A 72,089-nucleotide genomic window follows, 5' to 3' on the forward strand; every position below is an offset into this window, starting at 1 on the left:
TGATGGAAATATTAGTTTGGTAATTTAATGGCCTTTAGTGCTTAGTTTTCACATACAGGCTGGATTGGGCCTCTTTGTGATGTATATGCTATCTCTGGGTGATTTTGTGATGTTAATGTCTCTTGTGGAGAAGAATTCTCGAATACTCATTTCTCCAGACAGGGTAACTTAGTCCTAACACCCAGCTAGCCTCCCTTAATCAGGTTGTCTCCTGCTAGTTCCTTAGGGCTGCCCACAGCCTTGAATTTGTCTTTTAAAATCCAAAATTCTATTAAAGTTCGTAGTTTCTTCCATAAGCACTTTAGGGTTACAAATTCTTCGGTAGGTAGTCCCAAATTAAATTTCCTTTCGAATGAGCCAAAACACTGGGGAGCGGGGGGTGTTCTTGTGAATTTTGCACTCCTTCAGTAGTGCGTATTGGTCCTGCAGGGAGAAACGATTGATAGTTACTTTGTAATCGCCACAGATTCTGATGGTGCCGTCTCCCTTGAGGAATGGGACAATAGTACTGGTCCACTCGCTGAACTCGATCGGTGAAATGATGCCCTCTCTTTGCAGCCGGTCTAGCTCAATCTCTACCCTTTCTCCCATCATGTACGATAGGTATTAGGTGGATCAGCATTTTTGCTCCTTGGAATTTCCCGATGCCTGGTTCAAACAGTGAAGGAAATTTGTTGAAGACCTGGGCACACGAAGTGTCATCAGCGGGCGATAGCGCTCGGACATCGTCCCAGTTCCAGCGTATCTTTCCCAGCCAGCTCCTGCCGAGCAGCGTGGGACCATCGCCTGGTACCACCCAGAGTGGTAGCTTGTGCACCGCTCCATCGTAGGAGACCTTTATGGTAACACTGCCGATTACAGGAATCAGTTATTTTGTGTAAGTTCTTAGTCTTGTGCAAACTGGAGTTAAGACTGGCCTTGAGGCCTTGTTGCACCACAACCTTTTGAAAGTCTTTTTGCCAATGATGGACTGGCTCGTGCCTGTGTCCAGCTCCATTGACACCAGGAGTCCATTTAGTTCAAAACTCAGCATTATCGGGGGACAATTCATGGTGAATGTGTGCACCCCATGTAACTCTGCCTACTCTATCTGAGGTTCTGGTTCATAGTGATCCTCCGTGGACCTGTCCTCCTCTACAACGGAGTGGTTTGCAGGTTTAACAGGCTTAGCATCTTGCCTGCACACTCATTGGAGGTGTCCCATTGTTCCACAGCCCTTGCAAACGTATACTTTGAATCATCATGAATGGAAATGATGATCACCCCTGCAGCGCCAACAAGGTGTTAATGGCCTTGATGGTGGACTCTGAGACACCTGCGGACGTGTAGCTGCAGGTATGTGTGACCTGCCCTGTATATTACGATTCAGAAACAACATCACTTTGTTCACAGTACTTGTAGCAGCACTTGAGAGATTTGCTTAGTATTGTCACTGGTGGCAATAAACGCCTGGGCTATCGCTATGGCCTTAGTCAAGGTTGCGGTCTCTACAGTCAAAAGCTTGAGAAGTATGGTTTTATGGCCAATGCCAAGTACGAAAAAGTCTCTGAGCATGTGCTCCAAATCTCCTTCAAATTCGCAATGTCCTGCAAGGCGTCTCAGCTCGGCGACATAACTCGCCACTTCCTGGCCTTCAGACCTTTTGTAGAATCGGTACCTCGCCATCAGAATGCTTTCCTTCGGGTTCAAATGCTCTCGGACCAGTGTGCACAAATTGTCGTACGATTTCTCTGTGGGTTTCGCTGGAGTGAGCAGATTCTGCATGAGGCAATACGTTGGTGCCCCACAGATGGTGAGGAGGATCGCCCTTCATTTGGCAGCGTTCTCTTCCCCATCTAGCTCGTTAGCCACGAAGTATTGGTCGAGTCGCTCCACAAAAGTTTCCCAATCATCTCCTTCCAAAACTGTTTCCAGGATGCCCACTGTTCTCTGCATCTTTGTGTTCGCCAATTGTTGTGTATGGAGAAAGAGTCAGACTGAACACGGTGAGCTCAAAGTGAAGTGTGACCTTAGTCTTTTATTGCAGGTCTCCAGAGTGCCTCTCCAATCTATGAAGCCTCCTTAAATACCTGTGCTCCCAAGGGATTATGGGATCCCTTGGGACTCCGGAGAATGAGTCCTCTGGTGGCTGTACAGAGTAAATATCAGTCCACATATATAACAGTCACCCTGCAGCTTAAAAGTGTGCAGGCAGAGGGGAAGTGGGTGACCACCAGACAAAATAAAAACACTAGGCAGTTAGTGCAGGAGTCCCCCCATGAGTCCATCTCACTTTAATACCGTTATTTACTTCTGAGTATTGGTGAGGGTGATGGTGACTCTGGGGAGTGCAGCCAGAGCCAATTCCAAGGCACCATGGGTGGCTCAGCTGCACAGGGGGGAAGGAACAAAGAATAAAAGAGCTCTAGTGATAGAGGATTCTATAGTTAGAGGAATAGAGAGGCGTTTCTGCGGTCGTAGATGTGACTCCAGAATGGTATGGTGCCTCCCTGGTGTCAGTGTCAAGAATATCACAGAGTGGACACAGGGGAGAGGCTAAACAGCTCGAGGTCGTGGTCCATATCGGGACCAACGACATAGGTAGAAAGAGGGATAAGGTCTTACAGGCAGAATTCAGGGAGCTAGGAAGAAAATTATTCTTGTATACATTAGCACGTGGCACCTCAAAGGTAGTAATCTCTGGCTTACTCCCGGTGCCACGTGCTAATGAGTACAAGAATAGAAGGAGAGAGGGGATGAACACGTGGCTGGAGAGTTGGTGTAGGAGGGAGAGCTTTAAATTCTTGAGGCATTGGGAACCACTTCTGGGGGAGATGGGTTGCACCTCAACAGTGCCGGGACCAATATCCTCACGGGCAGTTTTGCTAGTGCTGTTGGGGAGAGTTTAAACTAGCTTGGCAGGGAGGTGGAAACCTGAGAACAAATTCAATGGGGAAGGAAGTAAAGCAGAAATTGGAGAACAAGAATTCAGCAAGTGAATCTGTAAGACAGAGGAAATAAGGTTAGTAAATACTAATCAAGCAGGTCTTCCTGTGCTAAATGGTATATATTTTAATGCAAGGAGTATAGCGAATAAGGCGGATGAGCTAAGAGCACAGGTCGATACTTGGCAGTATGATATTATAGCCATTACAGAAACATGGCAAGTTTGGCAGATCAATATTTCTGGTTACAGGATTTTTAGACAAGACAGAGAGGGGGAGGGGTCGCAGTATTGATTAAAGAAACTATTACAGCGGTGAGGAGGGATGATATGTTCGAGGGATCATCAAATGAGGCCATATGGATCGAATTGAAAAATAGAAAAGGGGCGATCACACTGCTGGGCGTGTATTATAGACCCCCAAACAGTGGGAGGTAGAGGAGCAAATATGTAGACAAATTGCTGTGAAGTCCAAGGGTAGTAATAGTAAGGAATTTTAACTAACCAAATATTGATTGGGACAAATATAGTGTGAAGGGTATAGAGTATGCGGAATTCTTAACATGCATTAAAGAGAACTTTTTTCATTAGTATGTAACGAGCCCAACATGGGAGGGGGCGGTTTTAGATTTTGTTTTGGGGAATGAAGCTGGGCAGATTGAAGGGGTATTAGTAGGGGAGTACTTGGGTGCCAGTGACCATAATTCAGTCAGATTCAAGTTAGTTATGGATACGGACAAGGATAGACCAGGAATAAAAGTCCCAAATTGGAGAAAAGCTATTTTTTCTAAGTTGAGGAGTGATTTGGCCACAGAGGACTGGAAACAGCTATTTGTGGGTAAATCAGTGTCGGAACAGTAGGGGGCATTCAAGGAGGAGATCCGGAGGGCTCAGGCCAAACATGTGCCCTTAAAGAAAAAGGGTGGGACTAACAATTCTAGAGTCCCATGGATGTCTAGGGACTTACAGGGAAGGATAAAGCAAAAAAGGGAAGCTTATGTCATATACCAGTGGCTAAATACTATAGAATCTTTGCAAGAATATAGAATGTTAAGAGGCAAAATTAAAAAGGATTTTAGGAATGCGAAGAGAGAGCATGAAAAATTCTTGGATAGTAAAATTAAGGAAAACCCAAAGATGGACGATAGATATATTAAGAGTAAGAGGGTAAGTAAAGAAAGGGTAGGGCTGATTGGAGACCATGAGCATAATCATTGTGTGGCGGCGGAAGATGTTGGTAAGGTTCGCAATAAATACATTGCATCTGTTTGCACAAAGGAAAGGGGCAATGCAAATACTGCTATCGACGAGCAGTGTGATATTCTGGATGAAATAAACATAGTGAGAGAGGAAGCATTAAGGGATTTAGCAGCTTTGAAAGTAGATAAGGTCCCACACCTGGATGAAATGCATCCTTGGCTGTTGAGCGAAGTAAAAGAGTAAATAGCAGAGGCCTTCACCGTCATTTTCCATCCTCTTTGAATTTGGGCATGGTGACGGAAGATTGGAGGACAGTTAATGTGGTACCCTTGTTTAAGAAGGGGGAAACATAGAAACATAGAAAAGAGGTGCAGGAGTAGGCCATTTGGCCCTTCGAGCCTGCACCACCATGGCTGATCATGCAACTTTAGTACCCCATTCCTGCTTTCTCTCCATACCCCTTGAACCCTTTAGCCATAAGGGCCACATCTAACTCCCTTTTCAATATATCGAACGAACTGGCCTCAACAACTTTCTGTGGTAGAGAATTCCACAGGTTCACAATTCTCTGAGTGATGAAGTTTCTTCTCATCTCACTCCTAAATGGCTTACCCCTTATCCTTCGACTGTGACCCCTGGTTCTGGACTTCCCCAACATCGGGAACATTGTTCCTGCATCTAACCTGTCCAATTGCTTCTATGCTTATTTATGCTTCTATGAGATCCCCTCTCATTCTTCTAAATTCCAGTGAATATAAGCATAGTCGATCCAATCTTTCTTCATGTGTCAGTCCTGCCATCCCGGGAATCCGTCTGGTTAACCTTCTCTGCACTCCCTCAATAACAAGAATGTCCTTCCTCAGATTAGGAGACCAAAACTGTACACAATATTCAAAGTACGGCCTCACCAAGGCCCTGTACAACTGCAGCAAGACCTCCCTGCTCCTATACTCAAATCCTCTCGCTATGAAGGCCAACATGCCATTTGCCGCCTTCACTGCATGCTGTACCTGCATGCCAACTTTCAATGACTGATGTACCATGACACCCAGGTCTCGTTGCACATCCTCTTTTCCTAATCTGTCACCATTCAGATAATATTCCACCTTCCTGTTTTTGCCACCAAAGTGGATAACCTCACATTTATCTGCATTATACTACATCTGCCATGCATTTGCCGACTCACCTAACCTGTCCAAGTCACCCTGCAGCCTCTTAGCATCCTCCTCACAGCTCACACTGCCACCCAGCTTAGTGTCATCTGCAAACTTGGAGATATTACATTCAATTCCTTTGTCTAAATCATTAATATATATTGTAAATTGCTGGGGTCCCAGCACTGAACCTTGCGGTACCCCACTAGTCACTGCCTGCCATTCTGAAAAGTACCTGTTTATTCCTACTCATTGCTTCCTGTCTGCCAACCAGTTCTCTATCCGTGTCAATACATTACCCCCAATGTCATGTGCTTTAATTTTGCGCACTAATCTCTTGTGTGGGACATTGTCAAAAGCCTTTTTAAAGTCCAAATACAACACATCCACTGGTTCTCGCTTGTCCACTCTACTAGTTACATCCTCAAAAAATTCTAGAAGATTTGTCAAGCATGATTTCCCTTTCATAAATCCATGCTGACTTGGACCGATCCTGTCACTGGTTTCCAAATGTGCTGCTAATAATTGATTCCAACATTTTCCCCACCACCGATGCAGGCTAACCATTCTATAATTCCCTGTTTGCTCTCTCCCTCCTTTTTAAAAAGTGGGGTTACATTAGCTACCCTCCAATCCATAGGAACTGATCCAGAGTCTATAGAATGTTGGAAAATGACCACCAATGCATCTACTATTTCTAGGGCCACTTCCTTAAGTACTCTGGGATGCAGACTATCAGGCCCTGGGGACTTATCGGCCCTCAATCCCATCAATTTCCCTAACACAATTTCCTGACGAATAAGGATTTCCTTCAGTTCCTCCTTCTCCATCGACCCTCAGTCCCCTAGTATTTCCAGAAGGTTATTTGTGTCTTCCTCCGTGAAGACAGAACCAAAGTATTTGTTCAATTGGTCTGCCATTTCTTTGTTCCCCATTATAAATTCACCTGAATCTGACTGCAAGGGACCTACATTTGTCTTCACTAATCTTTTTCTCTTCACCTATCTATAGAAGCTTTTGCAGTCAGTTTTTATGTTCTCTGAAAGCTTACTTTCATACACTATTTCCCCCCTTCTAATTAAACCCTTTGTCCTCCTCTGCTGAATTCTAAGTTTCTCCCAGTCCTCAGGTTTGCTGCTTTTTCTGGCCAATTTATATGCCTCCTCCTTGGATTTAACACTATCCTTAATTTCCCTTGTTAGCCACATTTGAGCCACCTTCCCTGTTTTAGTTTTACTCCAGACAGGGATGTACAATTGTTGAAGTTCATCCATGTGCTCTTTAAATGTCTGCCATTGCCTATCCACCGTCAACCCTTTAAGTATCATTTTCCAGTCTATTCTAGCCAATTCACGTCTCATACCATCGAAGTTACCTTTCTTTAAGTTCAGGACTCTAGTTTCTGAATTAACTGTATCACTCTCCATCTTAATGAAGAATTCTACCATATTATGGTCACTCTTCCCCAAGGGGCCTCGCACAACAAGATTGCTAATTAATCCTCTCTCATTACACATCACCCAATCTAGGATGGCCAGCTCTCTAGCTGGTTCCTCGATATATTGGTCTAGAAAACCATCCTTTATACACTCCAGGAAATCCTCCTTCACCTCATTGCTACCAGTTTGGTTAGCCCAATCTATATGTAGATTAAAGTCACCCATGATATCTGCTGTACATTTATTGTTTGATGCCATCCCCAACCTCACTACTACTGTTTGGTGGTCTGTACACAACTCCCACTAGCTTTTTTTGGCCTTTGGTGTTCCGCAGCTCTACCTAAACAGATTCCACATCATCCAAGCTAATGTCCTTCCTTTTTATTGTGTTAATCTCCTCTTTAACCAGCAATTCTACCCCACCTCCTTTGCTTTTCTATCTATCCTTCCTCAATATTGAATACCCCTGGATGTTGAGTTCCCAGCGTTGGTCACCCTGGAGCCATGTCTTCACACTCCCAATTACATCATATCCATTAACAGCTATCTGTGCAGTTAATTCATCCACCTTATTACGAATGCTCCTCGCATTGAGACACACAGCCTTCAGGTTTGTTTTTTTTAACACTCTTTGTCCTTTTAGAATTATGTTGTAATGTGGCCCTTTTGATTTTTCCCTTTGATGTCTCTGCCCTCCACTATTCCTTATCTCCTTTCTATCTTTTGTTTCTGCCCCATTTTACTTCCCTCTATCTCCCTGCATAGATTCCCATCCCCCTGCCATATTAGTTTAAACCCTCCCCAGCAGCACTTTCAAACACTCCCCCTTGGACATTGGTTCTGGTCCTGCCCAAGGTGCAGACCGTTCTGTTTGTACTGGTCCCACCTCCCCCAGAACTGGTTCCAATCTCCCAGGACTTGGAATCCCTCCCTCTTGCACCATTCCTCAAGCCACGTATTCATCTTAACTGTCCTGTTATTTCTACTCTGACTAGCACATGGCACTGGTAGCAATCCTGAAATTACTATCTTTGAGGTCCTACTTTTTAATTTAACTCCTAGCTCCCTAAATTCAGCTTGTCGGACCTCATCCCATTTTTGACCTGTATCGTTGGTACCTATATGCACCACGACAACTGGCTGTTCACCCTCCCCCTCCAGAAGTCCCTGCAGCTGCTCCGAGACATCCTTGACCTTTGCACCAGGGAGGCAACATACCATCCTGGAATCTCGATTGCGGCCGCAGAAATGCCTATCTATTCCCCTTACAATAGAATCCCCTACCACTATAGCTTTCCCACTCTTTTTCCTGCCCTCCTGTGCAGCAGAGCCAGCCATGGTACCATGAACTTGGCTGCTGCTGCCTTCCCCCGATAGGCCATCTCCCCCAACACTACCCAAAATGGTATATCTGTTTTGGAGGGCAATGACTGCAGGGGACCCCTGCACTACCTTCCTTCCACTGCTCTTCCAGCTGGTCACCCATTCCCTATCTGCCTGTGTAACCTTTACCTGCGGTGTGACCAACTCACTAAACATGCTATTCACGACATCCTCAGCATCGCGGATGCTCCAGAGTGAATCCATGCTCAGCTCCAGTGCTGCAATGCGGTCAGTCAGGAGCTGCAGCTGGACACACTTCCTGCACACATAGTCGTCAGGGACACTGGAAACGTTCCTGATTTCCCACATAGCACAGGAGGAGCATGACATGGGTCTGGGCTCTCCTGCCATGACTTAACCCTTAAATTAACTTAATTTGGCAACAATGCCAAAGGTTACATACTGATAAAAAAAAAAGATAAAATACTCACTAATCTACAAACCACTCACTTACCCACTTGGCTGTGACGTACACATTTCAATTAACTTTTACTTCTTTGTTTACTTTCTGCCACTGCTGCAGCTGGCCTCCCGATCTGTCGCTGCTCCCAATTGCTGCCGCCGCCCTTTATCCTCCTGCACCTCTCTGCTCTCACGATGCTGGCCTCATGATCTGCCTCCCGAAAGGGATAGGCCGAGTAATTACAGGCCTGTCAGCCTAACCTCAGTGGTGGGAAAATTATTGGAAAAAACCCTGAAATACGGGATAAATCTACATTTGGAAAGGCAGGGATTAATTAGGAACTGTCAACACAGTTTTGCTAAGGGAAGATTATGTTTGACTAACCTGATTAACTCCTCAAAAAATTCAATCAAGAGGGTCGATGAGGGTAGTGCGTATGATGTAGTATATATGGACTTTAGCAAAGCTTTTGATAAGATCTCACATGGTAGACTGGTCACGAAGGTTAAAGCCCATGGCATCCAGGGGAAGTGGCAAGTTGGATCCAAAATTGGCTCAGAGGTAGGAAGCAAAGGGCAATGGTTAATGGATGTTTTTGCGACTGGAAGGATGTTTCCAGTGGGGTTCCACAAGGCTCAGTACTGGGTCCCTTGCTTTTTGTGGTATATATCAATGATTTAGATTTGAATATAGGGAGTATGATTAAGAGGTTTGCAGATGACACTAAAATTGGCTGTGTGTTTGATAATGAAGAGAAAAGTCAAGGGCTGCAGGAGGATATCAATCTACTGGGCAGGTGGGCAGAGCAGTGGCAAATGGAATTTAATTCGGAGAAGTGTGAGGTAATGCACTTTAGGAGGGCTAATAAGGAAAGGGTATACACATGAAGTGGTAGGCCACTTAATAGTGTAGATGAACAAAGGGACCTTGGAGTGCTTGTCTACAGATCCCTGAAAGTAGCAGGCCAGGTGGATAAGGTGGTTAAGAAGACATATAAAATGCTTGCCTTTATTGGCCGAGGCATAGAATATAACAGCTGGGAGGTTATGCTTAAATTGTATAATACTCTGGTTAGGCCACAGCTGCAGTTGTATAATACTCTGGTTAGGCCACAGTTCTGGTCACTGTATTATAGGAAGGATGTGATTGCACTAGAGAGGGTGCAAAGGAGATTTATTAGGATGCTGCTTGGAATGGAGAATCTTAGTTATGAGGACAGATTGGATAGGCTGGGTTTATTCTCATTGGAACAGAGGAGGTTGAGAGGAGAACTCATCTGAGGTGTACAAAATATTGAGAGGCCTGGATATAGTGGATAGCAAGGGCCTATTTCCTTTGGATGAGGGGTCTATTACAAAGGGGCATAGTTTTAAGGTGGTTGGTGGAAGATTCAGTGGGGATTTGAGGGGGGGCTTCTTCACACAGCGGGTTGTGGGAATCTGGAACTCACTGCCTGGAAGAGTGCTGGATGCAGAAACCCTCACCACATTTAAAAGATGGCTGGATGGGCATTTAAAGTGCAGTAACCTAGAGCTGGTAATTGGGATTAGACTGGATAACTGTTTGTTGGCTGGCGCAGATACGGTTATAAGTACTGCAGGGAATCGAATATGGCCAGGGTGATCTCCTGGACTAGTTTTGATCGCCTGGATGGGTCGAAGAGGAATTTTACCAGAATTTTTTTTCCCTGGGTTTTTATCTGGTTTTTGCCCCTCCCAGGTGATCAAATGGCCCTGTTTGAGATGGAGTGTACAATGTTTCAGTATAGGGGACGGACACAGTTACGTGGGGCGGACTGGTTGGGCTGGGTGCTCTTTATCTTTCCGCCTTTGTTCATTGATCATAGGTTTATATGTAACCTTCAGGGTTGCTGACCGAGGGTCATGTGGCTCCTTGTCGGCCGGCGCGGAAATGATGGGCCGAAATGGCCTCCTTCTGCGCTGTAAATTTCTGTGTTTCTATTGGCTGAAAACAATTCACTTTTAGAGCTTGTATTGCTGCAATTAGGGCTTGTTTTTCCAATATAGGTTGTACCTTCAAGATAGATTATTGGACCTTGGAAGCATCGGAAATAACATGAGAAAATTTAGTTTTTAAAAAAAGAAAATAAGTAGCAGAATTGTTAGATTAAGCATTAGTAGTTGTGGAAAAACAGTGAAAATAAAGATTGAAGGGAGGCAATATGGTGTTGAGGAGAGAATGGGGCTAAAAATAATGGACAAGCAGATGTAAAGTGTTTCAGGTATTTTATATTTCAAACATTTTAAGTATTCATTGTAACATGCTCTGTAATACCTACCTCTTTGACCTCACCTGTCCAAATATCTCATTATGTGGTTCGGTGTCAACTTTTGTTTGCTAACACTTCTGTGAAGTGCCTTGGGATATTTTACTACCTTAAAAGTGCTATATAAATGCAAGTTGTTGTCATTGTTTCACAGAGTGTCTTAATGTTAACACTGTGAAATATCTGTTTCTGTGAAATGCCTTTTCCTGTTGCTTAATGTGAGGTGTGTCACTGCCCACTGACCAAGCCAAACTGAGTATCTCATAGCACCCTTGTGCAGTGGCAAAATCAGCACAGAAATATAATTTTTGGGATGATCTGTTAGTGAGTTTCAGGAGGAAGCATCAGGTAAGCACAGAGTTTGAGTGAGGAGGAGCAGGTGCAAGTGACATTTAAGGACACACAACCTACTGGCTGTAGAGCCAGCTTGACAGCACCTTCAGCTGTTTTACCCAGGGATCTGGACCTCACAGGCTTAGTTTGGCTTTTATTAGCTTAGTTTGGTCACTCAACATCAAAATTTCATGGAGTCATTTGAGAGTTGCCAAGCAGCTTCTATGGAGGCATTTGCAACCTGCATCTATAAAATGCTGCATGACCATCTGACTGAACTGCAGACAACCATGGAGCATGTAACCATTGCAAGGCCCTCTGCAGCCGAGCCTCCTTTGGCCAGGCACAGCATCATGAATGCTTCGATGGGGGAATTATAGAACTTGGGCTCCAAATTATAGCAGCATGTCTTGTCTGGATTCACAATGTTGGCAAACTAGATAACACTGGGCTTCAACAATTTCTTTGCTGCCCAAAGGTCTGTTCCCACATAGACCTCTGACCATGTTGAGGAGAGTCCAGTCTCTGGGGAATGGTAGTTGCTGACACAGATGATGGAGATGTCTTTCAAGGCATTACCACATTCATACCAAATAACTGAGATGTGTTAGTTGTGGCTCAGTGGATAGCATACTCGCCTCTGCGTCTGAAGGTTGTGGGTTCAAATGCACGCCACGGTGGGAAAATGGGTGGCACGGGCCCGGGCACCGCTCCAAAGCTCACAAAGGGCAATTTACAAAATAGCAGCCTCTCTGCAGAGAGTCGGCGGCTATTGCCCGCTGCCCCATGGCTGCCAATTTCAGGCGGCCAGAGGCCTTATCGGGAGGGGCAATTTGGCCCCAGAAAGTAGCGTTGTGGTGAACGGTTGTATTTCTGACTGGAGGGAAGTATACAGTGCTATCCCTTAGACGCTGGTATTAAGACCACTACTCTTCTGATATATATTAATGATCTGGACTTGGGTATACGGGAAATAATTACAAAGTTTGCAGATGTTATGAAACTCAGAAATGTAGTTGTAATGTATTTGCTTCATGGGTTCTTTGCTTAAGAATTCAAAGCAACACATTGCTATTAAGAACTAGTTGGTTTATTAACAAAGGTTTAGCAACCACACCACATATTACCAGTTCACCACTAGGCTCACAACTGCATACCTCATCGTGGATGACCTAGACCCAATTGATTGGGGTTTTATTGAGTCTTGTGAGCATTATGTGACTGGCTAAGCCACTCACAATACAATAGCTCTACAACTATTTTGATTAACAGATAAATCCGAATGTCCCCTTATTAAAGGGATATGAGAACACACACATTAACAATAAAACTTTGTGAACCTTAAATGATCAAATTCAAATTTGGTTGTTGGGGGTGATGATGCACTTCAGTTCCTCCAGAGCCCACGTCTCATGGAAGGCTGCGCACGTATCGGTAGACACCACGTGCTCCATCTCCAGTGACACCCTGTAATGACTCAAGAGTCTGGTTACGTAAACTTACTCAGGTGAAACCTGATCCATCTTTATTCCAGCCCAAGAGTGCCAGCTTGACAAAGACACACAGCTTATATAAGAACATAGAACATAAGAATTAGGAACAGGAGTAGGCCATCTAGCCCCTCGAGCCTGCTCCGCCAGTCAACAAGATCATGGCTGATCTGGCCTTGGACTCAGCTCCACTTACCCGCCCGCTCCCCATAACACTTAATTCCCTTATTGGTTAAAAATCTATCTATCTGTGATTTGAATACATTCAATGAGCTAGCCTCAACTGCATCTTTGGGCAGAGAATTTCACAGATTCACAACCCTCTGGGAGAAGAAATTCCTTCTCAACTCAGTTTTAAATTGGCTCCCCCATATTTTGAGGCTGTGCCCCCTAGTTCTAGTCTCCCCGACCAGTGGAAACAACTTCTCTGCCTCTATCTTGTCTACCCCTTTCATTATTTTAAATGTTTCTATAAGATCACCCCTCATCCTTCTGAACTCCAATGAGTAAAGACCCAGTGTACTCAATTTATCATCATAAGGTAACCCCCTCATCTCCGGAATCAGCCTAGTGAATCATCTCTGTACCCCCGCCAAAGCAAGTATATCCTTCCTTAAGTAAGGTGACCAAAACTGCACGCAGTATTCCAGGTGCGGCCTCACCAATACCCTATACAGTTGTAGCAGGACCTCCCTACTTTTGTACTCCATCCCTCTCGCAATGAAGGCCAACATTCCATTCGCCTTTCTGATTACCTGCTGCACCTGCAAACTAACTTTTTGGGATTCATGCACAAGGACCCCCAGGTCCCTCTGCATCGCAGCATGTTGTAATTTCTCCCATTCAAATAATATTCTCTTTTACTGTTTTTTTTTCCAAGGTGGATGACCTCACATTTTCCAACATTGTATTCCATCTGCCAAACCTTAGCCCATTCGCTTAACCTATCTAAATCTCTTTGCAGCCTCTCTGTGTCCTCTACACAACCCGCTTTCCCACTAATCTTTGTGTCATCTGAAAATTTTGTTGCACTACACTCTGTCCCCTCTTCCAGGTCATCTATGTATATTGTAAACAGTTGTGGTCCCAGCACCGATCCCTGTGGCACACCACTAACCACCGATTTCCAACCCGAAAAGGACCCATTTATCAGTTAGCCAGCCAATTCTCGATCCATGCTAATACATTTCCTCTGACTCCGCGTACCTTTATCTTCTGCAGTAACCTTTTGTGTGGCACCTTATCGAATGCCTTTTGGAAATCTAAATACACCACATCCATCGGTACACCACTATCCACCATGCTCGTTATATCCTCAAAGAATTCCAGTAAATTAGTTAAACATGATTTCCCCTTCATGGATCCATGTTGCGTCTGCTTGATTGCACTATTCCTATCTAGATGTCCTGCTATTTCTTCCTTAATGATAGCTTCAAGCATTTTTGCCACTTTAGATGTTAAACTAACCAGTCGATAGTTAGCTGCCTTTTGTCTACCCCTTTTTTAAACAGAGGCGTTACATTAGCTGCTTTCCAATCTGCTGGTACCTCCGCAGAGTCCAGAGAATTTTGGTAGATTATAACGAATGCATCTGCTATAACTTCTGCCATCTCTTTTAATACCCTGGGATGCATTTCATCAGGACCAGGGGACTTGTCTACCTTGAGTCCCATTAGCCTGTCCAGTACTACCCCGCTAGTGATAGTGATTATCTCAAGGTCCTCCCTTCCCACATTCCCGTGACCAGCAATTTTTGGCATGGTTTTTGTGTCTTCCACTGTGAAGACCGAAGCAAAATAATTGTTTAAAGTCTCAGCCATTTCCACATTTCCCATTATTAAATCCCCCTTCTCATCTTCTAAGGGACCAACATTTACTTTCGTCAGTCTTTTCCGTTTTATATATCGGTAAAAGCTTTTACTATCTGTTTTTATGTTTTGCGCAAGTTTACTTTCGTAATCTATCTTTCCTTTCTTTATTGCTTTCTTCGTCATTCTATGCTGTCGTTTTCCCAATCTTCTAGTTTGCCACTAACCTTGGCCACCTTATATGCATTGGTTTTCAATTTGATACTCTCCTTTATTTCCTTGGTTATCCACGGCTGGTTATCCCTTCTCTTACCGCCCTTCTTTTTCACTGGAATATATTTTTGTTGAGCACTATGAAAGAGCTCCTTAAAAGTCCTCCACTGTTCCTCAATTGTGCCCCCATTTCGTCTGTGTTCCCAGTCTACTTTAGCCAACTCTGCCCTCATCCCACTGTGGTCCCCTTTGTTGAAGCATAGTACGATCATTTGAGACACTACTTCCTCACCCTCAATCTGTATTACAAATTCAACCATACTGTGATCACTCATTCCGAGAGGATCTTTTACGAGGAGATCGTTTATTATTCCTGTCTCATTACACAGGACCAGATCTAAGATAGCTTGCTCCCTTGTAGGTTCTGTAACATACTGTTCGAAGAAACAATCCCTTATGCATTCTATGAATTCCTCCTCAAGGCTACCCTGTGCGATTTGATTTGACCAATCGATATGTCGGTTAAAATCCCCCATTATTACTGCCGTTCCTTTTTTACATGCTTCCATTATTCCCTTGATTATTGTCCGCCCCACCGTGAAGTTATTATTTGGGGGCCTATAAACTACGCCCACCAGTGACTTTTTCCCCTTACTATCTCTAATCTCTACCCACAATGATTCAACATTTTGTTCATTAGAGCCAATATCATCTGTCACAACTGCCCTGATATCATCCTTTATTAACAGAGCTACCCCACCTCCTTTCCCTTCTTGTATATCTTTCCGAATTGTCAGATACCCCTGTATGTTTAATTCCCAGTCTTGGCCATCCTGCAACCACGTTTCTGTAATGGCCACCAAATCATACCCATTTGCAATGAGCTGTGCCATCAACTCATTTACTTTATTTCGAATGCTGTGTGCGTTTAGGTAGAGTGTTTTAATACTAGTTTTGAAACCATGATTTTTAGTTTTGACCCCTCCTGCAGCCCCTTTATATTCATACATATTGTCCCTTCCTATTACCTTGTGGTTTACACTTACCCCAGTGCTACTCTGCTCTGTTGCCTCCTGCCTTTTGCATTCTTTCTTGGTGTCCTGTTCATCTGAGCTCTCACACACTCTAACTAGCTCAGAGCCCTCTCCTGGGTCCCGAATACTCCTCGCATTGAGGCACCGAGCTTTCAGGCTTGCCTTTTTATTGCACTTTGATCCTTTAGAATTTTGCTGTATAGTGGCCCTTTTTGTTTTTTGCCTTGGGTTTCTCTGCCCTCCACTTTTACTCATCTCCTTTCTGTCTTTTGCTTCTGTCTCCATTTTTGTTTCCCTCTGTCTCCCTGCATTGGTTCCCATCCCCCTGCCATATTAGTTTAACTCCTCCCCAACAGCACTAGCAAACACTAGGACATTGGTTCTGGTCCTGCCTAGGTGCAGACCGTACAGTTTGTACTGGTCCCATCTTCCCCCAGAACTGGTTCCAATGCCCCAGGAATTTGAATCCCTCCCTGCTGCACCACTGCTCAAGCCATGTATTCATCTGAGCTATCCTGCGATTCCTACTCTGACTAGCTCGTGGCACTGGTAGCAATCCCGCGATTACTACTTTTGAGGTCCTACTTTTTAATTTAGCTCCTAGCTCCTTAAATTCGTCTCGTAGGACCTCATCCCTTTTTTTTTTTACCTGTGTCGTTGGTACCAATGTGCACCACGACAACTGGCTATTCACCCTCTCTTTTCAGAATGTCCTGCACCCGCTCCGAGACATCCTTGCCCCTTGCACCAGGGAGGCAACATACCATCCTGGAGTCTTGGTTGCGGCCGCAGAAACGCCTATCTATTCCCCTTACAATTGAATCCCCTATCACTATTGCCCTCCCACTCTTTTTCCTGCTCTCCTGTGCAGCAGAGCCAGCACGGTGCCATGAACTTGGCTGCTGCAGCCCTCCGCTGATGAGTCATCCGCCTCAACAGTATTCAAAGCGGTGTATCTGTTTTGCAGGGGGATGACCGCAGGGGACCCCTGCACTACCTTCCCTGCACTGCTCTTCCTGCTGGTCTTCCATTACCTAGCTGGCTGTGGACCCTTCTCCTGCGGTAAGACCAACTCGCTACATGTGCTACTCACGTCATTCTCAGCATCGTGGGTGCTCCAGAGTGAATCCACCCTCAGCTCCAATTCCGCAACGCGGTCCGTCAGGAGCTGGAGGCGGATACACTTCCCGCACACGTAGTCGTCAGGGACACATGGTACAGGAGGAGCATATCACGTGACTGAGCTCTCCTGCCATGACTTAACCCTTAGATACACTTAATTTGGCGACAACAATGTTAACAGGTTACTTACTGATATAAAAAAGAAAAAGAAACTACTCACCAATCACCAGCCAATCACTTACCCCTTTGGCTGTGACGTCACCTTTTGATTTCTTTCTACTTCTTTTTTGCTTTTTCTCCCAGCTGGAGCTGCACAAGCTGGGCCTTTATAGGCCTCACTCACACTGCTCCCACCTCTCGCCGACTGCCACTGCCTCAGGAACACCCGCTGGGCCTTTATAGACCTCTCCAACGCACGCTGCTCCCGCCTCTCTCCGACTGCTGCCACCTCAGGAACACCGCTGGGCCTTTATAGACCTCACTCACACTGCTCCCACCTCTCTCCGACTGCCGCTGCCTCAGGAACACCCGCTGGGTCTTTATAGGCCTCACTCACACTGCTCCCACCTCTCACCGACTGCTGCCACCTCAGGAACACCCGCTGGGCCTTTATAGGCCTCACTCACACTGCTCCCACCTCTCTCCGACTGCTGCCGCCTCAGGAACACCGCTGGGCCTTTATAGGCCTCACTCACACTGCTCCCACCTCTCTCCGACTGCTGCCACCTCAGGAACACCTGCTGGGTCTTTATAGGCCTCACTCACACTGCTCCCACCTCTCTCCGACTGCTGCCGCCTCAGGAACACCGCTGGGCCTTTATAGGCCTCTCCAACTCACACTGTTCCCGCCTCTCACCGACTGCTGCTGCCTCAGGAACACCCGCTGGACCTTTATAGGCCTCTCCAACTCACGCTGCTCCCGCCTCTCGCCGAGGTGACCAAGCACACATGCCACATGCGTACAGCCCGATGATCTCCAACCGCGGTGCCCTCTGGTGTCTGATGACCCCCCAAGCATTAATACATAACACACCCTGGTGCAAACGTAGCCAAGGAAGAGAGGCAGACAGTCGGGCTGAACGATCCCCTCGACTGTCCTTTGCCTGGACCTGTTAATGGCTACCATGGCCTGGCCCAGGAGAAGTCCCACGAGGAAACCCTCCGACCTGCCTACTCCCCTCTGCACCGGGTGCCCAAAGATCAGGAGCATGGGACTGAGTGCAGCTAGTAATCGAGGAGCAACCCCTTCAAATAGTGGATGAGGTGCTGCAACCTCATACATTGAATGTAAACATGAAAAACAGACTCCTGCAACAGCTCTACAAATCAGTGAGCATACTCACAGGTGCATACATTATAGTAGTAAACAGTGAGGAGAATAGTAACAGACTTCAGGAGGACACAGACAGGCTGGTGGGCTGCGATTTTGTCAAAGGGTGCGGGCAGCAACAGTGGCGTGTGGGGAATGCACTCCTGGCTCCAGCAATCTGGCAGCAATCTTCTGTTGATAGTGCTTGATAAGCCCAGTCTGCGCGGTTCCCGGCCAATTAAAAGGAAGCAGGTTTGATGACGTCATCTGATGGGACCATCCTTAAAGGGACCATGTCCACACTGATTTTGACAGTTCTTCTGTCAATGTTCTGCAGCACTGAGTTGCTACAAACACTGACAAGCACTGCACAAAGGTGCACCCAGGCTCTCCGATGACTCTGTGCAGATGCTTATGAAGGGAGTCACAGCACAGAGAGGTTCTCTTCCCTTCTAATGGACAGAAAAAACTTCCCCAGGACACCAACGCAGCCTGGTTACACATTGCACAGTAGGGCACAGAAGGAATGTCGTCTGGAGGACCAAGCTGCAGTGGCACAAACCTTTCAATGATCTCAGTAGATCACGAAACGTTATGGCAAAGCCACACTCAACCTCATCCTGCTGTGCCACTCATCACATCCCCATCACTCTGCATTCCCTACCCTACTTCTGCATATCCTTGCTCACACCAACTGACCTTGCACCTCCACCCATCCCTCTCTATCTACATTATCACAACCTCATCTCACTAGCCACCCCTCACACTCATCCTCATCCTTGTCCAATCATACCAACTAACAATACGCAAGGGTGTTTTAGCCAATGTTCATGTAGACTTTCTGCTAATGTGTGGTCAAACATTGAAATCGTTATTATGAACACTTTGTGTTCTTGGACACATTTGTGTGCACCGTTGGAAGTAGTTGTAGTGAATGATCAGATATAAGGGTACCCTGCACAATGGTGATGAGAGTGAAAGAATGGCTTATGGTGCTGGTGTGGGGTGGTGCCAACCTGGCACATCATGTGGCAGCCATGTTGCACAACATCAAATGAAGTAAATGTGGCCATGATGAGGCCATCCATGGTCTTCCGGGTAGCAACGTAGTCGGGTGCTGATGGCCTGTGTCCTGTGCAGCATCAAGTGATTGTGAAGAAGGTTAGTTGGTGGTGATGCTGGTGTGTTTAGTGATGTTGATGTTGGAGCTGATCGTGGTGGGATTTTGAGGACCACGGTGAGATTTTGTCAAGAGCACTGATGCTGCTGGAATAGATGGCAGGTGAGGTTGAAAAAACAGAATTGATCTGTCAATGGTGAGAGAGGTTGCTCCAAGGAGGTGACAGTGAATAGAGAATTCATTGCAAACACTTCCAAGCTGCATATAGCTCAAACGTTTCTGGCAAATCCTGAAGGCTTCATCTTCTGACATTGGAAAATGAACAGCTATGAAATGGTAGCTTTTATACCACTTCTGCAGCTGACAACTTAAGAAAGCAATAGAGAGTCACTGAGAACCTCGCTCCATTTACCTGGCGTGTTCCCTGAGGGACGGCAAATCATCAAAAAGTTGGTAAAATTGTAAGTACCTGCTTTTAATCCTCTTAAGTAGTATTTAACTACATGTTAATGACCTTAATAACTAACCCACAGCTTACTGTCGGGTCTGCGATCCGCAAGCAGTTATGACGGGTCAGAAACTCACACGGAGGTGGGTTTAGAGTGGGATCCCGACCTGCTGTCAATCTCAGCCATTTTTCCCACTAAAGAGTATCAGGGGCATATCATGGCTTCCCAATTTTATCATCCTACTGCATTACCTAAAGTACAGATGGATATTTTAGCAGCCAGATTGTGGTAACTGCCCATCAGCTTCCTGTTCCTCCTCTGCCACCAGCAGTTGTTTTTCCATGTGGACCTGCATGGAATTCTCCCAGCCTCCTGCTGTTACTTCAGTGGGAGATCAGCAGAACCATCAGAGAAATTGTGTAAATGGCCTTTTACAGAGATGTTTCTTTAGGGGTGCTGCTAATCTCCAGTCAGAACCCTCCCCCACCCCCCCACCCACCCATCCACGGGCACACCTGTGTACTCTGCCTTACCTGGTGTTCATTTAATTCTCCAGGATGTGTGTAGCTGCATTGGTGCTTGCAAATGTACTTTATGCTGTCTTGTCGGCCTACAATAAGACAAAAGGAACAAATGTTAGAATACTAGCTCCAAGGCACAACTTCAAAGGCAATGTGTATTGCATGTGATATTTATATGGTGCATCTATGCCTGTGCGAGAGTGAGTGAGAACATATATATGAGTAGGATAGTACCACCAATGAGTCTAAGGCAAGTCTACTGTTTTACTTTCCCCAAGTCCCTCCATGTTCTTATGTGGCAAGATGAGTTTTTCTCCAATTTGGATCTGTTCTTTTATATTAAATGCCATCTTGTCATGCAAGCAGAGAAGTATTCTTGAGATGTAAGCTGAAGTATGAACTATGCCCATCATTTTGGACAACAATCTTTACTTCAGTGCCGAAGCCTTTCATTAAAGGAGGCCGAAAAGGGTAACTATTAGTGTTTCACCATTACTATAACAGTGAAAAAGATATATTGAGGACAATGTACCTGTAATATGATTTCTCAAACATTGAAATAGATTGGTTATGTTCTCTGAAATATAACTTGTGCTATTTATACACAATGCAGTATATGAGCGAGCTGATTAATCTTTTCTAATTGTACCTAGTAGAAAAGAAAAAATGTAGGAGCATTTATAAGTGCATTGATAGGATTCCCAAAATACTCGCCCAGAAGTACCCATTCCTGGCTCTCTTTTCTTTGTGAGAGAAGAGAAGGTTAGTTGCTTTCAATTATTTACAGTGACATAGGGGTAGAAATCCCAGCCACCCCGGCCCGTACGAAGTTTCTACGGACCCAGGAAAGCATCGGAAAATCCGGTTTTCAGCGCATGCACATTACGCGCTGAAAACCGGCTTTTCCGATCTGTCAAGCTGGAGCTTGACACATCGTAGCCAGATCAGGAGTGAGGACAGTTTGACGGGCAAGATTGCGGGATTTACCCATATCTTGCCCGGCAAATGTCCTCAAAAATCTTGCGCCTGAAAAAACAGGTGCATAGTCTACTTTTACAGGCACAAGTGTTTTAAAACACACAAAAACATATTAAAATAAAGTTATGAAAACATATTTTATTGTTTAAAACCCTCCCCACTATGGTAAGTTTATTTTAAGGCATAATTTAAAAAAAACTTTAAAAAAATCAGGAAAGTATTTTTTTATATAAGACATTAATAATTTTCATTTAAATGAATCTTAAATATGTAGTGTATATTTTCTATTTTTTATTAGTGTTATGGGTGTTTGGGGGGGGCGGTTTCTCATTCATAATAATGGGAACACCAACTTATGGAGTTCCCATTATTATGAATGAGAAAATGCTATACCTGCATTGGCTGGCCAGAGCCATGTGACTCCAGCTCCAGCTTACAGACGTCCCTACGAGCAAACGCTGTGATGCGCAGGGAAAGGAGGTCTGTGGATCGGGAACTCGAGCGGGCACAGCAGCTTCAGGTAGGTGCACATTTTTTCTCTAAAAGTTAGTCGAACGCCTGCGGGAAGGAGAAAGCAGAATTTCTGTGTCATAGCCTTTAATAACCTAGTGTATCCTAGTCCTCCTACCCATCATCTGAGTATAAAAGGGTAATATCCATTCAGGGAGGCCAACAACCGCTCCAACAGATCCCTAAATAAACATTTTTTGTAAGACTAAAATCCCACATGGAATAACTCATTCCCAGTTTTCTCATCCTTTGTGAAGTTTCATCCCAAGAAAAATGGTTAGAGAGTTTGCAAGAGCAATACATTTCTAGTAACAGATTAGGGATGAATTTCTTCAGGACTTTTCCCGTTCTTCCACAGTAACTTTGGCGGAATTCCTGTTTCATACATAAATTAGCACCGGGAATTTCCTTGACTTTTTTTCTGCTCTGCCGAGTTTCCTCCGAAACTCTACTGACATCACGGAGAAGCCCTGAGGAAATTCATCCCCATTTTAAGTTTAAGCATTCTAAACTAATCGTAAGGCTATGTCAGCCTTCCATGTAGAATTCTATGAATCAATACATTGTCTCATCTGTTTAATTGGACATAACCCATGTGCATAATTTAGAATGACCACCAGCAGTCACTAAACATGATCTTTTTCTGCCCTCAACACAAAGTAAATCGCATAGACTATCTAAACAGTAAATAAAGTGTTATCTCGCACTGTCAGCTTGAATTAAACAAAACCAAAAGTTTATTGCTACAGTCCGTCTGACTATACAGTAAAATAATTGGAGACCCCGATAACACCCAAGATATTTATATAATAATGATGAATGTCACAGCATTATTATTTACACACATGGGTGAAATCATTTCTTAACACAAAATTAAGAACCTTATTTTCGTGTTGTCAGGCTTTTAGTGCTTGTGGCAGTAACTTTTGCATAGTTACCACCAAGTTGAGTGAGCCTCACTTTCAGCTGCACTGAGTTTTCACATACGATCACCAACAAGTTAAGCTACCCAGTTAGAAGTACTTTAAGCGAAAGCAAAATTCTGCAGCTGCTGGAAATCTGAAATTAAAACAGAAAATGCTGGAAATACCCAGCGTGTCTGGCAGCATCTGTGCAAAGAGAAACAGAGTTAACATTTCAGGAAATTTAAAATTGTCTAACACCTCAGTTAGACACCTGACTTATGCAATGATATGCCTTATTGCTTTGGTGATTGAAAACGGTGGCACAGAAAAATGAAAGAGACCATGGGTGCAAAATTCGGATCCATAGCGTCCTTTTTTGGGTGCTACAAGCTCTCTTAGAGGTCTAAAATGGCATCTGCACAAACTTCTGGTGCGAGCTACGCCAGATGCCATATTGGTGAGGGTGTTAGCGTGCAGGCAGTGAGCGTCTACCGGAAATGTTCAGATTCGGCAAAACATGACGTCAATCAGCATGTATCATTGATTTGACACCAGCTCAACACTCCAGCTAATCCCCTAATGAACACACGTTCAGCCGCAGTACGATCCCACATCTAGTGCTATTTAAATGGATCATTAATTACTTTCAGGTTAGTTGCTGATTGATTTCGACTGGCTGTTGCTATGATTGTACGAGTGTTTGGTGCTTTCTGGAGTTCTTTAAAGTTGCTAATGTCTACAGGGAGTGGTGTGGAAGGTGGTGAAAGACGTTGTCCTGACTTCAAAGTTTCTACATAAACTAGTTGCTCCCATACATGGATACAGTAGTAGGTATTCCCCTTGGAATACAGCATAACTGGAAGAATGACCAGAGGCCATGCAGAGCAAGACAAGCTGTTCGAAAAGGGAAGAGGAGAAGGAGGGGGAGAAGGGCTCTCAGCAGGAGGTCCTATCCACACAGGGTGTTCAGGGAGCAATTCCCCTACTGTAATGTCTGTAAGCTGTGGATGTGGACGTATTGTGTACTTCAAGTGCAGGGTTAATAATAAACAGAACCAGGCAGATTTACGGAGGCTTCTGAGAGAGCTGCCTGCCATGTTAGGAGCTGTGTGTGCTGTGTTCTGTGACTACATCACATTTTGCGGCGTGATGGGATTTTTTTGGATGATTTAAGCTTAAATTTTGTTCGTGAAGGATTCAGCCAGCTGACAGAGTGACTTTGGAATTTTCTGTCTTTGGAAACAAGCTACAAAATCCGAGGTAAAATACAGCACACGGTGTGAACAGTTAAGGATTAAAATGGCAGGTGTAATCGGACATTTGAGGGAATATAGACACGATCAGCGAGAAATGTATTTCACTGCAAATAACATAATCGAAGTTCCAGACAATGCAGTCCAGAACGGGGCTGTGTTGGAAGGTAAGAGAGCAATCTTCTTATCGGAAGTGGGTCCGGCATTGTACGACACTCTGGTAAATCTGCTTGTGCCTGATGAGCCAAAGGACACAACGCTTAAAAAGATTTTAACGAAGCTGGAGCAGCACTATAACCCCAAACCGTTAGAAATTGCTGAAAGCTATCGTTTTGGGATTCGGATCAAAAGGCTGATGAATGTATCAGTGATTACATCGTAGCATTAAAAAAGCTATCGATGCACTGTAATTTTGGAAATTTTCAAAATCGAGCATTACGGGATCATTTTGTTTGTGGGGTGAAAAATTATGCGATCAGAAGGAAGTTATTGACGACGGATGACTTGACTTTTGAGATTGCTTGTCAGACAGCGAGGTCGATGAGCATGGCCGAACAATATTCCCGAGAATTAAATAATAATTATGGTCGTTAGTCAACCGAGGTAAATCACCTGCAGGTTCAAGGTAAAAGACGGTGGTGGCCCAAAGTTTCAGAAACTGGAAATTCTAACAGAGCATCGAAGTCATGCTATAGGTGCCTGGGACAACACATTGCTTAAAGTTGTTCATACGTGAAGGCAGAGTGTTTCTTCTGTAGAAAGACTGGGCATCTTGCGAAGATGAAGGGTAAACCAGTTTTTAAAGCTATGAGTCCTGCATTCAAAGCTATGAGTAGAAATCTCAAGAGACTACATAGCATGGAAGAACAATAACTGGATGAGGAGATTTGAGAGTTACATGTCATCAGGAGCACGAGGTTAACGGACAGCGATTCGGAAAGCATCAAAATCCACATAGATGTTGCGAGATTCAAGATACCAATGGAAATTGACACGGGTGCATCTGTGAGTGTAGTTCCGAAGTCGCTGTACCTCGACAAATTGCGTGATTTCCAACTGGAGAAATCCAAGCTAGAGCTGCGAGGCTACTCGAAAGAGAAAATTCCTGTGGTAGGTTGTATTACCGTACCGGTGAAATATAAAGATCAATTTCAGAACTTGCCTCTAAGGAGACAAGCCTGCCTTACTGGGAAGAAATTGGTTGAGATCACTGAAGCTGGATTGGAGTAAGATTTTCTGTGTGGAAGCGAGATTTTCACCAACAGATGAGGTTATCAAGCAGTATCCGAAGGTGTTCTGCAAAACGGGAAGTCTGATCCAAGGCTTCAAGGCGAGTGTTAGGGTACAGAAGGACGCTAGATCAGTTTACTACAAGCCACATTCCGTACCATATGCACTCAAAGAGAAAGTTGAGCAAGAACTCAAAAGACTAGAGACTGAGAACATTATTTGTAAGATAGATCGATGTAATTGGACTACACACATTGTTGTTGTACCTAAGTCCGATGGGAAGGTAAGATTGTGTGGTGACTATAAAGTAATCGTAAACCAGGTTCTCGAGGGTAATGTCCCCAATACATTGCCGAATATAGAAGATTTGTTCACAACACTGACAGGTGGTCAGATCTTCTCAAAACTGGATCTTACGAATGCCTACTTACAGCTTGAACTAGATGAGGAGTCCAAGTCATGTTTGACAATAAATACTCATCTTGGCCTATATCAATTTAATAGGCTACCGTTTGGAATGTCTTCCACCCTGCCATATTCCAAGGGGTGATGAACCAGATTTTGCAAGATATTGAAGGGGTAGTATGTTATTTGGATGACATACTAATTTCAGCACCAAATAGGCAAATTCATAATAACATATTGAATGAAGTCATCAAACAGCTAGAGAAGCACAGAGTACAAGTGTCTGCTCGTAAGTGTGAGTTATTTAAAAACTCAGTGGAATACTTAAGGTACAGAGTAGACAAAGATGGTTTACATCCAACCATGGAAAAATTGGATGCAATTAGAAATGCACCCACTCCCAGGAATGTCACTGAACTTCGTTCATTCTTGGGTCTTTTGAACTATTATGGGAAGTTCCTACCAAATTTGGCTAAAGCATAACATCCACTGAATAAACTTTTGAAAAAACAGGTCCATTGGAAGTGGTCAAAAGATTGTGATACATCATTCAAGGAGTGTAAAAGCAAATTGGTAGAGAGCACCATGTTAGTTTACTATGACATATCTAAGGAGATTAAGCTAGCATGTGATGCCTCTCCATATGGAGTTGGGGCAGTAATCTCTCATGTATTAAACAGTGCGGAGGAGAGACAATTGCTTTTGCTTCACGCACTCTCAGTGCCAGTGAGAGTAATTATGCGCAAATTGAAAGGAAAGCTTTGGCATTCATTTTAGGGGTCAAGAAGTTTCACAAATACTTGTATGGTTGTAAGTTTACCATCGTTATGGACCATAAGCCCCAAACAGCAATCCTCCATCCAAAGTCCCCAGTTCCAACATTAGCTGCAGCCCGAATGCAGAGATGGGCTTTGATTTTGTCAGCATATACATATGGTATTGAATACAGACGATCAGCTGATCACAGTAATGCTGATGCAATGTCTAGATTGCCTTCCCCATCACAAGTTACACCCAATAGGGAAGAAGTGTTTTATTTTTCATACATTGATGAACGGCCAGTCATAGCTGAAGAGATTGGTAGAGCAACCAAATGTGACCCAGTGATGTCAAAGGTGTATAAATATATTGCAAATGGATGGCCAAACCAGGTAACAGACAAAGATACACATTCTTTCTTCATTCGTAGGAATGAATTATCAGTCGATTAAAATTGAATCATTTGGGTTGCAAGAGTGACTATACCAAATAAACTCAGGTCCAAATTATTAGGAGACCTCCATGACCAGCACCTGGGAATGTGTTTGACCAAGAGTTTTGCACGCAGTTATTTATGGTGGCCAGGTCTTGAAAAAGATGTAGAGTACATCGTGAGTCAGTGTACGACATGTCAATTGGTAAGCAAGAAACCAACACCAGTACCATTACAGCCATGGAAATGGCCTCCCAGGGCATGGCAAAGGCTACATATTGATTTTGCTGAGTTAGAAGGAATTGTTCATTGTGATTTACAGCCATTCGAAGTGGGTTGAGGTGTTTCCAATGTGGAAAACAACAAGTAAAACATTGGATATTTTACGAAAATTATTTTCTTCATTTGGCCTCCCTGAGGAAATTCTTTCGGATAATGGACCACAATTTCATTCAAAAGTATTTGCACAATTCACGAGCAAAAATGGTGTGAAACATACCAAGGTTCCACCATATCAACCTGCTTCGAATGGTGCAGCAGAGCGCACTGTACAAATTGTAAAACATGCCCTTATCAAACAAATGTTAGATCCAAATCCAAGGAAATGACAGTTGTCATTGGATCACAAATTGGCTAACTTTTTGATTACATATCGAAATACTCCTCATACAACTACTGGTAGAACACCAGCAGAGTTGTTTCTCAAACGACAGCAACGAACCAGATTCTCTTTGTTAAAGCCAAATTTGGCACAGTCTGTAGAAGAGACACAATTAAGACAGGAAGAGAATCATGATAAAGGTAGAGTAAAAGAGAGAAGTGTGAAATTAAACCAGAAGGTAAGAGTGAAGAACCATCACCATAAATGGTTAAAGTGGTTACCAGGACGAGTGGTGAAGATATGTGGTCCTCACACATATTTGGTAAAGATGTTTGATAATGGACAGGTTAGGTTTGTTCATATTGATCATATTTTACCTACAGACATGGAAGGAGTTGAAGGTGGGAATGATTCAATTATTTATGACTCATCAGATAGTTTTGATACACCAGTAGCAAATCCTAAATCCAATGTACTGGAAACAAATCCAGGAGAGAATCAGAATGAAAGTCTGAGTCCGAGTCAGGAAAACAAAGAGCCTGAAGTTAGAGTGAGTTCAAATGAAAATCAAGGAAAATCCGTGGAGGAAAACGTTCCTCAGGATGAGCCTCGAATGAGTTTAGATTCAATACCATGTTTGGAAGGTTCTGTTCGAGAGTGAAGGTATCCTCTTCGAAACAGAAAACAAGTGGTAAAGTTAAATTTGTAAATATGGAAAAAAAATTATATCCTGTGTTATGTATAACATGAAAGTTATGTATTATGTTTGTTATAATAACTTCTTCATTAAGGAGGGAGAAGTGTAATGTCTGTAAGCTTGTAATGTTTGTAGCCCCACACTGTGGATGTGGACGTATTGTGTACTACAAGTGCAGGGTTAATAATAAACAGAACCAGGCAAATTTCCCGAGACTTCCGAGAGAGCTGCCTGCCATGTTAGCAGTTGTGTGTGCTGTGCTCTGTGAATATATCACACCTACCTGAGCCTCAGCGAGGAACAGTGCTTGAGATGTCTGTGCTTTAGTAATGATACCATCCCTTGAATCTGCCACCTGCTGCATCCACAACTTCAATCTCGGAGCAGGGCGAGGACCACATTGCCAATGGCTGTGAAGATGAACATGAACAGGAACTTTAAAGCATCGGGCTCCTTCTAGACTGGAGCTGGAGATGTTAATTGCAATATCTTGCAGTTTAGCGTCCACTTTTGCGTAAGGGAGGTCACTGAGACACTGTCTTCAAAGAGAGCTGACTACATTACTGTTGTGATCCTAACACAGATGAGACTGCACACTGGGAGGTTAAAGCAACAGTGACCTCAGGCTTTATTAAGACACTCCAGAGTGAGTAACAGGCCTTAGGGGCCAGCTTATATACAGTGCTCCCAAGGAATGCTGAGATCCCTTGGGACTTCAGGGGATGCGCTCCCTGGTGGCGGAACATGGGAGTGCATGCTTTACAGATACACAACATCACTCCCCCCCAAAGTCAAAGTGAAAACTATTTACAAGGTGAGGCGGTCGGGAGCCTTTCTTTCCCTGGTGGGCCGCTTCGGTACAAATGTCTGTTCTGGTGTGTTGGCTGTGCCCTCGCTGTGCTGGCGTGTTGTAGGCCTTGCAGGGCTGCTGGGTGAGCCTGGCCTTGCTGGACTGTTGGGCGTGATGGGTTTGATTTCTTGGTCCAGCATGGTGTCGTTGATTCTTTGGGTGTGTGTTGTGGGCTCGAAAAAGGTGGTGTCTGCTGTGGGTTGTTCAGGGCAGTCTGTGAACTGCAGCCTCATTTGGTCCAGGTTCTTTCTGCAAATTTATCCATTGTCTCGTTTGACTACAAACACCCTACTCCCTTCATTAGCTATCACCGTGTCTGCGATCCACTTGGGACCATGTCCATAGTTTAGCACATAAACAGAGTCATTCAGATCAATTTCCCGTGACACAGTGGCGCGACCATCGTTTACATTTTGTTGCTGCCGCCTGCTCTCTACCTGATCATGCAGGTTGGGGTGAACCAGCGAGAGTCTGGTTTTAAGTGTCCTTTTCATGAGTAGCTCAGCTGGGGGCACCCCTGTGAGCGAGTGGAGTCTCTTGCGATAGCTGAGCAGTACTCGGGACAGGCGGGTTTGGAATGAGCCTTCTGTGACTCGTTTGAGGCTCTGTTTGATTGTTTGTACTGCCCGCTCTGCCTGCCCATTGGTGGTTGGTTTAAACGGGGCCGAGGTGGCATGTTTGATCCCATTGTGGGTCATGAATTCTTTAAATTCGGCACTGGTGAAACATGGCCCTTTGTCACTGACCAGTATGTCAAGCAGGCCGTGGGTGGCAAATATGGCCCTCAGGCTTTCAATGGTGGCGGTGGCAGTGCTTCCCGACATTATTTCACATTCAATCCTTTTTGAAAAAGCATCCACCACCACCAGGAACATTTTACCGAGAAACGGACCCACATAGTCGACATGGATCCTCGACCATGGTCTGGAGGGCCAGGACCACAAACTTAGTGGTGCCTCTCTGGACGCATTGCTCAACTGAGCACACACGCTGCATTGCCGTACACAGGACTCTAAGTCAGAATCGATACCGGGCCACCACACATGGGATTTGACTATTGTTTTCATCATTACTATACCCGGGTGTGTACTGTGGAGATCCGAGATGAACATCTCCCTGCCATTTTTGGGTAGCACTACGCGGTTACCCCACAACAGGCAGTCTGCCTGAATGGACAGCTTGTCCATTCGCCGCTGGAGCGGCTTGATTAGCTCTTGCATTTCAACCGGGATGCTGGGTCAGCTCCCATGCAGTACACAGTTTTTTACGAGGGACAGCAGAGGATCTTGGCTGGTGCAAGTCCTAATCTGGCGGGCCGTGCCAGGTGATTTATCATTTTCAAACGCTTCCATGACCATCAACAAGTCTGCGGGCTGCACCACCATCAACATGTTTGCAGGCTGCGCCATTTCAACCCCCGTGGAGGGCTATGGTAGCCGACTGAGAGCATCCGCACAGGTCTCGGTGTCTGGCCTGTGGCGGATGGTATAGATATATGCTGATAGCGCGAGTGCCCACCTTTCTACGCGGGCTGAGGCATTAGTATTTATCCGCTTGTTTTCAGTGAACAGGGATGTGAGGGGCTTGTGATCGGTTTCCAGCTCAAATTTGAGGCCAAACAGGTACTGGCGCATTTTTTTTACCCCGAACACACACGCTAATGCCTCTTTCTCAATCATGCTAAAGGCCCTCTCGGCCTTCGACAAGCTCCTGGAAGCATAGGCGACAGGTTGCAACTTCCCCGCAACGTTAGCTTGTTGTAATACACACCCGACTCCGTACGGCGACGCATCACGTGCTAGCACAAGTCTTTTACACGGGTTATACAATACAAGCAGTTTGTTGGAGCATAAATTATTTCTGGCTTTTCCAAAAGCAATTACTTGTTTCTTTCCCCATACCCAGTTCTCACCTTTACGCAATAACACGTGTATGGGCTCTAAGAGGGTGCTTATGGGGGAGCCAATTTAAAACTGAGTTGAGAAGGAATTTCTTCTCCCAGACGGTTGTGAATCTGTGGAATTCTCTGCCCAAGGAAGCAGTTGAGGCTAGCTCATTGAATGTATTCAAATCACAGATAGGTGGATTTTTAACCAATAAGGGAATTAAGGGTTATGGGGAGCGGGTGGGTAAGTGGAGCTGAGTCCAAGGCCAGATCAGCCATGATCTTGTTGAATGGCGGAGCAGGCTCGATGGGCCTAGATGGCCTTCTCCTGTTCCGAATTCTTATGTTCTTATGTTCTTATGTTCTTATGTTAGCCCCGGTAGGAAGTTACCAAAATAGTTCAGGAGCCCCAGGAACGACTGCAGCTCCATGACGTTCTGTGGCCTGGGTGCGTTCCCGATAGCCTCTGTCTTGGCGTCTGTGGGCCGAATGCCATCCGCCGTGATCTTTCTCCCCAAAAACTCCACTTCTGATGCCATGAAGATGGATTTCGACCTCTTCAGCCACAGCCCTATGCGATTCAGTCTCTGGAGGACCTCCTCCAGGTTTTGTAGGTGCTCGGCGGTGTCCCGACCCATGACCAATATGTCATCCTGAAAGATCACCGTGTGTAATACCGACTTGAGTAGGCTCTCCATGTTTCTCTGGAAGATTGCTGCAGCCGACCGAATTCCAAACGGGCATCTGTTGTAGATTAACAGTCCCTTGTGCGTGTTGATGCAGGTGAGGCCCTTTGAAGACTCCTCCAGCTCCTGCGTCATGTAGGCCGAAGTCAGGTCGAGCTTGGGGAACGTCTTGCCTCCTGCCAGCATCGCAAATAGGTTATCTCCCTTAGGTAGCGGGTATTGGTAGCGAGAAACGATTAATAGTTACTTTATTATTGCCGCAATTCCTGACCGTGCCATCACTTTTGAGCACTGGAACAATCGGGCTGGCCCACTCACTGAATTCCACTGGGGAGATGATGCCCTCGCATTGCAGCCTGTTCAGCTCGATTTCCACTCTCTCCCTTATCATGTGAGGTACCGCTCGCGCCTTGTGGTGAATGGGTCGTGCCTCTGGGACCAAGTGGAACAGCACCTTCACCCTGGAAAAGTTTCCACTGCCTGGCTAAAAAATGGAAGGAAATTTGTTCAGAACCTGGGTACATGAGGCCTCATCAACATGTGATAGCGCTCAGATGTCATCCCAGTTCCAGCGGATTTTGCCCAGCCAGCTCCTTCCAAACAGTATGAGGCCATCGTCTGGGACATACAGAGTGGCAGTTCGTGCACCGTGTCCTCGTAGGTGACCTTGACCATGGCGCTGCCCAGAACAGCGATAAGCTCTTTGGTGTACGTTCTCAGTTTCATGTGGATGGGGCTCAGGGCTGGTCAGTGCTTGTTGCACCACAGTCTCTCAAACATCTTTTTACTCATGATGGATTGGCTAGTGCCAGTGTCCAGTTCCATGGCTACGGGTAAGCCATTCAATTTTACGTTTAGCATTATATGTGGACATTTCGTCGAAAATGTGTGCACCCCTTGTACTTCAGCATCTGCCTCCTCTCTCTGAGGCTCGAAATTGCTTTGGTCCACCATGGACCAATCTTCGTCTGCCACGTGGTGGTTAGCAGGTTTTGCAGAGCTTGCAGCTCGTCTGAAAGCTCATTGGAGGTGCCCCATTGTTCCACAGCTCTTGTAAACACACCCTTTGAAGTGGCATGTAGGCTGAATGGAAGCCTCCACAACACCAACGAGGTGTGAATTGCCTTGCATTCATCCTTTGTTGCAGACTCTGAGTCATCTGGGTCACCTGAGACCTGCTGGCAGTTGCAGACTCGTGGTTTCTGCCCTGTACCTTTCTGCTCGCAAACACAGTTCCATTTAATTTATGAACATTGCTAGCACTTGTGTGCAGAGAGATTTGTTTAGTGTTATCACTGGTGGACATAAACGCCTGTGCTATCGCAATGGTCTTACTGAGGGTCGGTGTCTCTACAGTCAAAAGTTTTCGTAGGATGGTCTCATGGCTAATGCCCAGAACAAAAAAGTCTCTGAACATTTGCTCCAGGTAGCCATCAAATTCACATTGTCCTGCAAGTCGCCTTAGCTCGGCGACGTAGCTCGCCACTTCCTGACCTTCAGATCGCTGGTACGTATAGAACAGATACCTCGCCATCAGCATGTTCTCCCTCGGGTTAAGATGCTCCCGAACCAGTGCACACAGCTCCTCATACGACTTATCTGTGGGTTTCACCGGAGCCAGAAGATTCTTCATGAGGCTGTAGGTCGATGCCCCGCAGACTGTGAGGAGGACCGCTCTCCTTTTTTGAAATATAGAAACATAGAAACATAGAAAATAGGTGCAGGAGTAGGCCATTCAGCCCTTCGAGCCTGCATTGCCATTCAATAGATCATGGCTGATCATTCCCTCAGTACCCCTTTCCTGCTTTCTCTCCGTACCCCTTGATCCCCTTCGCCATAAGGGCCATATCTAACTCCCTCTTGAATATATCCAATGAACTGGCATCAACAACTCTCTGCGGCAGGGAATTCCATAGGTTAACAAACTCTCTGACTGAAGAAGATTCTCCTCATCTCAGTCCTAAATGGCCGGCCCCTTATATTAAGACTATGTCCTCTGGTTCTGGACTTCCCCAACATCGGGAACATTCTTCCCGCATCTAACCTGTCCAGTCCCGTCAGAATCTTATACATTTCTATGAGATCACCTCTCATCCTTCTAAACTCCAGTGAATAAAGGCCCAGTTGATCCAGTCTCTCCTCATATGACAGTCCAGCCATCCCTGGAATCAGTCTGGTGAACCTTCGCTGCACTCCCTCAATGGCAAGAACGTCCTTCCTCAGATTAGGAGACCAAAACTCAAGACAATATTCCAGGTGAGGCCTCACTAAGGCCCTGCACAACTGCAATAAGACCTCCCTGCTCTTATACTCAAATCCCCTACCTTTGAAGGGCAACATACCATTTGCCTTCCTTACAGCCTGCTGTACCTGCATGCCCACTTTCAATGACTGATGAACCATGACACCCAGGTCTCGTTGCACCTCCCCTTTTTCTAATCTGCCACCATTCAGATAATATTCTGCCTTTGTGTTTTTGCCCCCAAAATGGATAAGCTCACATTTATCCACATTATACTGCATCTGCCATGTATTTGCCCACTCACCTAACCTGTCCAAGTCACCCTGCAGCCTCTGGGATTCCTCCTCACAGCTCACACCGCCACCCAGTTTAGTGTAATCGGTAAACTTGGAGATATCACACTCAATTCCTTCAACTCAATCGTTTATATATATTGTAAAGACCTGAGGTCCCAGCACTGAGCCCTGTGGCACTCCACTAGTCACTGCCTGCAATTCTGAAAAGGACCCGCTTATCCCGAGTCTCTGCTTCCTGAATGTCAACCAGTTCTCTATCCACGTCAGTACATTACCCCCATACCATGCGCTATGATTTTGCACACCAATCTCTTGTGCGGGACCTTGTCAAAAGCCTTTTGAAAGTCCAAATAAACCACATCTACTGGTTCTCCTCTGTCCACTCTGCTAGTTACATCCACAAAAGATTCCAGAAGATTCGTCGAGCATGATTTCCCTTTCATACATCCGTGCTGACTTGGTCCGATCCTGTCACAGCTTTCCAAATGCGCTGCTATTTCATCCTTAATGATTGATTCCAACATTTCCCCCACTACTGATGTAAGGCAAACCGGTCTATAATTACCCGTTTTCTCTCTCCCTCCTTTTTTACAAAGTGGTGTTACATTAGCTACCCTCCAGTCCATAAGGACTGATCCAGAGTCGATAGATTGTTGGAAAATTATCACCAATGCATCCATTATTTCTAGGGCCACTTCCTTAAGTACTCTGGGATGCAGACTATTAGGCCCCAGGGATTTATCGGCCTTCAATCCCATCAATTTCGTAAACACAATTTCTTGCACAATAAGGATATCCTTCAGTTTCTCCTTCTCATTAAACCCATTGTCCCCGAGTACATTCGGAATGTTATTTGTGTCTTCCTTCATGAAGACAGAACCAAAGTATTTGTTCAATTGGTCTGTCATTTTTTTGTTCCCCATTATAAATTCACCTGAATCCCACTGCAAGGGACCTTCGTTTGTCTTCATTAATCTTTTTCTCTTCACATATATTTCTGGAAGCTTTTGCAGTCCGTTTTTATGTTCCCTGCAAGCTTCCTCTCGTACTCTATTTTCCTCCTCTTTTTTCCCCCTTAGTCTCCTCTGTTGAATTCTAAATTTCTCCCAGTCCTCAGGTTTGTTGCTTTTTCTAGCCAATTTATATGCCTCTTCCTTGGTTTTAACACTATCCTTAATTTCCCTTGTTAGCCACGGTTGAGCCACCTTCCCCGTTTTATTTTTACTCCAGACAGGGATGTACAATTGCTGAAGTTCATCCATGTGCTCTTTAAATGTCTGCCGTTGCTTATCCACCATCAACCCTTTAAGTATCCTTTGCCAGTCTATTCTAGCCTATTCACGCCTCATACCGTTGAAGTTACCTTTCCTTAAGTTTAGGATGCTAGTTTCCGAATTAACTGTGTCACTCTCCATCTTAATAAAGAATTCTACCATAGTATGGTCACTCTTCCCCAAGGGGCCTCGCACAACAAGATTGTTAATTAGTCCCTTCTCATTACACATCACCCAGTCTAGGATGGCCTGCTCTCTAGTTGGTTCCTCGACATATTGGTCTAGAAAACCATCACTAATACACTCCAGGATATCCTCTTCCACCGCATTGCTACCAGTTTGGTTAGCCCAATCAATATGTAGATTAAAGTCACCCATGATAACTGCTGTACCTTTATTGCACACATCCCTTATTTCTTGTTTGATGCTGTCCCCAACCTCACTACTGCTGTTTGGTGGTCTGTACACAACTCCCACTATCGTTTTCTGCCCTTTGGAATTCCGCAGCTCCACCCATACCGATTCCACATCATCCAGGCTAATGTCCTTCCTTACAATTGCATTAATTTCCTCTTTAACCAGCAATGCCACCCTGCCTCCTTTTTCTCTCTGCCTATCCTTCCTAAATGTTGAATACCCCTGAATGTTGAGTTCCCAGCCTTGATCACCCTGGAGCCATGTCTCCATCATGCCAATTACATCATATCCGTTAACTGCTATCTGCGCAGTTAATTTGTCCACCTTATTCCGAATATGCCTCGCATTGAGATACAGAGCCTTCAGGCTTGTCTTTTTAACACACTTTGCCCCTTTAAAATTTTGCTGTAATGTGGCCCTTTTTGTTTTTCCTTGGCTTTATCTGCCCTTCACTTTTACTGTTCTCTTTTCTATCTTTTGCTTCTGCCTCCATTTTATTTCCCTCTGTCTCCCTGCATAGGTTCCCATCCCCCTGCCATATTAGTTTAACTCTTCCCCAACAGCCCTAGCAAATACTCCTCCTAGGACATTGGTTCCGGTCCTGCCCAGGTACAGACCGTCCGGCTTGTACTGGTCCCACCTCCCCCAGAACCGGTTCTAATGTCCCAGGAATTTGAATCCCTCCCTTCTGCACCACTCCTGAAGCCACGTATTCATCTGAGCTATCTAGCATGTGGCACTGCTAGCAATCCTGAGATTACTACCTTTGAGGACCAACTTTTTAATTTAGCTCCTAGCTCCCTAAATTCGTCTCATAGGACCTCATCCCGTTTTTTACCTATATTGTTGGTACCTATATGCACCATGACAGCTGGCTGTTCACCCTCCCTTTTCAGAATGTCCTGCACCGGCTCCGAGACATCCTTGACCCTTGCACCAGGGAGGCAACATACCATCCTGGAGTCTCGGTTGCAGCTGCAGAAACGCCTATCTATTCCCCTTACAATTGAATCCCCTATCACTATCACTCTCCCACTCTTTTTCCTGCCCTCCTGTGCAGCAGAGCCACCCACGGTGCCATGAACTTGGCTGCTGCTGCCCTCCCCTGATGAGTCATCCCCCTCAACAGTGCCCAAAGCGGTGTATCTGTTTTGCAGGGGGATGACCGCAGGGGGACCCCTGCACTACCTTGCTTACACTGCTCTTCCTGTTGGTCACCCATTTATTATCTGGCTGTGTACCCTTTTCCTGCGGTGAGACCAACTATCTAAACGTGCTATTCACGTCATTCTCAGCATCGTGCATGCTCCAGAGTGGATCCACCCTCAGCTCCAGTCCCGCAATATGGTCCGTCAGGAGCTGGAGGTGGATACACTTCCCGCACACGTCGTCGTCGGGGACACCAGAAGTGTCCCTGACTTCCCACAGAGTACAGGAGAAAGCATAACACGTGTCCGAGCTCTCCTGCCATGACTTAACCCCTAGATTAACTTAATTTGGCAACAACAATGCTAAATGTTACTTACTGATATAGAAAAAAAAAGAAAAACTACTTACCATCACCAGCCAATCACTTACCCCCTTGGCTGTGATGTCACCTTTGAATTTCTTTCTACTTCTTTTTTGCCTTCTCTCCCAGCTGCAGCTGCACCGGCTGGGCCTTTATAGGCCTCACCAACGTTGTTCCTCGATCTCCCGCCTCTCCGACTGCCTCACGAATTCCCCGCTGGCCTTTATAGGCCTCACCAACGTTGTTCCTCGATCTTCCGCCTCTCCTTCTCTGTCCAGCTCGTTGGCTATAAAGTACTGGTCTAACCGTTCGCCATCGGCTTCCCAGTCCTCACCCTCCAAGAACTTCTCCAGGATGCCCACAGTTTGCTGCATCTTTGCGTTGGGTTCGTATACTCGTCACCAGTTATTGTGTTCCTAACACAGATGAGACTGCACACAGGGAGGTTAAAGTAACAGTGACCTCAGTCTTTATTAAGACACTCCAGAGTGAGGAACAGGTCTTAGGAGCCGGCTTATATACAGTGCTCCCAAGGGATGCTGGGATCCCTTGGGACTTCAGGGGATGCGCTCCCTGGTGGCGGAACATGGGAGTGCATGCTCTACAGATACACAACAATTTCATTCTCTCTTGCCTGAGAGCAGCAGGTGGAGCGAGCAGGCGGCCTCACGAGGATTGCAGGTTTCCCCATGGTGCAGGGCGCCAATGATTACACGGCCGTCGCTTTACGCTGAAAGAGATTCTACTCCCTCAACATCAAGCTGGTGTGTGACCATAGGCAGCGAATCATGCAGGTCAATGCCCAGTATCATGGCAGCAGTCATAATGCCTTTATTCTACGGCAGTCCTCTGTACCATCTGCATTTATACCACTACGACAAACCAAAGAGTGGTTACTGTGCAATAAGGGCGATCTGCCGATGACATGGCTCATGATTCCGATGTGCACCCCACGTGGGCAGCATGCATACAATAAAAGCCATGCTGCCACACAAAAGTGATAGAGCAGACCATTGGCTTGCTGAGATAAAGCTTCCACTGCCTGGACCACTCTGGAGGAGCCCTACAGTACTCAGCAAAGTGGGTGTCTCGTTTCATGGTAGGCTGCTGCATGTTGCACAACCTCACCATCATGAGGCACAGCTCATGCCACCAGCTATACTGCGACCAGTTGAGGAGCAAGAGAAAGAGGAGGAGGAGGAAGAGGAAGGGAGGCGGCAACCTAGACAGCCCCTTTCTGGCTGGGTGTCTGTGACTGACTCATTTGACTGCGATATCAGTAAACGCAACCCGAATTCCACATTCACCAACAGTCCAACACCTTACCTTCCCTCTGTCACTAACCATCACAGCGTCCACTTGGCCATAATACAAAAATAAAAACCAACATAAAATAAACATTCCAAATCAAATTTATAAATCAAAGCATGACATGTTGCATACAAATGTTAGCTAATCACCCTTGTGCATTCCCTTAGTGTGCCTTTGCCTGTCGCAGTGCTCCTACGCATTGCTAGCCCAGTGGCTGCATCATGGCTGGTAGAAGGCTGCTGCCTTTCAGTGGGGGAGATGGGCTTGGAGGATGACCTCAAGCAATTCTGGCCCTAGAAGGCTTAGCTTCGGACTGCACCATCTTGGCTCTCGGCATGAACGGCAGCAGTCTGGGCTGGCTGGGTGATAGGCAATGGCAAGGGTTGAGTGGCAGTGATGGGAGGACTGTCATCCTGAGAGAGGACAACAGGTTTGTGCTCCACGAAACCTCTGTCACTCCCCTGAGGTGGCACCTCAGCAATCCTAGTAATCTGTTGGAGGACAGATTGCTGGACTGCTGTGACACCCTGCAAACCCCTTTGAGCACTAGTATTCACAGCCATGGTGGCAACAGTCTGAGCTTCCATGGCAGCAAGCTGATCTTGCATGTCAAAAGCCTCCACTGCAGCACCCAGACATTGGGTGGTTTCTCCTTCTGCTGCAAGGGAAGCTGCGACATCGGCCATCATGGTTGGGTCCACAAGTGAGCTAATGGTATAGGCCATCACTTCCATGCTAGAAAGGATGGGCTCGAAGCCCTGTGCAAAGCCCTGTGCCAAGTTGGTGCCAGACTCCTCCATGCTCCTTGACATTGCACACAGCCTTTCTGGCAGGCTTCCCAATACACCAAGCATTTCATTGTGCAAACCCATTCGTCTTCTTCTGTAGCCTGCACCATCAAATGGCTCATCTGAGTCCTCTGCAGTAGAACTAATGTATGCCATCACTCTCCGGGGAACTGGCATTTGTGCTACCCTTGTCCCCGCCCTGGCTGCAGGCCACTCATGCCCACTATCTTACCACCTGCAGGTCCTGCCTCTAAGCTACCCTCTAAATTACACGCAGTGTCAGTATTTGAGCTGGTGGCCCCGAGCGTGAAATCGAGTGACATTATTTCTTTATCATCACTGTCTCCTTGCTCTTTCACCTATTGCTCTTCTACCACTGCCTGGCCAGATCACAGTTCTTAGGTATCTGAAAGGAGAAAGGTACAAGGATCGGGTTTTGATGAGTGGGGCAGCAATTAAGAGATGCATGCACCATCTGCAGCTTGTAAATCAGAAGAGATTGTGGGATGAGGGGGAAGTGGGATGTGAGAAGGAGGATTAGGTATAAGGATATTGTCATCTTCTATCGTTTCAGCTCCAGCCCCGCTGCTGGCCACAGCCTCATCAATGGCCACTCCCATGATAGTAAGCCCCACCTCCAAATGGGGGTAAGGACTTGCAGCCACGCCTGTTCCACGCCGATTAACTTCTGCTACCTCTGGTTGTGAGCCACCTTGCCCTGCAAGAGAGAAGGAAGTATGTCAGTGAGTGTGGTACAATCTGTTTGGGTGGTGTGACTGTCATGGTTGAATAGCTGGCAGTGTCTGCAAACTGTGAGATCAGGATGTGAGGCTTTCAGTGGTGCTAAGTGTGTGAGGGTGAGGTGAAGCTATGAAGGTGAAGTATGAGTGGTGATTGATAGACATTATAAACTAGAGGTAATCCAAAACTCGACTGCCCGTGTCCTAACTCGTACCAAGTCCCGCTCATCCATCACCCCTGTACTCGCTGACCTACATTGGCTCCCAGTTAAGCAACGCCTCGATTTCAAAATTCTCATCCTTGTTTTCAAATCCCTCCAAGGCCTTGCCCCTCCCTATCTCTGTAATCGCCTCCAGGCCTACAACCACGCCCCCACCACCCCCCCGCCCCAGAGATGTCTGTGCTCCTCTATTTCTGCCCTTTTGAGCACCCCTGATTGTAATTGCTCAACGATTATTGGTCAAGCCACCTTTTGCCTAGGCCCTCAGCTCTGGAATTCCCTGCCTAAACCTCTCCGCCTCTCTACCTCTTTCCTCCTTCAAGACGCTCCTTCAAACCTACCTCTTTGACCAAGCTTTTGGTCACCTGCCTTAATTTCTCCTTATGCGGTTCGGTGTCAAATTATTTATCTCATAATGTTCCTGTGAAGCGCTTTGGGACGTTTCACTATATTAGAGGTGCTATATAAGTTGTTGTTGGTAGGTAAGGGATGGGCGTGTGGTGAATTGAGCAGTTGCTGAGGCTAGTGGTGCAGTTGGTAGGATATGGCATTTGAAGATTAATTCACTAACCTTGACCACTTCTGTGAGGTAATTGAACTTTTTATGGCACTGCTTTCAGGTCCTTGGGGCTTGACTTTGCATTGACCGCAACAGCTATCTGTTCCCGCTGCCTGTTGAGCGTTTGTCTGGAGGGCCTGTGGATACAATATATCTCTCCTCCTTTCCACCTCCTCCACCAAGGCCTCCAGTACAACATCTGAAAATCTTGATGCCTGCTCTTTCCCATGTTGTGCCATTATTCGGTCTTTTTCCACATCAGGATAACGACTTCCACCACCTGCTCCAGCCACATTGCACCTCCCTTTAAGAGGAGCAGGCTGGCTTTAAATAGTGCTAGCAATTTAGCACCTAAGGTTAACATTGGCTGCTTGCTGCAATCATGTTCATTAGAGGCAGCATGAAGTTGACGTGATGCCTGCATCACATTGAACTGGCACGGGTTAACCCCTCAATGTGATTCCCATGCCCGTTTTTCGAGGGCTATCCAATTTAGCCCCCCATAGTGCAGTAAAATGGAATATATTGATTGAACAGAAGAGTGCAGCGTTTGGCATGGAAATTATGTCACTGAATACAGAAGGTGTCAAAAAGCATGTGTCATCATGAGGAAAAAATGGCTAAAGATCCCAAAACTGCTCAGGACTTTTGCAAATGAATTAATGAAAGTAACTTCAAACAGTGTAGTACAGCACAAGGGAGACAAGTAATTGAGTTGAACATGATAGTGGGGCACTTTAGAAAATACTTCTCATTATCTAGCAGCAGGATAACCCAATATCTCACCATCAGAGTCCGCAGCTCAGTCTGCTGATATAAATAATGTCTGCTGCCTGTTTTATTTAGACATAAATTATATCAACACAGCAATGTCAACAAAGATATCTCTAATGTGCATGCCAAAATACTTAGCAAAGTTTTGAAATTCCTCAAATATGATGGCCTGTGTCTATAATTGTTTGCAGTAAATGAATTAATAAATCTCCCTCTGTCTTCTCCAGCACTTCTTTTGTAATAACATTTATGTGTCTAGAGGGTTCAAAATCCAATACTATATACGAGTGCTGATTCTCCGATCAGGGATTCCCAGTAAGAAGTAGCGCTACGTACATAGCCCATTAATACGGAGACCCACTGAAGGAATGGAGACAGAGGGAGAGGCTCGCTAAAATAACAACTTTGGCTGAATTTGTGACCCTTGCTTTGTGGAGACTTGTTTCTCCTAATGTACGACAAGCCTATGTAACCTAAATCCCCTCTGTGTCCATTCACATGTGCACATTTGCTGCTGTTCTGGACCTGAGCTATTATTATTTGCATCTCACTTCTTTGCTCTTGGTTTCTCCCAATTTCTTTTCTCCTGTCTCCTTCCCTTCCTGTCACCCTGCTATGCCATCTTTAACTTCTCCCCTCTCAAGTACTTTCCCCCCCCTAATCCCTGCCCCAACTCATCACTACTCCTCTCCCTACCCTTTTGCCACAATCTCAGGTTTCAATCTCATTTCAGTAAGTGCACAACTACCCTCTGTACTTACATTGGTCTTCTCCAAGGGATCTATTGAAGCACCCATTGCTGCCTCCTCACAAGCAGCAAACCCAACAATCATATTGACATTATGGGAGAATGTTACCATGGGTGAGTGGGTAAGAGTGGGTGCGGGTGCAGGGGGAGTTAAATGGTCAAAAATTTGAGGCGTGCCAGGAAGTCGGCACCAACCCACTGACTTCCGTGTTTTACATGAGGAGGAATGCACGCTTTGGAGTTAAATCTCCACAGCATATGGGGAAACCCAGGGGGAGAAATTCAATTGAATAGGGCCTCAGTTAGTGCGCTGGAGGGGCGGTAATGTGTTTCGAATTGCTTACCGCCCGGCCACGCAGCTTGCAGCGTCCTGCCGGGAAATTTGCTTCCGGTTTACCAGTGGCACAAAACGCTACCGCCTCGCTGCGTACTTTCAGTCAGAACATGACATCAGTCCTCGTGTAATGACCCGCAAGCGCCCGCTGGCAAAATTAGGTGTGGCCGTCTCATTTAGCGTCCGCCCCTGATCACGCTGGAGAAACCAGCTGATCCCACCTTCCATAGGCAATACCTGCAGGCTACTTATCGGATGTCACATTGTGTGCAAGGTTTCGACAGAACAGGTTCTGTGAACGTATGACAGGAGTGGCAAATTTATCTGACATTACAGGGTCGTTTCAACTTGAGTTTAACAATTTAATGGGTGGATTACTAGATTACCAGCATCGCCTTCTGTTATGTATGCAGCCTTAGGTAACCTGTATCATACCACCACCAGAGGGCATACCTGTTGGAGTCCCAAGGGATCCCATCATCCCTTTGGAGCACTGTTTATAAGCAGGCCTCCCATGCTGTACCAACACTCTGGAGTTTGAATAAAGGAGCTAAGGTCACACTTACTCATGTCTACAGTACTTAGTTACATTACTTTATTATGAGCTTAACAACTGGCGACGAGATAATGAACAATCATTCAAAAATGCAGAGAACTGTTGGTACCCTGGAGAAATTCTCAGAAGGGGACGATTGGGAGAACATCATGGAACGATTTGACCAATACTTCATGGCCAACAAGCTGTAAGGGGATGAGAACGCTGCCTAACAAAGGGCGATCCTCCTCACCGTCTGTGGGGCAGCAACCTATGGCCTCATGAAGAATCTTCTAGCGCTGGTGAAACCAACAACCAAATCATATGAAAAACTGTGTACGCTGGTCTGAGAGCACTTAATCTGAAGGAAAGTGTTCTGATGGCAAGGTAGCGATTTTACACAGTCTGAAGGCTAGGAAGTGGCGAGCTACATCGCCGAACTAAGGCGTCTTACAGGACTTTGCAAATTTGATGGATTCCTTGAGCAAATGCTAAGAGACTCCTTTGTACTTGGCATTGGCCATAAGGTTATCCTTCGCAAGCTATTGACTGTTGAAACACCGAACCTGAGCAAAGCCATAACGATAGCCCAGGCATTTAGGTCCATCAGCGATAACACCAAACAAATTTCGCAGCAAAAAGAGGTTTTGGCAAATACTGTACACAAAGTAACGTCGTATTCAGGCAGGAATGCATATGGCAGAACGTACACGCTGGCAGTTACACGACCTCAGATGACCCAGAGTCCGCCATCAAATGTTAATGCGAGGCAGTTAACACCTTGTTGGCGCTGCGGAGGTGATCATTGAGCCCATCAATGCCGCTTCAAACATTATGTATGCAAAGGCTGTGGAACAATGGGACACCTCCAGCGAATGTGCAGACGAGCTGCAAACCCTGCAAACCACCACATTGAAGAGGAGGATCGATCCATGGCGGATCAGGCTGGACTAGAGACTTGAACCAAGGATACAGAAGTGTACTGGGTACACACCTTCACCACGAAATGTCCACCGATCATGTTAAAAGTCGAAATGGATGGAATTCCATGGAACTGCACACGGGTGTGAGTCAGTCTATCATGAGCAAAAAGGCCTTCGACAGACTGTGGTGCAACAAGGCACACAGGCCCAAGCTGAGACCCATTCACACCAAGCTGAGAACTTACACTAAAGAGCTGATCCCTGTAATTGGCAGTGCAGCAGTAAAAGTCTCCTATGATGGAGCAGTGCACGAACTCCCACTATGTATTGTACCAGGAGATGGCCCCACACTGTTCGGCAGAAGCTGGCTGGGAAAAATCCGCTGGAACTGGGACAACATCCGAGCGCTTTCATCCGCCGACGAAGTCTCATGTGCCCAGGTTCTGAGCAAGTTCCCATCGTTGTTTGAGCCAGGCATTCGGAAGTTTCTCAGGGGTGAAGGTGCAAATCCACTTGGTTCCCGGTACACGACCCATCCACCACAAGGCACAGTGGTGCCATATATGATGTGAGAGAAAGTGGAAATTGAGCTGCACAGGCTGCAGCGAGAAGGCATCATCGCGCCGGTGGAGTTCAATGAGTGGTCCAGCCCGATTGTTCCGGTTCTCAAAGGTCTTCTGCTCCACGGGAAGTTTCTGTCCTCCCTGAGCTTGCCTTAGGACACCTGCATTACAGTGTGACAGGTGTCACAGTCAGAATTTGTGGGAACTAAAAAGTAACGATTAACTGTTTTTCGCTACAGGACCAGTACTCACTACCCAAGGCAGACAACCTGTTTCGACCCTGGCTGGAGGAAAAATGTTCACCAAGTTGGACCTGACCTTGGCCTACATGACGCAGGAGCTGGCGGAATCTTCGAAAGGCCTCACCTGCATCAACACGCATAAAGGTCTGTTCATCAATAATAGATGCCCGTGGGGTAGCATTGCTGGTTAAAGAGGAGATTAATGCAATAGTTAGGAAGGACATTAGCTTGGATGATGTGGAATCTATATGGGTAGAGCTGCAGAACACCAAAGGGCAAAAAACGTTAGTGGGAGTTAGTGGGGTACAGACCTCCAAACAGTAGTAGTGATGTTGGAGAGGGCATCAAACAGGAAATTAGGGGTGCATGCAATAAAGGTGCAGCAGTTATCATGGGTGACTTTAATATGCATATAGATTGGGCTAACCAAACTGGAAGCAATACAGTGGAGGAGGATTTCCTGGAGTGCATAAGGGATGGTTTTCTAGACCAATATGTTGAGGAACCAACTAGCGGGGAGGCCATCTTAGACTGGGTGTTGTGTAATGAGAGAGGATTAATTAGCAATCTCGTTGTGCGAGGCCCCTTGGGGAAGAGTGACCATAATATGGTGGAATTCTACATTAGGATGGAGAATGAAACAGTTAATTCAGAGACCATGGTCCGGAACTTAAAGAAGGGTAACTTTGAAGGTATGAGGCGTGAATTGGCTAGGATAGATTGGCGAATGATACTTAAGGGGTTGACTGTGGATGGGCAATGGCAGACATTTAGAGACCGCATGGATGAACTACAACAATTGTACATCCTGTCTGGCGTAAAAATAAAAAAGGGAAGGTGGCTCAACCGTGGCTATCAAGGGAAATCAGGGATAGTATTAAAGCCAAGGAAGTGGCATACAAATTGGCCAGAAATAGCAGTGAACCCAGGGACTGGGAGAAATTTAGAACTCAGCAGAGGAGGACAAAAGGTTTGATTAGGGTAGGGAAAATAGAGTACGAGAGGAAGCTTGCAGGGAACATTAAGACGGATTGCAAAAGTTTCTATAGATATGTAAAGAGAAAAAGGTTAGTAAAGACAAACGTAGCTCCCCTGCAGTCAGAATCAGGGGAAGTCATAATGGGGAACAAAGAAATGGCAGACCAATTGAACAAATACTTTGGTTCGGTATTCAGTAAGGAGGACACAAACAACCTTCCGGCTATAAAAGGGGTCAGAGGGTCTAGTAAGAAGGAGGAACTGAGGGAAATCCTTATTAGTCGGGAAATTGTGGTGGGGAAATTGATGGGATTGAAGGCCGATAGATCCCCAGGGCCTGATGGACTGCATCCCAGAGTACTTAAGGAGGTGGCATTGGAAATAGCGGATGCATTGACAGTCATTTTCCAACATTCCATAGACTCTGGATCAGTTCCTATGGAGTGGGGGGTAGCCAATGTAACCCCACTTTTTAAAAAAGGAGGGAGAGAGAAAACAGGGAATTATAGACCGGTCAGCCTGACATCGGTAGTGGGTAAAATTATGGAATCAATTATTAAGGATGTCATGGCAGCACATTTGGAAAGAGGTGACATGATAGGTCCAAGTCAGCATGGATTTGTGAAAGGGAAATCATGCTTGACAAATCTTCTGGAATTTTTTGAGGATGTTTCCAGTAGAGTGGACAAGGGAGAACCAGTTGATGTGGTGTATTTGGACTTTCAGAATGCTTTCGACAAGGTCCCACACAAGAGATTAATGTGCAAAGTTAAAGCACATGGGATTGGGGGTAGTGTGCTGACATGGATTGAGAACTGGTTGTCAGACAGGAAGCAAAGAGTAGGAGTAAATGGGTACTTTTCAGAATGGCAGGCAGTGACTAATGGGGTACCGCAAGGTTCTGTGCTGGGGCCCCAACTGGTTACATTGTACATTAATGATTTGGACGAGGGGGTTAAATGTAGTATCTCCAAATTTGTGGATGACACGAAGTTGGGTGGCAGTGTGAGCTGCGAGGAGGATGCTATGAGGCTGCAGAGCGACTTGGATCGGTTAGGTGAGTGGGCAAATACATGGGAGGTGAAGTATAATGTGGATAAATCTGAGGTTATCCACTTTGGTGGTAAAAACAGAGAGACAGACTATTATCTGAATGGTGACAGATTAGGAAAAGGGGAGGTGCAACGAGACCTGGGTGTCATGGTACATCAGTCATTGAAGGTTGGCATGCAGGTACAACAGGCGGTTAAGAAAGCAAATGGCATGTTGGCCTTCATAGCGAGGGGATTTGAGTACAGGGGCAGGGAGGTGTTGCTACAGTTGTACAGGGCCTTGGTGGCCACACCTGGAGTATTGTGTACAGTTTTGGTCTCCTAACTTGAGGAAGGACATTTTTGCTATTGAGGGAGTGCAGCGAAGGTTCGCCAGACTGATTCTCGGGATGGCGGGACTGACATATCAAGAAAGACTCGATCAACTGGGCTTGTATTCACTGGAGTTCAGAAGAATGAGAGGGGATCTCATAGAAACGTTTAAAATTCTGACAGGTTTAGACAGGTTAGATGCAGGAAGAATGTTCCCAATGTTGGGGAAGTCCAGAACCAGGGGTCACAGTCTAAGGATAAGTGCTAAGCCATTTCGGACCGAGATGAGGAGAAACTTCTTCACCCAGAGAGTGGTGAACCTGTGGAATTCTCTACCACAGAAAGTTGTTGAGGCCAATTCACTAAATATATTCAAAAAGGAGTTAGATGTCGTCCTTACTACTAGGGGGATCAAGGGGTATGGCGAGAAAGCAGGAAAGGGGTACTGAAGTTGCATGTTCAGCCATGAACTCATTGAATGGCGGTGCAGGCTAGAAGGGCCGAATGGCCTACTCCTGCACCTATTTTCTATGTTTCTATGTTTCTATGTTTGGGATTCGATCGGCCGCAGCAATTTCTCAAAGGAACATGGAGAGCCTGCTATAGCCGGTTCCACGCACTGTGGTTTTCCAGCACGACACACTGGTCACAGGTCGGGACACCATCAAACACTTGAAGAACCTGGAAGAGGTTCTAAGTCGGCTAGATCACGTGGGACTCAGATTGAAATGCTCGAAGTATGTTTTCTTGGCACCAGAGGTTGAGTTCTTAGGGAGAAGAATCGCGGCAGATGGCATCAGACCCACCAACGCCAAGACGGAGGCCATCAAGAACGCGCCGAGACCCACAGAACATGATGGAGCTCTGGTCGTTCCTGGGAATCCTCAAATATTTTGGTAATTTGCTACCTGGGTTAAGCACCTTACTACAACCCCTACATGTGCTGCTACGCAAGGGAGATGACTGGGTATGGGGCAAATCAAAAGAGACTGCGTTTGAGAAAGCCAGAAATCTGTTATGTTTCAACAAATTGCTAGTTCTGTTTAACCCATGTAAACGTTTAGTGCCAGCTTGCAATGCTTCTTCGTACGGGGTCGCGTGTGTGTTACAACAAACAAACGAATCGGGAACATTGCAACCGGTCACCTATGTGTCCAGGAGTTTGTCGAAGGCCGAAAGGGCCTACAGCATGATTGCATAAGAAGCTCTGGCATGCGTTTACGGGGTGAAAAAAATACATCAGTATCTGTTTGATCTCAAGTTTGAGTTAGAAACTGACCATAAGCCTCTCATATCGCTATTCTCAGAGAGCAAAGGGATTAATAACAATGCCTCTGCCCGCATCCAAAGATGAACACTCACACTGTCTGCATATAACTATGTAATCCGTCACAGACCAGGCACAGAGAACCGCGCTGATGCTCTCAGTCGGCTGCCATTGCCCACCACCGGGGTGGAAATGGCACAGCCTGCAGATTTGCTCTTGGTGATGGATGCATTTGAAAATGAAAAGTCACCCGTTACGGTCCGCCAGATCAGGACCTGGACCAGCCAGGATCCTTTACTGTCCCTTATAAAAAACTGTGTCCTCCATGGGAGCTGGTCCAGCATCCCAGCGGAGATACATGAAGAGCTCAAGCCATTGCAGCGGCGCAAAGACGAAATGTCCATACAAGTGGACTGTCTTTTGTCGGGCAATCACATGGTTTTGCCAAAGAAAGGCAGGAAAACATTCATACGTGACCTACACAGTACCCACCCAGGCATAGTAACGATGAAAGCTATAGCCAGGTCCCATGTGTGGTGGCCCGGCATCGACACAGATTTGGAGTCATGCGTGTGCCAATGCAACACTTGCCCTCAACTGAGCAATGCACCCAGAGAGGCTAAGTTTGTGGTCATGGCCCTCCAAACCATGGTCTAGGATCCACATTGACTTTGCGGGCCCATTTCTAGGCAAAATGTTTTTGGTTGTTGTGGATGCTTATTCAAAATGGATTGAGTGTGTAATAATGTCTGTAAGCACGTCCACTGCCACCATTGAAAGCCTACGAGTCATGTTCGCCACGCACGGCCTGCCTAATGTCCTTGTCAGCGACAATGGCCCGTGCTTCACCAGTGCTGAATTCAAGGAATTCATGACCCACAATGGGATCAAACACATCACATCTGACCCATTCAAGCCTGCATCCAACGGCCAGACAGAACGGGCAGTCCAAACCATCAAGCAAAGCTTGAAACGTGTGTCCGAAGGCTCCCTTCAAACCTGCCTGTCCTGAGTCCTGCTCAGCTACCGCACCAGACCCCACTCACTCACGGGGGTTCTCCCAATCGAGCTGCTCATGAAAAGGGCACTCAAAACAAGGCTCTCTCTTGTCCACCCTGATCTCCATGATCATGTCGAGGGCAGGCGGCATCAACAAAGCATGTACCATGATCGCGCAAACTTGTCACGCGACATTGAAGTCAATGACCCTGTATTTGTACTCAACTACGGACATGGTCCCAAATGGCTTGCAGGCACCGTCATAGCCAAAGAACGGAGTAGGGTGTTTCAGGTCAAGCTGGCTAATGGACTAACTTGCAGAAAGCATTTGGACCAAACCAAACTGAGATTCACAAACAGCCACGAGCAACCTGAAGAGGACACCACTAACTTCGACCCTCCAACACACACACAAGTGGCAACCGACATCACGGTCGACACGAAGCTGAACTCACCATCCCCACAGCCCAGCAAGGCCAGCTGCCCAGCAGCCCAGCGAAGAACCAACCAACTCACCCATACCTGCATTTGTACTGAGACGATCGACAAGGGATCGAAAAGCCCCAGATTGTCTCATCCTGTAAATAAATGTACTATTGACTTTGGGAGGGTGTGATGATATGTATGCAACCCTAGGTAACCTGTATCATACCACCACCAGAGGGCATACCTGTTGGAGTCCCAACAGGATCTCAGCATCCCTTGGGAGCACTGTATAAAAGCAGGCCTCCCATGCTGTACCAACATCTGGAGTTTGAATAAAGGAGCCATGGTCCCACTTACTCATGTCTACAGTACTCAGTTACATTACTTTATTATGAGCTTAACACTTTCTATATGCTCTTTTTAGGTATCGTCAAGATAGAAGGGCTGTTGGTCATGTTGGGCCACAAATGAGGAGAGCCTGTAGACGTTGGGGCAGGAGGCATTTTGCCTCCACGGGTCTACTGGTAGCAATGCTCATACCTCGACCTGTTGGAGGAGCAGTATGTCAGAAGGCTGCGCTTCCAAAAGGAGGTGCTGACAGAGATATGGCATCTCCTACAGGCAGACCTGCAGCCTCACAGCAAGCTGCCCATCGCACTGAAGGTCAGTTTGGCGCTGGCCTTCTATGCCTCTGGCTCCTTTCAGGCTGCATGTCTCAATTCACTGCATCCACGATGCCACACAGGCTCGTTACACCCGCAGAATCGACTTCATAATGTTCTCAATGAGTAGGGAGAAACAGAATGGGTGGGTATGTGGGTTTGCCAGGATAGCAGGCTTCCCAAGGGTTCAAGGAGCCATTGACTGCATACATATGGCCTTGTGAGCACCATTCGACAATGCCAAGGTATTCAGAAACCGAAAGGGATATCATTCCCTGAACATGCAGCTGGTGTGCGTCCACATGCAGGGCATCCTCGCAGTGAATGTCCGCTATCCTGGGAGTGCACATGATGCGTTCATCCTGCGTGGGAGCACTGTGCCACGAATGTTTCAGCCACCACGGAAAGGGCTCGGGGTCAAAGGTTACGCCCTAGCCACCTAGCCACCTGGTTAATGAGCCCCCTCCTCAACCCCACCACACAAGCGGAGCATTGCTACAATGACATCCATGTGGCCACCCACAACATCATCAAGCAGACAATAGGGGTGCTGAAGCAACATTCCCGATGCCTGGACCATTCTGGAGGCAGCTTTCAATACCTCAACAGGTGTCGCTATTCATTGTGGTGTGCTGCATGCTGAACAACTTGGCCATAATGCCAGCCCCACCTCAGGAGGAGAACGAAGAGGAACAGGAGCTGGGCCAAGACCCGAATGGCCAGCCACAGCAGGAGAAGGAGCAGCATCCATGGTGGAGGCAGCGTGGCAATGCTGCCGGTGCAGGGGCCACACGTCAGTGGCTCATAATACATCGGTTCGCTTGCATGGAGGATGCTGAGAGGTGCAGCTAAAAATAACTGCTCTATGTGCTACGAGAATTGCACATCTCTGTGAAATTACACATTAACACACAAGACGGGAATGCAACTGGTCAGATTAACATTTTGCATCAAAAGTCTTGCCTCAAACATCACACCAACAACCCCTCACCAGCAACGAATAAAAAATTTAACAAAAGCCTCTAGAGACAGCATAACACACAATCAACTTCAGCAATATGTCTACAAGTGCCCCTGCCATTTGTAATTCCATATCAGCTTCCATGTGCCATATTAGGCTCAGACCCATACTCCGATAGCAGGCATCAACCAACAGCAATGAAATATTTACAATGATATTTACAGGAAGAGGACATCTGTCCATAGTGGGCAAAGTCTTTATTCAGACTTGGTCTGTGATTTGCCACTGCTTACCTTTAACCCCCTCCCACACCCACTGCTCTTCTTTAATGTGTGCTCAGTACCTGCACCAAGGGTGCTTGAGGACTGCTGTGTGTGTAAGGGAGACAATACAGATGGCCTTGCAGCACACCCTGGACCAGCTCTGGGCCTGGAAGGCCCGGCTGTGGACTGCACCGCCTCAGCATCGGCGGCAGCAGTCTCAGATGGCTGATGTGTAGACCGTGGCAGATGCAAAGGCAGAGTGGCAGTGGTGGGAGCCAGAATTTTTTCATCTTGAGCAAGGACTGCACCTTCCATTTTCAGCGGCTCACTGCCACTCACCCGGGGCGGAGTCTCAGCATCCGGAGCAATCTGTGGGAGCACAGGTTGCTGGCCTGCTTCGGCACCATCACTTCCCTGTTGGACAGTGGGGAACGCAGAGGCTGGCAGCAGTCTGAGAGTTGATGCCAGCAATCACTGACAGCATCACATCACAAAGTCCTTGCATGGCTTGGGCCTTTGCTGTGATAACTGCTGCTACTTCCACATGGCATGCGCCATCACCTCTGGCACTCCACTGTCACTGGTTGCATCCATCTCCCTCTTTAAACAGGCAAAGATGGGCTCGTTGGGCTACTGAGAGGCACAGGAAATGCTTGAGGCGGCCTTCACCAACGTCAGAGCATGTGGACCCTTTCCAATGCACCCATACGCTCGCGGTGCATTACCATAGACTTTCTCGACATAGCCTCCAAGTCCAGGTCCACATCTGAGTGCCTGGGAGCAGGACTCATGGGCCAACTCACCCTCTGGGGTGCTGGTCTCCAAGCTTCCCCTCGCGCTGTGCGCATTGCTGCAGGGCACTGGGGCCAGGAGCCTCAAGATCTTCAAAACCCAGAAATGTTGACTCTTCCACCGAGGTGTGTCCGCACTCGGTGCAACTGAAGGAAGATCCTCCTCTGTCACCACACTTTCGTCACCTCCCTCATCATCCCTCTCGTCGGTCGAAGTGGACAGCTCACGGGCAGGCTGCCGTGCTTCTGGCTCCTCATCTGTAATCACAAAGCAACAGAAGTGTGGTTTGCAGCAGGGGATGGGGCAGGAAGGGAAGAAAAAGGTGGCATTGGACATTTATATGTAAAGGGGGTACGGCATTTGTTATCAAGGGTCAAGGGTATCACAGAAATCTCAAAGGGCATTCACATACCGTCACTGTCCACAGTGGGTTCTGCTTCGACGGACACTATCGCATCAGCTGGTGTGCCCATGCTCGCACACTCGCTCCTCCACATGAGTGAGGCCTTGTATGCCAGGCTCTCCTCTACCGGTGTGTTTCTGCTCTCTCCATTTGTGAGCCAGTTTCGTCTACAATAAGAAACACAAGAAGGTGTGAGTGAGTGTGCAGCTCATCGTGTGCCACATGCACCTTCCATAGTTGAATAGCTGCTAGTGCCGGCAACTGTTCACGTGTCCATTTTAATCTGCGTGGCTGTGCAGAGGGGATGTGTGAATGGTGGGATTAGATGACAACCGCCTAAGACTAGTGATGAGGTTGAAGTATTATGAGCGCATATCAAGAGTGAAACGGTAGTGTGAGGAGGAGAGAGGCTGAGTCGGGAACAAGCCGGTGGGCGATGCTTGGATGGGGAGGGCATGGCTGGCGAACTGAGCCTGAGCTTTTATGGTGGTTTCACCAATGAAGACCATGGCATGGTACACATAGAGAAGGAGCTGGTACTGGAAAGACATTACATTGTGGGAGATAGTGAGGTTCACATTATGGCATTACAACATTAGAGAAAGGGTACTCACACTGGCGACCCTAGTGAGGCCGTTGAACTCTTTGAAACATTGTGTCGCCGTTCTGGGCACCATGTTCCTCACAGAAACGTACTGGGCCGCCTCCCTCCAAAGCCTTTGGAACACTCGTGGAACGGGCCTCCTTCCACCTGGAGGCTACAGCACACTCCACCTCCTCTCAATAACCTCGATGAAGGCGTCAATGGCCGTGGCTGAGAAGCAGTGTGCATGCTGCTGCTTCCTGCTCCTCCATTTTCCCACTCTGCTAAGAGTGAATAGTTGAAACAGCGCATGCACACATTTATCTGACCACGCCCTAAGAATCGCCTTTCCCCGGGTGGAGACTTCACAGCATGCGCAACTCTTCTTCAAATTTAGCACTATGATTTTTGGTTCCACCACCAAAGGAGAAGTGTGGAATGCCTGATTTAGCGCTTCCTTTCCTTCTTGCAGCGTTTCAACCTCATTTCCCGGTAGGCGGCGAAAATTTTTAGTGGCCGCTATAGTTACCGCCCTCAAAATCACAAAATCACAAAATCGCCTGTACCGAATTTCCAGCCCCTGGACTTCCGAGTTTCCAGTGAGCTATTGGACCCCACTGCACCCAACGTGTAAATAAAAGTTCCCCACTCTGGTTTGGCTGAAACATGGCACACCATGGAGACACTTTGCCCCTTATCGAAGCTTCCCTGCCTGGCTATAATTTCTTGACTTGTATATACCACCATGGTCATAGTGTGGCCCTTATCACCAAGTCACACCTTGGCCTTTCTCCCGACTCCTCTGGCAGCTTTTCCTCCTCTAAACACCTCACTTTGTTCTACCCGTCTTGTCCCTCCTTTATAATCTTCATTGTCTATCACTCCACCAAACCCTACCCTGTGTTTCTCCCCGAGATATCCTCTTCCTTTCCTCCCCTAGCCTCTGCATTGAGTGACTCCTTATCCTTGGTGATTTCAATCTCCATCTTAGCTCCTTTTGCCTGAATTTACTGCCTTCCTGTACACACTAAACCTTTCCTTTCCATATCTAGGCCAAGAAATTGGCCTTGTTAACGCCCTGGGGGGCGACAATGGGGCACTAACCAGGTTGCAACCGGGTGCAGTGATAACACCGACTCTAGCCATAGTCAGCGGGAGTTTGTGGTGGCGGTGAGGCGTTGCGCCCCGATCTCCTTCGCCCGGATATTGTGTCATCATCGCCGTGTGCATTGCCCTGGTAGCACCCCGGACCCGAGCTTGCATTCTGCCCCCTGCAGCATCACAGGCGAAAGCAACTACAGCTGCAGGAGGCATCCATCGGGAGGCCGGGCATGTTGGAGGTGATACTTAAAGGCGAGGTGGCTAAGGTAAGTAAAAAAAAACAATTACCCTCTCTCTGAGAGGTTTTTTCGCGGGTTCCTGAGTGCCGGGCTGATCGGGCTGGATCACGGCTGCCGTCGTGGAGAAGGAAAGTTTTATATTCTTTGCAGAGCCGACAGCAATGGCCCTTCCCTTTAAGGGAGGGAAGGAGCCTTTCAACGTGGCAGTGCTGAATGGCCCAGTGTGCAGCGCTACTCCACTCACCGACCCACCTGAGTTAGTGCTCCACATCCTTCCTGGAGCGCAATCGCCAAATTTTTTTAAAGTTTGCAAACATTAGTGCCAGCTGCTAATTTTCAAACTTTTATATGTTAGTGCCCCAAATGGGACTCTCCTGAATTTCTCCCCATAGTCTCCTACCTGTATTGATAGCCACCCCCTCAACCTTGACATCTCCCCTGCGTTGGGGAGTCTAAACGAGGGGGCACAGTCTCAGGATAAGCGATTGGCCATTTAGGACTGAGATAAGGAGAAATTTCTTCACTCAGAGGGTTGTGAATCTTTGGAATTATCTACCCTAGAGGGCTGTCGTTGAGTATATTCGAGGCTGAGATTGATAGATTTGGACTCTAAGGGAATCATAGAATATGGAATTCGGTCGGGAAGGTGGCATCAAGGTCGAAGATCAGCCATGAACATATTAAATGGAGGAGCAGGCTCGAAGGGCTGTATCACCGATTCCTGCTCCTATTTTCAACGTTCTTCTGCTGTCTACCCCAATTGTCTTGATCACTGACAAGAATATCTCCGAACACTTCCTTGAATCCCTCACCAGCAGACTCCTTGCATTGTATCTGGAAAAAACCTTCACCTAAGTTACTTAAAACTGCACTTCCGAACTCCTAATTGTCTTGCCTTTGTCCCTCGATTTGCCACAATACTTCTACAGCTGTCATTATGCTCAGTCACTCCTTGACATCTGCCTTTGATGCCATTGTCCCCAGCAAAATCTTTACTCTCATCCACTGTTGTTGTTCTCCCCGAGTAAGGTTCTCATCTTCGCTCCTTCAAGTCTGATGGGTGCAGACTTGAACATATTTGGCAGACAACTAGTTTAGCCATCCATCACCAGAGCTGGCTAGACCACATCGAGTGCTATAGGACCTCACACTGCTTTGCTAAAACCATTCACTACTGCAAGATCTGCGACTGGAAAGCAAAGATAACCTCTGGCTTCTTTTCTTCTTAAATCCCTTTCCCCTGCCTCTTTCACCTTTATCCTCCAATAAATATGAGGACCTCACTGAGATTCAGACCATCTATTTAGCTGCCTCTGCTGCTCATGTCCCATTCTTCTTGAACAGCAGGAAAAACACTCCCAGGCTCTGTCCCCATGCCTCCACTCCTCTTGTCTTAGCCTATGTTTTCCTTCAGTTTCTCTCCCATCTCCCATCACAAAATCTAGGCTGACATTCCAGTACAGTGCTGAGGAAATGCTGCACGGTCTGAGGTGCCATCTTTCAGAAGAGATATTAAACAAAGGCCCCACCTGCCCTTTCAGGTGGACATAAAAGATCCCATGGCAATATTTGGAAGAAGAGCAGGTGTGTTCTCCCTGATGTCCTGGCCAATATTTATCCCTCAAGCAACATCACTAAAACAGATTATCTGCTCATTGGCTGGAATTTTCTGGGGTGGTAGCAGGCGAGATCAGTGGTGGGTTGGGTGGGAAAGTTAATATTTTTGACAGCGGTTCAGGAACTTACCCACAGGCCCGTCTGTCTTCGCGGAGCCAAGCCAACCAGCAGAAGCAGGCGACCCAACTTAAACAATTATTACCTTGTCAGACCCTTCAGAGTGTTTTTACACGTACCTTTTCAATTTCAGTGGATTCCCACGGAGTCCACGCTGCTTGGGAACCACGACTGTAAACCTGAGGCGGGAGTTGAGTGGCCATTGCTCCAGTTGATTAGTTGAAAGGATGAAATGTACTATAAAAGCTCCCACCTGACAGCTGATCGCTTTCCTCATGCAGAAGCTGTTTCTCACTGCATTTGCAACACAGATTGAGCTTTCTGCAAGCTGCAAGTCTTTCAAGCAAAGTCTTCACCCATTGTCACCTCATTGGATATCATCTCTACTTCACCTGCCATCTATTCCATCAGTGCCTCATCTTGGTCCTCAGAATCTGACCACAGTCAGCTCCAACACCAGCAGCACCAACAACAACACCACAACCTCAATGCCCTGATGTTGCACAGGACAGAGGGTATCAGACAGGACTGCACCGTGCCACTCCCCAACACAGGGTATACAGCAGAGGATGAGCTTCCTCAACATAACATTTTCCTGCATTACAACAGTAACTACGCTCCAAAAGTACTTCATTGGCTGTAAAGCGCTTTGAGATGTCCGGTGGCCATGAAAGGCGCTATATAAATCTAAGTTTTTCTTTCTTTATGATGGAGCAGCAGTGCCAAAGGAGGCTCATGCTATCATGTCAGTTCATCGCAGACATTTGCACATTGTGGAACAAGACCCCTGCAGCCCAAAGGAACGGGTGGACACGACTTACCAGTGGCTATCAAAGTTACCATTCCCCTCAACTTCTTCACCTCAGGCTGCTTCTAGGGATCTGCAGCAGACATTTGTGGCATCTCACAATCGGCCACCCACAGATGCATCACACCGAGGCACTCTTTGGCAAGTCAGCCAATAATATCAACTTTGCCACTGATGAAGCCAGTGATACTGAGCGGGTGCTCGGCTTTGCCACTCTGCACACATGGCACCCTATTCATCACCCAGGAGTCTTTGTCAAACACAAGAGCTTCCACTTACTCAATGTGCAACTGGTGTGCACTCAAAGGAAGATCATCCTGTATGTCTGTGCCACATCCCCTGGTAGCTGTCATGATTCTTTCATCCTGCGCCAGTCCACCTTCCCTCGGCTGTTCGCACCTCCAAACAGACTTTCCGGCTGGTTGCTTGGAGACAAGGGCTTTCCACTGAAGATGTGGCTCATGACACCTTTGAGGAGGCCAAGTACTGAGGTCCAGGAGAAGTACAACGAAAGTCACAACTCCACCAGATGTGTCACAGAGCATGCTCAGATCTGGAGGAGCCCTTCAATACACACCAGCCAGGTTCTCCAGAACTGCCGCAGTCTGCACAACATAGCACAGCAGCGAGGATTGGTGCTGCATGAGGACCAAGGCACAGAATGCACAACCTCTTCAGAGGAGGTGGAAGATGAGGAGGAGGAAGAGCTGGAAGAACCTGCGTTGTAGATAGCATCAACACGCGAGCACATTGCTGCCGGTGGGGCCAGGGATGGCCTCATCATGGCCAGATTTACTTCACTTTACGCGGTACACCCATATGGCTGCCACATGCCACGCCAGGTTAGCAAAACCTCACAGCCCGACCATAAAGCATCCTTACAATAACCAATCCATTCCTTTCATCGTCACCACCATAAGTCACCATAGTTATCCAGTGACTAGCTGAACCATACTTAGCAAAAAGACCCTTGTGTTTATTCTCTGGATTCCAATTTCATCCAAACAATTGCCTCAGTGCCCTTGGAATACTGTGGCAAAAATTGTCTTTCGGTTAAGACGTTAACCCGCTTCTACCCCGAGCCGAAAGGACCCCGGGGCCCGCTGGCTATTCTAGGCCCGCTGGCTCTTCCGAGGCCCGCCGGGACCCGCCAACACTTCGGAGCCTGCTGGTTCTTCAAGTCCAGCCGGCTCTTCAGGGCCTGCCGGGACCTGCTGACTCTTCTGAGGCCCGCCAGGGCCCGTCGATTCTTCCAGGGCCCGCCGGCTCTTCTGGGCCTGCCGGCTTTTCTGCGCCCACTGGCCTGCCAGTCACAAGGAAGACACTGTGGTGGAGTGTTCTAGCAGTACTGTGAAACATTCTGCCCGGGGCCAGTGCTCATCCGGCCGAAGGAACTCCGGCGCCGGCATCGAACCGCCGAAGGGACTCCGGGGCTGGTGTCGAACCGCCGAAGGGACTCTGGGGCTGGTGTCGAACCGCCGAAGGGACTCCGGGGCTGGTGTCGAACCGCCGAAGGGACTCCGGGGCTGGTGTCGAACCGCCGAAGGGACTCCGGGGCTGGTGTCGAACCGCCGAAGGGACTCTGGGGCTGGTGTCGAACCGCCGAAGGGACTCTGGGGCTGGTGTCGAACCGCCGAAGGGACTCTGGGGCTGGTGTCGAACCGCCGAAGGAACTCCGGCGCCGGCATCGAACCACCGAAGGGACTCTGGGGCTGGTGTCGAACCGCCGAAGGGACTCTGGGGCTGGTGTCGAACCGCCGAAGGAACTCCGGCGCCGGCATCGAACCACCGAAGGGACTCTGGGGCTGGTGTCGAACCGCCGAAGGGACTCCGGGGCTGGTGTCGAACCGCCGAAGGGACTCCGGGGCTGGTGTCGAACCGCCGAAGGAACTCCGGCGCCGGCATCAAACCGCCGAAGGGACTCCGGGGCTGGTGTCGAACCGCCGAAGGGACTCCGGGGCTGGTGTCGAACCGCCGAAGGGACTCCGGGGCTGGTGTCGAACCGCCGAAGGAACTCCGGCGCCGGCATCGAACCGCTGAAGGGACTCCGGGGCTGGTGTCGAACCGCCGAAGGGACTCCGGGGCTGGTGTCGAACCGCCGAAGGAACTCCGGCGCCGGCATCAAACCGCCGAAGGGACTCCGGGGCTGGTGTCGAACCGGTCGCCTTTAACCAACTTCTTTAACAATTCGGGAAAACTTTAAAATTTTTAATCAACGTGGAGAACTTTTTTTTCTATAACTTTTAATGAACTCTTAATCTATTTATTAAACCTTCAATCAACCTGTGTAACTTTAAAAAAAAAAGTAATTTGGAAATACTTTTCAACTTTTAAACTTGGAAATCTCTGGGGAAATTGTTAACCTTGGAAGAAACTTTCCAAAGCATCCCTCGGATCCCCAGCGGACAACTGACCCTTCCAATGCCTGCCCCCCAACCAAGCCTCGGGCCATCAACGGCGCTACTCGGCGCTGAGCTTGCGGCCAACATCTCGCCTTAGGCAATTAGGCTTATACAGCTGTGCCTGTTCTCGAGTCGTCTTGGACCCCCTTGCCACTGGACAAAGACCTTGCTCAGCTAAGCCCATGTGGTTGCCGGTGTGTAACAGCCACCTCACGTTAAAAGAACTCACGCACAGGCATCTTCCATTTCGCTAATATGAAGTTCGGGACCTGGAACGTTGGACAATTCCAACAGCAACAGGCCGGAACGCTGCACCGCCATAGTTGCCCGGGAACTTAGACATTTTGACATCGCCGCCCTAAGTGAGACCCGGCGGGCAGGGGAAGGTCAGCTCAAGGAACAAGTTGCAGGTTACATCTTTTTCTGGAAAGGAAAACCAGAGGAATAACGCCGCCTTCATGGAGTTGGCTTCGCCGTCAAAAATGAACTGGTCGACCGCCTCAAAGACACCCCCTGCGGGGTTAACGAACGCCTCATGACTTTTCGCCTTACCCTATCCTGGAACCAATGCGCCACAGTCATCAGTGCGTACGCCCCAACACTCAATGCAACGGATAAGGCTAAAGAGGGTTTTATTCCAACTTCGAGACATCCCTGTCCTGCGTCCCCACGGGCGACAAATTGATCCTCCTAGGTGACTTTAATGCCAGGGTCGACAAAGATACAGCCCTCTGAGGAGGCGTGATTGGCAGAGAGGAGGTAGGGAAAGCCAACTCCAGCGGTACCCTACTCCTGACAGAATGTCTAGAACATGAACTTCTCATCACCAACACCTTGTTCCGCCAGAGGGACAAATACAAGACATCGTGGCAACACCCTCGCTCCAAACACTGGCACCTGCTCGACTACGTCATCGTCTAAGCCAGGGATTGCAAGGATGTGCGCATCACCCGCGCCATGACAGGAGCTGATGACTGCTGGACGGACCTAATCCGATCCATCATCAATATAAACATAGCCCCAAAGCAAAGGGGACAGCAGAGCAGTGCCGCAAAAAAGTTAATACCGAGGCACTTAAAGAACCAGCTAAGAGAGCCCTATGCAGCCAGCACTTCACAGCTGATCTGGCGTGCCTTGATGACCCTGAGATGCTGAATGCCATAACCGGTGCCTGTGAAGAGATACTTGGTTACTCAACCAGAAAACACCAGGACTGGTTGGATGAAAATGATCAGGAGATCCAAGAACGAATAGATCATAAGCACAGAGCATTTCTAAGCCTCAAGCAACAACCCAACTCGGTAGCTGCAAAGCAACGATACAGATGGATCCTCAACCATTTTCTCCCTGTGACCGAGGAGCTCCTCCCAGAATCACAGAGCGGATTTCCTCCCCTACGGGGCACAATGGTCATGATCTTTGCAGCACGACAGCTGCAGGAAAAATGCAGGGGGCAGCCCTTATACATGGCCTTTTTCGATCTTGCAAAGGCCTTTGACGCTGTCAACCATGAGGGCTTGTGGGGCACGCTTCTCCGTTTTGGATGCCTCCAAAAGTTTGTCAACATCTTTCGCCTGCTCCATGACGACATGCAGGCCGTGATCCTTACCAACGGATCCATTACAGACCCAATCCACGTCCGGACCGGGGTCAAACAGGGATGTGTCATCGCTCCAACCCTCTTCGCAATCTTCCTCACTGCCATGCTCCACCTCACAGTCAACAAGCTCCCCACTGGAGTGAAACTAAACTACAGAACCAGTGGGAAGCTGTTTAACCTACACCACCTCCAGGCCAGGTCCAAGATCACCCCAACCTCTGTCGTTGAGCTGCAGTACGCGGACAACGCCTGCGCCCGTGCACATTCTGAGGCTGAACTCCAGGATATAGTCGATGTATTCACCGAGGCATATGAAAGCACGGGCCTCACGCTTAACATCCGTAAGACAAAGATCTTCTACCAGCCTGTCCTCGCCACACAGCACTGCCCCCCGGTCTTCAAGATTCATAGTGCGGCCATTGACAATATGGACCACTTCCCATACCTCCGGAGCCTTTTATCAACAAAGGCAGACATTGATGCGGAGATTCAACCAGTGCACCAGTGCAGCCTTTGGCTGCCTGAGGAAAAGGGTGTTCGAAGACCAGGCCCTCAAATCTACCAGCAACCTCATGGTCTACAGGGCTGTAGTAATACCCGCTCTCCTGTATGGATCAGAGGCATGGATGATGTACAGAAGTCACCTCAAGTCACTGGAGATATATCACCAAGATGTCTCCGCAAGATCCTGCAAATCTCCTGGGAGGACAGACGCACCAACATCAGTGTCCTCGTCCCAGGCTAACATCACCAGCATTGAAGCACTGACCACACTCGATCAGCTTCGCTGGGCAGACCACATAGTTCACATGCCAGACACGAGGCTCCCTGAGCAATTGTTCTTTGCGGAGCTCCTTCATGGCAAACGAGCCAAAGGTGGGCAGCGGAAACATTACAAGGACATCCTCAAAGTCTCCCATGTAAAGTCCGACATCACCACTGACACCTGGGAGTCCCTGGCCGAAGACCGCCCTAGATGGAGAAAGTGCATCCGGGAGGGCGTTGAGTTCTTCGAATCTCAATGGCGCGAGCATGAAGAGGTCAGGAACAGGCAGGGGAAGGAGCGTGCGGCAAATCAGTTCTACCCCCGCCTTCCCCCGACGAATGTCTGTCCCACCTGTGACAGGGTCTGTGGCTCTCGCATCGGACTGTTCAGTCACCAAAGAACTCACTTTAGGAGTGGAAGCAAGTCTTCCTCGATTCCAAGGAACTGCCTATGATGACCACCATTGCTGGAGGTAAATTTCGGTCTGACCTTTCACTCCAACTAAGTTAGCCACTTCCCATTGTGCACACAAATTTGTCCAAGACAAATAAATTTATGGTAAAGATTAAATTAACGGAGACTTCACAATAACATTAAACAAAACACATTGTCAATCTACGTTTGTAGCATTTTTCTTTTACGCATGCTTCAACGTGGTGCTACCCCTGAGGCTTTTGCAGAGGTAGAGGCAACCTGCTCACTTCCCTGCTGCGACTGCTTAGACACTCTTGGTGGACATCCTGTGGGGTTTGGAGACTGTGAGGGCCTCGCCAAAGTCTGCTCCTCCTGCGACTGTGCAGAGGCAGACTCGGCCATCGCTGTCCGGGGAGGCATCTAGGGCTCTGACTGAGGGAATGGCAACAGGGGAGAACTGTGAGCACTTGGACAGGAGCCTCCACTTTCATGTCCCCTCTAACCATCATCCCTCTCTTGGGCCACCCGCACTTCCCTATTATCAAGGAGCTGGAGAGCACCTTGCTGCACATCAATGGACCCACATCTACACTGACATCCCTCCTAGAGAGGACGTCTATGAGCCTCTGGGAGCTATTCTCCATAGATAGCCATCTATTCTCCATAGATACCCATCTATTGTCCAGAGATAGCCATCTATTTTGCATAGACACCATGTGATCCTGTGACTGGCGCTTTAGCTGCTCCATGTAGGTGGCCATCCTATCCATGGAGGAGCCGACAGTCGCCATTGCCTGTGGCACGGTGGTGCCCATGTTGAAAAAGGACTCCTCCATTCTCTGCACAGTGGCAGTCATCACACACGTAAAACTTGTCAGAGCCCCTTGCACTTGTTCCTGCAGGATCATCCACTTTCTGGATGGCTCCCGAGGTTCAGCGTCTGCATGCATCTTTAAAAAAGAGGAAAAGAAGACTGCAGCAACTACAGAGAAATCTCCCTGCTGTCAGCCACTGCCGTCGCTAGAATCCTCCTCAACCGTCTTCTCCCTGTGCTGAGAAGCCCCGCCCGGAGTCACAGTGTTGATTTCCTCCACTACAGGGTACATAGAAACATAGAAAATAGGTGAAGGAGTAGGCCATTCGGCCCTTCTAGCCTGCACCGCCATTCAATGAATTCATGGCTGAACATGCAACTTCAGTACCCCATTCCTGCTTTCTCGCCATACCCCTTGATCCCCCGAATAGTAAGGACTGCATCTAACTCCCTTTTGAATATACAACGGACATGATTTTTGCAGTGCGACAGCTTCAAGAAAAATGCAGGAAACATCACCAACCCTAAAACATGGCCTTCTTTGACCTTACAAAGGCCTTTGACACTGTCAACCGCGAGGGTCTATGGAGCGTCCTCCTCCGTTTCGGCTGCCCCCAAAAGTTCGTCACCATCCTCCGCCTGCTCTACAACAACATGCAAGCTGTGATCCTTACCAATGGATCCATTAGAGACCCAATGCATGTCTGGACCGGGGTCAAACAGGGCTGTGTCATCACACCAACCCTCTTCTCAATCTTCCTCGCTGCCATGCTCCACCTCACACTCAACAAGCTCCCCGCTGGAGTGGAACTAAGCTCATCATCATCATAGGCAGTCCCTCGGAATCGATGAAGATGTGCTTACACTCCCAAAGTGAGTTCTCTGGTGGCTGAACAGTCCAATACGAGAGCCACAGAACCTGTCACAGGTGGGACAGGCATTCGTCGAGGGAAGGGGTGGGCGGGACTGGTTTGCCGCACGCTCCTTCGGCTGCCTGCGCTTGACCTCTTCACGCACTTTGCGTTGAGACTCGAAGAGCTCAACGCCCTCCTGGATGCACTTTCTCCACCTCGGGCAGTTTTACCATGAAGGAGCTCCACATAAAGCAATTGCTTAGGGAGTCCCGTGTCTGGCATGCGAACTATGTGGCCTGCCCAGCGAAGCTGATCAAGTGTGGTCAGTGCTTCAATGCTGGGGATGTTAGCCTGGACGAGGACACTGATGTTGGTGCGCCTGTCCTCCCAGGGGATTTGCAGGATCTTGCGGAGACATCATTGGTGATATATCTTCAACGACTTCAGGTGCCTTCTATTCGTCGTCCATGCCCCAGATCCATACAGGAGGACAGATATTACTACAGCCCTGTAGAACTTGGTGGTAGATTTGAGGGCCTAGTCTTCAAACACTCTTTTCCTCAGATGGCCGAAGAGTGCAGCCTTCGGAACTAAACGACAGAACCAGTGGGAACCTGCACAACCTCCGTCACCTCCAGGCCAAATCCAAGATCATCCCAACCTCTGTTGTCGAGCTACAGTATGCGGACGACGCTTGTTACTGCGCACATTTAGAGGCTGAACTCCAAGTCATAGTCAATAATATGTCCTTACTATACAGTATAAATGCACACGAGGCCCATACTAGAGAGAAGGTCACTCTGTGACTAGTAACCTTGATTAGCCAGCACTGAAGTGATGAAGGTGGGTGGAGTTTCCCCTTTTATACCTGAAAGTCCAGGTTAGGAGTGTCTCCCACAAGTTCACCACCGAGTGGTCAATGTTCTTACGGTGTACAACTTAGGTCAGTTTATACATGGGTTACAATGACAGTTAAATACATGACATCACCTCCCCCTCAAAGTCTTATTGGGATCACAGGTTAAGTCTCTCTGGTGGTTTACGCTCCCTTGTAGAGCGCCTGAGTTGGGGCTCAGGTTGTTGGGTGCTGGCCTGAGTGTCTGCTGTTTGCGGTGCCTCAGGCCTGTCTGGACTGCCCACAGTGACTGGACTCTCCTCCACTTGGTTCCGGTGTTCGGTCACCTGTGGTGGAGTGAACTCTACATTCTCTGTTCTTCCTCTGCTTCTTCTATGGGGTTGCTGACGCTCCTTTTAGTTGATCCACGTGTTTGCAGCAGATTTGTCCATTGGTAAGTTTAACTACTAGAATCCTATTCCCCTCTTTGGCAATCACAGTGCCTGTGAGCCATTTAGGTCCTGCTGTGTAGTTGAGGACAAAGACAGAGTCATTGACATCAATACATCGCGCCCTCGCATTCCCGTCATGGTAGTCACATTGTGACTGGCGCCCGCTCTCAAAAATTTCTTTCATGGTGGTTCTGAGCATCCTTTTCATTAGCAGCTCTGCGGGTGGGACCCCTGTGAGCGAGTGTGGTCGGGATCTATTGGCCAACAGGAGGCATGATAAGCGGCTTTGTAGGGAACCTCCTTTGATTCTGAGCATCCCCTGTTTAATTATCTGCACTGCTCGTTCTGCCTGGCCATTTGAGGCCGGCTTGAATGGTGCCGTTCTGACATGGTTGATACCAATTCCTGCCATGAATTCCTGGAATTCAATGCTTGTAAAGCACGGGCCATTGTCGCTGACCAAGATGTCCGGTAGACCATGGGCGGCGAACATTGCCCGTAGACTTTCTACCGTGGCAGAGGATATGCTTGAATTGAGAATGTCACACTCGATCCAATTGGAGTAGGCGTCTACGACAACCAAAAACATTTTTCCCATGAAAGGAACTGTATAGTCCACATGGATGCGTGACCATGGCTTGGCGCGCCAGGACCAGGGCCTAAGGGGGGCTTCCCTGGGCGCATTTCCCAGCTGGGCACACGTGTTGCACCTGTGAATACAAAGTTCCAGGTCTGCATCTATTCCTGGCCACCAAACGTGTGACCTGGCAATTGCCTTCATCATGACATTGCCCGGTTGCTCATTGTGGAGTTCTCTGATGAAAATCTCTTTGTCCATCTGGGTCATGACTACTCGGTTTCCCCATAGTAGGCAATCAGCCTGAATCAAGAGTTCATCCATACGCCTGTGAAATGGTTTGAATTCCTCAGGGTACGCCCCATATGTGGCTGCCCAGTCCCCATTCAGGACACATTTCTTGATTAAAGACAGTAGCGGGTCTCTATGTGTCCAGACTTTAATCTGACAGGCTGTCACTGGTGAGCCTTCACTTTTGAAAGCTTCAACAGCCATGACCATCTCAGCAGCATGCTCGGTTGTCCCCTCGGTGGTGGCTAGTGGGAGCCTGCTGAGTGCATCGACGCCCGGTCTGTGCCGAATTGTATAGTCACAGGCGACTAACGCGAGTGTCCACCTCTGTATGCGGGCCGATGCATTTGCATTTATGGCCTTGTTGTCGGCCAAAAGGGACGTTAGGGATTTGTGATCTGTCTCCAGCTCAAATTTCCTGCCAAACAGGTGCTGGTGCATTTTTCTTACAGCATATACACATGCAAGTGCTTCCTTTTCTACCATCCCGTAGCCCCGTTCTGCCCGGGACAGACTTCTGGAGGCATAAGCTACCGGCTGTAACTGACCCTTGGCATTAGCATGCTGCAACACACTCCCGACCCCATAGAATGACGCGACACACGTTAAAACTAGTTTCTTACATGGGTCATATAACGTTAATGGATTGTTGGAGCACAACAAATTTCGTGCTCTATCAAAAGCCCTGGCTGTCCCCCCAGACCCATTTGCAACCTTTGTGTAGGAGCATGTGTAGCGACTCTAACAGCATGCTCAATTTGGGAAGAAAGCTACCAAAATAGTTCAGGAGCCCCAGGAACGAACGAACGCAGCTCTGTCGTGTTACGGGGTCTGGGTGCTCTCTGGATCGCTTCTGTTTCTGTTTTGGACACAGTAGGTCTGATCCCGTCTGCTGCTACCCTCATCCCCAGGAATTCTACCTCTGGAGCCATGAAGATGCACTTCAGCTTTTTCAGTCGCAGACCTACCCGATCCAGTCTGCGTAACACCTCCTCCAGGTTGTGGAGGTGTTCTTCAGTATCACAACCTGTGATGAAGATGGCGTCTTGAAAAACCACTGTCCTTGGAATCGACTTGAGGAGGCTTTCCATATTTTGTTGAAAGATCGCGGCGGCCGAGCGAATCCCAAACTGACATCTGTTGTACTCAAACAACCCCTTGTGTGTCGTGATGGTGGTCAGCTTCTTCAACTCACTCACCAGCTCCTGGGTCATGTAAGCTGAGGTCAGGTCCAATTTTGAAAAAAGTTTGCTACCGGATAGCGTCGCAAAGAGGTCCTCCGCTCTCGGTAGTGGGTACTGGTCTTGGAGTGACACCCGATTGATGGTGGCCTTGTAATCACCACATATCCTGACCGACCCATCCGCCTTGAGCAACGGCACAATCGGGCTCACCCAGTCACTGAATTCGACTGGCGAGATGATGCCTTCCCTCAGGAGGCGGTCCAATTCGCCTTCTATCTTTTCCCGCATCGTGTACGGCACCGCTCTGGCCTTGTGGTGCACTGGCCTGGTGTCCGGGTTTATGTGAATCACTACCTTGGTTCCCATGAACGTGCCAATGCCAGGTTGAAATAGTGAATCAAATTTGTCCAGGACCTGTGAGCATGATATTCGCTCCAAAGAAGAAATTGAATTGACATCACCCCATTTCCAGTTCATGACAGCCAGCCAACTCCTCACCAGCAGTGCGGGACCGTCCCCTGGGACAATCCAGAGTGGCAACCTGTTCTCCGAATCTTTGTGGGTCACGACTACCGTGGTGCTGCCCAGCACCGGAATGATCTCCTTTGTAGATGTCCGCTGCTGTGTGTCAATTGGCAATAATTTTGGCCTCCTGGCCTTGGACGCCCACAACTTGTCGAACTGTTTGATACTCATCAGGGACTGGCTGGCCTCTGTGTCTAGCTCCATTGATACTGGGATGCCATTGAGGAGCACTTTCATCATTATCGGTGGCATCCTGGTTTATGAACTGTATATGTGCTCCACATGAACTCACTGAATTTCAGCTTCCAGCGATTTCCCCTAGTGTCCATTTGACCTCGTAGGGGTTACATCGTCCCTGTCCTCCTCGTACATCAACCTGGCTGCAGGCTTCCTGCACATACGCATCTAGTGACCGCTGACATTGCAGTTTCTGCAGGTATATTGCTGATGCCTGCAAGCTCTGGCTGTGTGTTTGCCTCCACACCTCCAACATGAGCCGATGTTGGAAACAAAAGGTCCATTACCAGTTGATCATTTCTGACTGTCTCTGTAACTGTCCTTAAACGCACCATTGATAGGTGTTGATGGCCCCATTACTGGCCGCATTGTCCTTTGCGATGGCATGAATCATCGTTCAGCTAGCCATTGTCTCTGTTGAATTCCCCCTTTGGGTTCGACTACATGCTCGTGCATATCCGATTGCCCCTGTCTGCCTGGAGAACTGTGAGCCGCGTTAACAATGTTGACTCCTGTCCATTTGCTGCATTTAAACCAAGATTTTTGTCAAACATCATTCTGGTCTCTTCCTCCCCTGAGGTAAATGTCTGGGCCATCAAAGCCGCCGTTTCCAGGGTGAAATCATTGGTCTCAATCAGTTTCCTGAAAACCCCAGCATGCCCGATGCCCTCAATAAAAAAAGTCTCGCAGCATCTCCGCTCTGCATGCATCTGGGAACTTACATAGGCTCGCCAGTCGGCGCAGGTCTGCCACGAAGTCTGGAACGCTTTGCCCTTCTCTCCGCCGGTGCGTGTAAAACTGGTGTCTCGCCATGTGCATGCTGCTCGCCGGTTTAAAGTGTTCCCCGATCAACTTATTGAGCTCTTCAAAAGTCTTGTCCGCCGGCTTCTCTGGCGCTAGAAGGTCCTTCATCAGGGAGTATGTCCTGGATCCATAAACCGTCAGGAGATGAGCCCTGCGTTTGTCGGCCGAATCCTGTCCCAACATTCCTTGGTGATGAAACTTTGCTGTAGTCTCTCAATAAAATCGTCCCAATCATCACCAACACAGTACCTCTCTTCTGTGCTGCTAATGGCCATGCTCGCATGGTTTAAATCCCAGTCTCTCATCGCCAATAATATGTCCTTACTATACAGTATAAATGCACACGAGATTATACTTGAGAGAAGGTCACTCTGTGACTAGTAACCTTTATTAGCCAGCACTGAAGTGATGAAGGTGGGTGGAGCTTCTCCTTTAATGCCTTAAAGTCCAGGTTAGAAGTGTCTCCCACAAGTTCACCACCTCGTGGTCAATGTTCTCACGGTGTACAACTTAGGTCAGTTTATACATGGGTTACAATGACAGTTAAATACATGACAGTCAACATCTTCACCGAGGCATACGAAAGCATGGACCTTACACTAAACGTCCGTAAGACAAAGGTCCTCCACCAGCCTCTCCTTGCCGCACAGCACTGCCCCCCCAGTCAGCAAGATCCACGGTGAGGCCCTGGGCAACCTCGGGAGCCTCTTATCAACAAGGGCAGACATCGACGACGAGATCCAACACCACCTCCAGTGCGCCAGTGCAGCCTTCGGCTGCCTGAGGAAAAGAGTGTTCGAAGATCAGGCCCTCAAATCTGCCACCAAGCTCATGGTCTACAGGGCTGTAGTGATACCCGCCCTGCAGTATGGCTCAGAGACATGGTCCATATACAGTAGACACCTCAAATCGCTGGAGAAATACCACCAATGATGTCTCCGCAAGATCCTACAAATCCCCTGGGAGGACAGGCGCACCAACGTTAACGTCCTCGACCAGACCAACATCCCCAGCATTGAAGCACCGGCCACACTCGATCAGCTCCGCTGGGCGGGCCACATTGTTCGCATGCCTGACACAAGACTCCCAAAGCAAGCGCTCTACTCGGAACTCCTTCACTCAAATGAGCCAAAGGTGAGCAGAGGGAACATTTCAAGGTCACCCTCAAAACCTCTTTGATAAAATGCAACATCCCCACCGACACCTGGGAGTCACTGGCCAAAGACCGCCCTAAGTGGAGGAAGTGTATCCAGGAGGGCGTTGAGCATCTCGAGTCTCATTGCCGAGAGCATGCAGAAACCAAGTGCAGGCAGCGTACAGAGCATGCGGCAAACCAGTCCCACCCACCCCTTCCCTCAATGATTGCCTGTCCCACCTGTGACAGAGATTGTAATTTTCATATTGGACAGTTCAGTCACCCAAGAACTCATTTTTAGAGTGGAGGGACTGTCTATGATGATTGATGATGCAGCTGAGCAGAGCTGGGAATATCCTGCGCTCTCTGATGAGGAGTCTCCACTGCTGTCTCTGTCTCCACCGTCTGCTCTTGCTCACTTGTGATTTGTGAGACATCAGGTGATAACACTACTCTATATCGTAAGGGACCGACCAAGGTGTGCATTTCTGCGCTGGTGCTGTCAGGCTTATGTCAGGTGATGCTGTAACCCCAGAGGCTGAAAGCTCCTCCGAGGAGTGAGTCTCAGTTGGCTGTACAGTCCAATGCGGGAATTACAGTCTCTGTCACAGTAGTTGCAGGAAAGGGTGGGTGCTGTATATGGTTTGCCGCACGCTCCTTCCGTTATGTACATTGGGCACAGCTAACATTATGCAGATGATTATCATTCAGTGGCTGCTGACATCAGCCCTCATATGAGTGACTGTTGTAGGCCATGTAGCTGCATGAAAAGTGATTCTGTCACCAGGTTGCTGGGATTACCACTCTCTCCATCTTACCAGGTTACCGCTCTCTCCATCTCCCAATTTTGGGTGCTTGGACACCCCCGAGAGCTCCAACGCAGCCTCCTCTACAGTGGTCAGGGTGACCATTGATGGAGGTCCTTTGCCAGTTCTCTTCCACTCCCTCTTATTGTAGGCTCTCTTTTCCTGCAGGAGGGAAAGAAGAGAAGGTTGAGTTCGAATGAGGCTGAGTGTGAAAGGTGGCTCGTAAGATGGGATGTGATAATGTAGATAGAGAGGGATGGGTGGAGATGCAAGGTATGTTGGTGTGAGTAAGGATATGCAGGAGTAGGGTTGGGAAGGCAGTGATGGAGATGATGAGAGGCACAGCAGGATGAGGTTGAGTGTGGCTTTGCACTCACCTTTCCTGATCTCAGAAGATCGTCGAAGTATTTGTGGCACTGCACACATGTCATGATGTCTCTGCTGTTCACCTACTCGGCTATCTGGAGCCAGGCTCCTTTGCTTTGCTGGGGACGTTTATTCTGCCCATCAGGAGGGAAAAGGATCTCCCTGCGTGCTCTGACTCCCTCCACAATCATATGGCGGGTGTCATCGGAGAACCTGGGTGCAGTCCTTTGCCTCTGTGCAGTTATTTGTGTCCCTGTGTGCATCAGTGGAAATCAATTGCACTGATTGCACATTCCTCGATGAATCTTCAAATGCAATGTGACAATGGTCCCTTTTAATGTAGTGGGATGGAGGTAGCAAGGGGGTCGGGACCGGCCATGGCGACCACCGCACTGGACCCGGTCTGGAAATGAAAATTCCGGCCATTATATCATTGCTGTTTATGAAACCTTGTTGTGTGCAAATTGACTGCATGTCTCCTTCTTCTTCTTCTTCTTAGGCGGTCCCTTGTATCGAGGATGACTTGCTTCCACACCAAAAAGGGTTGAGTTTACAGGTGTTTCAATGAAGGACTTGATATTCCAGGTCCC

The sequence above is a fragment of the Pristiophorus japonicus genome, chromosome 2 (genome assembly GCF_044704955.1).
Source record: "Pristiophorus japonicus isolate sPriJap1 chromosome 2, sPriJap1.hap1, whole genome shotgun sequence".
NCBI lineage: Eukaryota > Metazoa > Chordata > Chondrichthyes > Pristiophoridae > Pristiophorus > Pristiophorus japonicus.